The 72,089-nt window shown below is 41.2% G+C and overlaps 1 protein-coding gene across 2 annotated transcripts; it reads right to left on the bottom strand.

The window, feature by feature from the left end:
• Nucleotides 1–22,128: 22,128 nt before the first annotated feature.
• On the bottom strand, nucleotides 22,129–64,022 carry si:dkey-106n21.1 (solute carrier family 23 member 2). 2 transcript variants are annotated; one of them, XM_046394868.1, is made up of 13 exons: nucleotides 63,760–64,022; nucleotides 55,714–55,866; nucleotides 47,069–47,226; nucleotides 45,256–45,439; nucleotides 43,499–43,680; nucleotides 40,525–40,642; nucleotides 39,397–39,553; nucleotides 36,491–36,744; nucleotides 30,953–31,117; nucleotides 28,827–28,935; nucleotides 23,679–23,774; nucleotides 23,554–23,594; nucleotides 22,129–23,021 (listed from the first exon to the last, which is right to left on the bottom strand). In XM_046394868.1, the coding sequence occupies exons 1-13, from the start codon at nucleotides 63,829–63,831 to the stop codon at nucleotides 22,953–22,955; spliced, it is 1,758 nt and encodes a 585-aa protein (XP_046250824.1). In that variant the 5' UTR covers nucleotides 63,832–64,022; the 3' UTR covers nucleotides 22,129–22,952. The 2 variants fall into 2 exon arrangements, with proteins under 2 accessions (XP_046250824.1, XP_046250822.1); XM_046394866.1 differs by having other exon boundaries at nucleotides 22,129–23,594.
• Between the last annotated feature and the right edge of the window lie 8,067 nt (nucleotides 64,023–72,089).

Below are 72,089 nucleotides of genomic sequence, written 5' to 3'. Positions count from 1 at the left end.
TATCAAGTCAAGGCAAGTGACGTTTCCTTGGAATGAGGCAGAAGACTTACCCTACAAAGCACTAGATAATCCATTTATACCAAAAACAAGAGCAACTAAATCTCTGAATCTAAACTTAAGATTGTTATACTCTTTTAGATCATCAGTTTAGCAGCATGAGTGTGCAAACTTACAACTCAACCCTAGAGGTTCAGTGGAGCATTTAGATGCCTAGTAGACAGACAGAAAAAGGATTATTACAACTGTTGATGCAACTGAGTTAGCACTGAATTCCTTAGATTAAGATAGTCATGAATATTCAAAAGATTGTGAGGCAGTTATCTGTTTATTGTGACTTCAAAGTGACTGTTAAAATTTTTGTGGCTCAGGCACGCAATCAAAATTCTTTTGACCTCCCTAGCTCAAGGGAACTTAGAGAGGCACTTTAAAGCAAAGGTTCACTAATGGTTTTAGAAAAGTAAAGTTGTGAAAGTGAGTGACTAATGCAGTCTATTGCTGTAGGCACTGCCATTCAGTGTATTTAGCAAGTGTAAAACAAGACCAGTTGGACCATAGGGGATGGACTCAATTAAATTTCTGATTCTTATTATTATAACAAGCTTTTGCAACAAATATCACCAGATTCTGGTGCTGGTTCTGATTCTTCCCATGTTATATGAGTTAGAGAAGCAGTCCCAATATTTGAACAAATTTTGTTTGTTTTTTATTCTTATTTGTCAAGAAACAAAATTTTCCAATTTCAAATGAAAAAAAGGGGGGTTAGGATCCATATACTGTTTTAATGTTCACAATTTTACACTTGTTTTGCTTCATTTCAGCATTATCTGTTTCTGAGGTACATCAAAAACCCTGAATTCTGGCACGAAATACTTGGTCATGTTAGACATGTATAACCATTGTATTGCATTCAGCTGCAAATTACCAGCATCAGCCTTAAGTTGCCCTAAGTGAGATCACCTGACGCAGTCGCCTGCTCAGCTGTCTCCGGTTCTACACCATCAGGCTGCAGGGTACTTTTCAACAGAGATGATGCACACTGACAGTCTTGAAAGTCTATTTGTAGTTTTCCAGTGATTCTTCCTTGTTTCTGTTACTCACCTAAAATTTTCTCCAATTTCTTGTTGCAGATGCCCCCTTAAAGAAGAAAGAAAGTGACATATTTTGTCATTGGAGGGAACTCACTCCAACGAAATTTGTTCTCTGCATTTAACCCACCCAAGTGACGTGCACACACACACACAGCAAACCCGGGGCAGTGGGCGACCGCGTGCAGCGCCCAGGGAGCAGTGGGGGTTAGGTACCTTGCTCAAGGGTACCTCAGCCATGGACACCGGTACGGGGAATCGAACCAGCGATCCACCGGTTACGGGTCCGACACCCTAACCGCTGACAAATCTACTCATTTGTCGGCTTGAGTCCTCCTGCCCAGCCTGTTTGTTGTGTTGTCAACTTGATTGGTCTGGCAGGTGAGAATATGTCTCACCAAACTGGTGAGACAGACAAAACTGAAATCTCATCTCTTATGCTAAGGAGATCTGGAAGCTTTGAACTACATCTCGCTGTCAGCTCGGGTGTCATCACGTGACCTAAACGTAGAATTTTGACCACGTGGTAACAGGTGGTTGTATATGATGGGAAGATCATGAACAGGTCATGATCTTCCCATCATCAGTAACTCAAATATAGTTACAGAGCCTCATCTTGGCTCAGTGTTGGTTTTTAATGTTAAATATTGACGACCGCTTTGTATCAGAATCTTAAAGTTAAGTAAAGTGAGATATATATATTTTCTAGCGAGTCTTTCCTTCCATACTAGCGTGCAATCACAATGCTGGCACAGGGATGTGGGTCATTATAGCATCATAGCCTCATTGATACTGCTGGGCAATTATAAACGCACATGGAAAATGGTTTTTGCCCAAATCAAAGTGAAACTTTCACCTTCGTGACATTGAAACCCTTGGCTTTAGGCTTGAAATACCTCACTAACCTTTTAATCCCCGTTCATCCCACTAAAACCCATAAGTGTTTTTATTGTTGTCTGCTTCACTTCCTTCTTTAGATGCTGTCCAGGCACCACAGCAGCTTGTGAGCTAACAAGTGAGATAACAAAGAGGTTTTATTGGCCCATTTGAATTTACTCAAAATCTACCTTTAAAACTGATTGATCTTTCTACTTTACTGTTACTTATTTTTATTTGCTAGTAAACCAGTGGAGAGATGTCATAAGTCAAGATGTTGTGAAATGCACAAAGAACAGCAGCTGCCATGACAATAAAAAGCACACAGCAGAGTATTGTACTCCAATACACCAAATGATACAAAAGCATTTTTATAATGTAATGTATGATGCATGATTTCTGAGATCAAAGCAGAGAAGAAGTTGTTAAGTTTATTATAGTTACAGAAATGGATACAAAAATATGGAGAGGATGGAATTTAATACAGCTGAGGCTTATATGGATTTGTTTAAGGGTTATTTATGATTGGAGACAGGAACTGCCTCGATGTATATCATGCAGGGCAGAGAGAGAGAGAAAAAAGACAATTCCTGGAAAAACTCCCATGGACACTGCCCCAAAGAATGGTGACACATAAACAGAAAAGTTAGGAGCTTCAGATCACTTTTAACACAGTCCAACGAACTGTGTTATGGTGTTCAGTGCTGTTATGAATAAAACAAATAAAAATGCAAGTTCTGTTTTTTGTTTGTTTTATGGGCTAATATCCCACATTATAAAGTGTATGAGTCTTTGTTGAGGGGTGTATGAGGTTGTGCTGATTCTGGGGGTACGTACAACCAGGTGATGCTGGTTTCTTCATCTGGTGTTAGTAGTATTGATATGAGGGGGCCCATGCAGTGTCGCTCTCTGTGGACCCCTCTTGCTTTTGTCCTAACTGGGCCTCATGTGCCACTGTTTTCTTATCTGTCTTGTGTATTTGTACTTGCACAAGGCAATACGAGGAAATTTTTCTGACAGCCAAGTCTGCTCTTACTCGCCTAAATACGCTGATGAATTGTGTGTGATCTGAATGATCATGTGCCAGGCACTTTGGAATTAGTGTATGTAAACGCCCAAATCAACCCACAGAAGGCAGCAGACTTAAGTGCTGTGTGCAAACCATAAACTAAGAAGCCATTTGACATTTGAAAGGTAACGTTTAACTCAAACCAAAGTAAAGCAAGCAAATGCAATGAAGGAGATGAAATTAAAAACAAAAAAAACAAAACAAATTTTGATCTAAAAACAGCTGCCAAAAAATGGGGCGGAGAAACACCAGATATGGATGAAAGCACTGGAGATCATCAGAGAGGTTTGACAATGTCAAAGGTCACTGAAAAGGTCACCTATCAGTCAGAATTTGTGATCTTCAAATTGAATTTAATTAAGCTAACAGCCTGATTTGAATGCAGAAATGGAAAGTGTCTCAGACTGAATGTATGTCACATGAAGCAGACACTTAGACGCCACAGGTCATCATCAACACTTTAAGACACATACGTCTTTTTAAACCGGGTGGCAGTAAATGTCAAGTAAGAGATGTGGGGCAGCAAAGCAGCCTACAATAAATCCATAATGGGTTCTTAAAGAAACACAATACCTTTTTATTGGGGAAAAAGCAGGACTGAGGAGAAATTTCACCTTCAGGAGAGCAAAATGGGTTTTATGTGCACATGTCCAGTTAATGCTATCATCATTATGGCTATTGTCATTATTTGTATTTGTCCTGATCAGAATCAAGAGCTCACAGATCTCACAATGCAGTTCAAGATGCATTCGAGTGTACACACAAGAAGTAACAGATTTCTGTTTGGTTTAGTGAGTAGCAAGTATTTCTTTACAATTTGAATATAGCTTTATATAATATTTATTGATTTATTTGTATGATTTAGTTATGACTAAATAAGTGGAAATTAAAGGTTGGAAAAACACATCAGTAAACTGCTGGACCGAGTGGGTGTGGTTCAGAGTTACACATTTTGGTTTAAATATTGATCAGTTCTGAGTGGTTCACAGACATCACATTTTTTCAACTCAACGCCAGCCACTTCAAACCAGTGAGGAGAGCACAGATAATGTGAACTGAAATCTATGATGTGATACATAAAACCAAATCTGTTTTGACTTGTCAAAAATGTATTCATTTAAAGGATCCCATCACACATGACATGATCCTGATTGAGAAAATATGCTGTCAGGGCGTGCAGGGAAAGAACATTGTGTATCCTATACGGACTGCCAAAACAAATCTGAAATTTCCCCATCACTTTTAGACATCTTTCATAGTGCTCGCGAGGGGCTTTGGATGTGTTGCTTTGCTTTTGACTTTTCCAGCGGGTTTAAATTATATGGATTCTTGACTGTTTGACTGAATTTTATTGTTCCCTGCAACGTCTTGCATTTTTGTCTCTTATTTTTCATTTATTATGTCGTTATGGTCTACTCAAAGGTCCAGTGTGTAGGATCTGGGGGCAGAAACGGAATACAGTATTCATAAGTACGTGTTCATTAGTGTGTAATCACCTGAAACTAAGAGTTGTTGTGTTTTTATTGCCACAGAATGAGCCTTTTCTAACCACAGGGGAGTGAGTCCTCCCTCATGAAGTCCAACATGATGCAAGACCATGTTTGTACAGTAGCCCATAACAGACAAACCAAGCACACATTGCCTCAAAAGAAAGGCCGCCATAAAGGAGCGTGAGATGAGGAGCTGGCTGAGTTGTTTGCGATCTGTAACCACACTGCTTAACGCCATGTCCTACACACTGGACTTTGAACTTAATTGTATTTATGACCTCAGAGAAGGGATTGTCTGCACTTAATGCATGTTATCACTGTTTAAGTGTTTTGGAGCCACCAGTAGCAGTACCTTTTTGCTGTTCCAAAAAGAAATATATCACTGTGTAATCCAGCCTTGAACTGCAGTGGCCCCTTGTTCACCCTGTAAGACAAATCCGTGGTGATAAATCTGATTGTCTTCTGTGAGTATTTATCCATCTTTCTGTGTAGAAAACAGTTTCTTATTGCTGTTAGCGTGGTCATTAACCATCCCCTGGCAATCCCATGATGCCCTAGTTTGGCTTGCCTCTGTTGACTGGACACGTCTCCACACAATGAAAAGACGTGTGCAGAAGTAAACTTGGCACATGCCACTGAGGCGGAATGACGGCCAGAAACTGTCGGCTGCACAAGGTGTTCTTCTTATTGCATTTCACAAGTGAATTTGTTCAGTTTAAGTCTTCCTTACATGTGCAAACTGAAACACCATATCAGATTGCTCACGTCCACTCTCACGGCTGTAATTAGTCTCATGTTCACCACATTTGAGAAATTAAAAGGGAACCAGCTGAATGTGGGCATCAGCCCAAAGTTGGGTTTATCCTCAGTTTATCCTCATGTTTTCCATTCAAAAATAACTTTTGCATATCAGATATCAGTTTCCTCAAAAAAATCCCCAAATGGTCGAACCAGATGTCCAGCATACCATGTCTTACTTCCTGCAATGTGAGCTCTCTCTATAAGCAACAGCACCACATTTGTAGTACACATGGGCTGATTGTGTGTGATTCCTGCAAACTGGATATAATTCATATCTATTTAATCTTTCCAATACAACCAAAACTATTTATTTTTGTATTTTCCTCATTTTCTTTCCAACTTACTTGTTGCCCTTCTCCCCCTCAACTATAATCCCATTTCATTAAATAATGATTAAGTACTGCACATTTCATCATCATTGCAATAGAAAACCAAATTTCCTGAAAGCATATTTGCTGTTTTAAGTTAGTTGTATATGTTTGTATATATATATATACAGTTAATGCAGTGTCATAGGACTAACTTTATTTCACAATTTTATGCGCCTGGAAACTGGATGTCCTGACATTGAACAGGTAAATTTAATTTTCTGCAACACAGACACCACTGGATGTCCTAGGAAATATTATATGATTATTATAAAATACAGGACTCGATACAAAAGTTGGCCGATAAAAACAAAGTGACACCTCTTGTGTCTAACAGACAAACTTCTCCAACAACTCTGCAGTCCAGCCATTCTGCAGGCTTGATGTGGTCCGTGGGCTGCCAGTTGATAATCACTTCTCTGCGGTATATAGGCTACAATATAGCATATAGCTTAGAGAATATTATAGACTAAAGAAAAGCCAAAAACATGAGACTGCTACTTCACCACCACGGACAGCGACAGCTAGTGGGATCACAGTTTCAAAGTGAGTCAGGCAGACTAGACTGAGATAATGACCTAAATACCCTCCTGCCCCTGCACTTTCTCTGCTACTGGGGGATGATCAGATTGCTCACATCCCCTTCTGACTGCCTTCTACTTAGCAACATATGTGATTTCAGAATCCCTGCATTCCTTTGTGGGGCCACGGAACTTGTTACTCGTTAGTATGCGATCTGACAGTCATTAGCCTTTGCCATATCTGGACATACACAGAATAGATCCAGACTGCTGCCTGTGATCTGCTTCACGCAACAAGAGCACTTTGGTGAGGGATAAGGAAAGTTTGTGATTAATCTTGTCTATCCTGTCTGTTTCTCAAATCACTGCCAATTTTCTTCGCATCTATCTAAGAACTTGACTGGCCCACACAGAGCCCTGACCTCAACCCCATCCAACACCTTTGGGATGAACTGGAACGGAGATTGTGAGCCAGGCCTTTTGGTCCAACATCAGTGTGTGACCTCACAAATGCTCTACTGCATGAATGGGCACAAATTCCCACAGAAACAACATGTTGTGGAAAGCCTTCACAGAAGAGTGGAAGCTGCAAAGCTGTCTATGTATTGATTAGTGATGACATTGTGACATCATTAAAGTTCCTTTTTTCTATATAGTGTATTTAACTGATGTCTAACGCTAATTCTTTCTAAAGTGAATGACTCACACAGCACTGAGTGTGCAGAAGCTGTCAGTGATTCAGCAGATCCATTGTCCAGTGGGAATCAGAGCTAACATTAGCAAGATAAGCTAGCCAGCTTCAGTTTCTGAGTGGAGCACAAGTTTACCAGCAAAATGGAGCCTCCAAACTGTTGTTGTGATGGGACAAGCCGCTTAAACCTCTAATGGCTGACAGCTGAAAACATGAAGACTTGTTGAAAAGGAGAGGCAAAAACACAACATCTGCTGTCAATAGAGTGACTGGTAAACAGGTCATTTAATAATATATATAATACATATATATATATAATATAAAAATTAAAATTACAGATTTTTTTCTTTAAGGTTCAAGGTTCAGATGTATTGCAGATGTGTTTTGTTGCTGGTGAATTACAGGTTTTCTCAAAATAACATTTGGCCATCATTTAAAGTTTAATTCTTTAAATCTTAAGGATTAATTTTATATTTCCCCCAAATAATCCATTTTCTTACTAATTTTTAAAAAATCCTGATTTGATTCATTTGATTCAAATTCTTGGGCACCTGTTCACTAAAACAATGCAGTCATAAAATCAGGTTACAGCACATTTGTTTCTCAGCTGTCGGCATCGTTATTTTTGTTTTCTGATAAATTCCCTCTGTGGTCATTCTTGTAACTCGAGGCTGGAAAACCTCAAAGTTTTACAGAACGGCAGAAAAAAGAGTCCCCTTTGTGCTGGTCTAATACAGTCTAATACATGAAAAGAAGCTAAAGCCTGCTTAGCTTAGCAGAAGTGTTAATTTACATGTACGTCGATCAGCCCCCACATCAACACCACCGACAGGTGAAGCGAGTAACATTAATCCTCTGTTTACAATGCAATGTTGTGCGGGGAAACCTCGGCTTCATGTGGACGTTCACGACACACACCACCCATCCAAACATCGCAGACTAAGTCAGAGGCACACCAAAAAGCCTGAAAGTTTGCCTGTGGAAGCAACACAAACTGTTTAAAGCCACGTCTGTGTTGACTCACACTCAAATCGCACAAATGATGACGTATGAAGTCAAGAGTGGTGGTGGTGGTGGTGTTGTTGATTAATCACGCCACCCCCCACCCGGTGACCCTCCAGTCACAAGGTGCTTCTCCAACCTCCAGGCCACAGCTACTCTGTCAGTTTGCTTTGAAGTTCCCTTGTCCTCATGAGGATGAAAAATCGATAAAGGCATGCATTTAATGCTGTTGACAAATGATGGCCAGTTGTTTACTTCCATCTGATTTAGCCTTTTGACATCACAATGGGAGCATGAAAATCCATATCTCCATATCTTTCTATAATTTTCTTACTTATGTAAGTCACTAGTCTATCACATCTGAATTACAACATTGTATCTGTGGTGCTTCCAAACCCAAATATACCAACACAACACCTGACACCCAACGTTTTCCTTAATGACAGAGTATGCAACCGGTAAATGCATGAAAGCTACTACATATGGGAGCAAGGGCTTATTTACATGTCCGTGACCTCTGAATGTTTTCAGGGGGCTTCTTGAAATACATTTTCCCTCACACTGCTTTTGACACAGTTCATGATCTCATAATGCATGTACGTTTGAGAATCAAACTCCAACTGACGCCATTCTGCAACTTCAGACCAGAACACTGAATGTAAGTGTTTACATATGTGTCCTTTACTCAAAGAGGAACATGAATTCTAGATTTTCTATCTTCGTGCCTTCAAATAATATAATGGTGCACAGATGTTTTCTAAAACCCTCCAAACATGCACACTTAAACGAACAGAACGTAAAGCGTAAAAGCTGATTTCAAAAAAGCTGCAGAAGGACTATCAGCAGTAGCTTTGCTTCCAACAGGTTGATGTTGCATTACGGGTGGGATTTCACCGACTGAATATTATTTCATGAGCGTTTCGGATCCGCCCTTATCGCTCCACAGTTTTATCTTTTGATCACACTCTTACTGGCAGCTGCAGCACACCCTGACTGACTAAGTGAATCAGAGACTATGTTTTCCCAGCAGGTTGTCGCTACACCCACAGATCGTTCCATTTGGTACAATCATGTGTTATTATCAAACTTGCTCCAGGGTAATGTTGTTCTCGATGATGTCTAATTCAGAATCATGCAGCATTCACATGGCTTGACAAAACTAACATCTTAATATTGAATGACTGAACTGACAGTTAATCAATTAATTAGTATTTAGGCCTCTGAGATTAAAATACGTGTTAAAATGTGCATAAGCAGCTAATTTTTTCATTTAAAATAAAGATGTGCTTGTTATCGTATGTTTTGGTGCTGCCTTGTGCCTTACTGGGTAGTTGGTGAGGTTGCCAGAAGTATTGGTATTTGTATTTACCACGTGATTAAAACAATACCATATCCCCAGAGAATAAAAACAAAAACAAAACAAAACAAAAAACAAAACAGATTTATGATCAGACTTTTGACTCAGGGCTGCTCAGACTTGTCTGCATGTGTTCAGTGACTTAATAAATACTTAATGTGCCTGTGGCCTTTTTTTATCTTCTACAGTTGGTAGGGATGAAAGATGAGTAAGGCTTGAAAGTACTTTATACTTTAACTTTTATTAATGACAACGAGGATGTTATGATCCGTTAATCATCAGTCATCGCCGCCATACCCCTGACTACCTCACTTGCTTGCGTAGCATTAATTTTTTTTACAAACCGTGCCACAGGTGTGCGTGCAGTGGTTAATCGTGTCATTAACGCAGATAAGGCTGACAGTCCACTCACAGCACCAGGTGAGTCACAATCAGGGAGGCTTTTTGTCCACCGTCCAGCAGTTAAGCATTAAGGTTCTGGTTTACTCTCAACAAAACAGGCAGCAAAAGGGCAAAAAGTTTCTACACCCTATTTTACTCTGCTGAGCGTGTGTCTCAGTTGTCTTTTATAATGCCAATTTGAAATGACAGGCACATACCAGGCTTGGCAAAATAATATCAGACAAACATTTTGTGACCTTTGAGTCGCAGCTGAGACAGTACATCTCCATCATCTATTAGATTATTAGCTCTATGAGCTTCATCCAATTTTCAAAACAGCAGCTTAAAAGCAGGCACACAAAGTGCAGCCGTATGCTGCATACTGCCATCAGAAACACAGGGCAATTAGCTGATAACACACAAAATCAGCCTCTGTCAGCAAACACTGCACACACACACACAGTATTAGACCGTAAACCATTAATCAAGTCAATAACTAAATGCAATCAATGAATGTCAGACAAGCCTATCAGAGTTTAGCAGGCACGTTTCTGTGGTGTGACAAAAGTTTAACATATGCACATAATACATACAAACATGCATATTTGAATCACACAGGAGCTCAAAGTACTCTTGTGGGAAAATGTTACACAAATTGTAAATATGACATATCCCTTTGTGTCTGCAAAAACATGTTAGTCTAGAGACAAGAGGTTACATGCATTCACAGTGTTGATGCCACTTCAGCCTCATTGTAATCCATAAGGTAAACTGCATTTCTATAGACACAATTTGGAATCACTCCCTAAGTAGAAATCATAGATCGTCATAGAATAACACAGTTGTTGTTTATAACTGCCAGATCGAATCCACTCTTGCTTTTGGCAGCAAATGTGTATAACACAATTCTTGAATTACAGCTCTAATAAAGTGTTCTACCACATAAATTACAGTCAACCACTTTATGTAATCTCTTCTGGCTCCAGAGAACTGCTTGTGATGCCTTTCTTAATAGTTTTACCTGTTTCCTCTGAATCATATGCTGATGTGTCTGACAGACTGACTACAAGACATCAGACACTGATCCTGTTCCAGGAAACTCCTCTAAGGAATAAGTTTTCTAGAAAAGTCCTGGCCACAGACATGTTTCCCTCACTGTCACTTTCCCCATTTCTTTTGACATCTAATTTTAATCAGGAAACAAATATGTTAAGGCGAGTTCTTCATTTCCTTGTGTTTTGTGGTAAAAATGTAGAACATTTCTAATAAAAAAAAAATCCAACACTTCCTTGGATAGTCTGACTACAGAAAGAGCAGTTGCGTTGCTTAAAGTCACAAAGTGTTACCTAAAAAGAGCTATGAAATTCTAAAGTGACAAGTAGTCAATAACCATCAGCTATAATGACACTGGTGAGAGGAATGCAGAATATAGTTAGAATGAATAAAGTATATTTCAGTGGTTTTTTTTGTGGCTTTTTTGGCTCAGTTAGTCTGTTATCAACCTTTTATGACACAAAGTTCAGCGAACAGCTTTAAAATGTCATCATATCCAATCAAATCCAATATTTGGCGTCATTTACAGTCGGCACTGATTCTGCTACAGCCATTAAACACATCAACACTCGACACTCATCTCTTTATAATGTATAATACCTTGCATCTCCAGTGGCGGAGTCTGTCATTTCCACTGTGGGTTCACATGGAGCGCACATGTACGGGGATCTCACAGCGAACAACACGTATGGGCTACTGGCCGGCGCTCGGCAGAGGCAGGACACTGCATGCAGCTTGTTTAACAGGGAAAAAGTCACGGCAACAGATCAAACAAGGTACAAGCACAGAAGCCAGTTTCAGTGCTTTTGGCTGCAAGAACCAGCGCAAAATTCTTTTGTCTGCTCCCACCATCTGAGGATGTCAAGACCCAGTGGATTCATTGTGTTTTGACAGGAATGTCCCACAGCAACTGACTCTTGCGTGCGCTTAATATTTTAAGTTGGACAGCTTTGAAAGCGAAGAACTGAGCTCGGCTGACGGCTGCACCGACACAAAAGTCGTAATCTACCCTGAGGACGTCAAGGTCGAACTGAAGCGTGACAGAAAATGGTTCAAATGCTTCAAAACAACTCAACGGCTGGAAAATCATCCAACTGCTTGTGCGTAGTTTACCTGTGAAATCCTCCAGTGACTTAACAAGCTGAGGGCCCGTAACAGTAGCACAGGAATGGATCAGTACCAGCTGTCTGTCAGCCAGCATGTTTTAATGTTGTTTTATTGGGTATTTTGTAGTATTTGCCTGCCGAACTTGGCACAACTTTGCTGTTTTCAAAAATAGCACAACTTTCCATTGACATCACAAGTTTTACCAGCTCATGTGCTTATATTCACACGTGTGTTGCTGTCCTAATGTACAACTGAGCACAGAAAGAAACCAGGAGGCTGTTGCCATTGGAAACAATCGAAAGTCAAAGATGATTAAAAAAAAAAAACACTACAAAATAAAATACAGACACACACTTGGATCACATGCTCATATGTAAGGCTGATTTATATAAAAGTAAAATATGACTCGAAGTGGGGTCACAAATGCAATAAAAATTTGTTTTTGATTCAGAATATGTTCAGTTGAGTTATGCGGCTTTGCGGTTCGTCTTGACAGACTGTGAATGATGCATCCTGCGAGACCACATTGTGTCTGTTGCTCACTGCTGAACACAATAAAAACTAATATCTTAAAACACAGAGAAATATGAACAGGGCTTTGATGTAGTGTAGACTTTTTTCATCATGAGCAGATGGTCTTTTCAGGTGTTCATAAGTGAATTCTCCTCCTCCTCGTAAATGGGAACTTTAAACATAGTCGGCAAGTAAGAAAAAACTGACCGCAATTTAATCAAAGCGGTTTAATGTTGTCCCCACAAAATATATAGCGTATAGCAATTTAAAGTCATTACTCACAGAGTCCGACTTCTGCTTTCTGTCTCGGATGAAATATTTACTGCTCACTGTTCATGTTCAGCATGTCACATGTGACAGTCCACAGCCATCACCCACACGTCTGCATACAGCCGGTCGTTTCACCAGCACAACAACACAGCGTTTGTCTCGAGTAAAGCAAAGTACTGACTCCATACACAAACGTGGTTTTGCGGGGTGGCAAGTTGTCCCACTTGTAATTGGTTTATTGGATGATTTTTTTTTCTTGGGCAGTGTTTTTTAGATTCGTATCAATACAGCCATGCGCTGGAGACTTGACTCTACCTAAGTAAACCAACAAATGATTTCACATAGGTTGATGATATCAGAGAGAAGGTTGCTTTTTGACACTCATGATGACTCCAACAGTCATCTCACTTATTAATGCATTGTGCAAACATCTGAGGTAAAGTTATCTGTGTGCGTTCACAACTAAGCTGTCAGTTAAAACAGACGCTTGTGCGTTTGATAGTTTTAGTGAGGTCGGTTTAAGCTTGTGTGAAAGTCATGAATCAAACCCTGCTATCAGCTTGAAAGCCTTGAACAGCCAACTGAAAAGGATTTTAATCAGTTATCTCTTCAATAGTTCTTTGCGATAACAGAGAACACAAATGGCCACATCAAAAGCATTCCTGTATAAACCTCCCCGACATGCATGGCCTGAATTCATTTAACTTATGACAGTAGCTTGATTAGATCAGCTGATATGAATTGCAATTGCTGCTTGTTTGTAGGCTTATTTTCACTACAGAGATGAGTGTCCTGTCATAAGTTAACAGGCACTTTTATAGAAACATTTAGTTTGTTGAATTCCTCCATATAATAACAATATAACATGACAACATGCAACATGCAACTGAACAATAGTAGTAGTCAAACTTAGTGACTCACCTTTGTAAAAAATTTGATCTCTCAGTTTTAACATGTAACAACAACTTCCAAATCATGATGTAATTTACTGTTAAAGAAAGACTCTTCTTGAGAAAACTTGCCATATCATACACAGCATCAGGCCGTTTGTTCGGTGACGGTCACGTCACAGTGAAAATGCAGTGACATGACAAAGGGAAATGTGACGGTTACTTTAAAGAAGCAAACAAAACAAAAGGGCACAAGGTGTGACACCCATCCCACGAAAGGAAGGGCTCAACATTCCTGGTGGAAAATAGAACAATCACTGTAATATTCTTAAAGAAAAAAACACTCAACACTCTTTAATTTAACTTGTCTTCCCAGATCCAGATGTTTTTAAATGGATTTCATCCACCCCAGTTTTTATGGAATTTTTCAATAATATTTTTCTTGCCCCTGCTGATTTCAGTCTTAGAACAACTGAAATACGGGCAATGAATGTGAACTAATCAGGTGCTGTGTCTGGGATGCTGTCAGTGCCACGGATATTTATGAGTAAATGTGATAAATACAGAATTTGTGCAACATGTTCTCATCTCAGGTTGTGAAATACCAAAGCTGCTGTCTCATCCAGACGCACAAAGTTCCCTTCAGTGTCTGTGCTTTGACCTTCGGTTTCACACGGACTCCGGTTTCCTGGGTGAAGGTTGTGTGTGTGACCTACCACTCAACCCCATCCTCCACCTTTCTTCCGGACTCTCTTGCTCTGTATATCATCACACACACATTTTGCCAGCCTAATACCTTTGAAATCTAAGCATTAGTTTGCAAATCCTCACTTGTCTCTTATTATATACAACGTTATATACAACACATGAAAATGCATGTAATATCTCACACAAATGTACAATACTACCTTGTTACTTGCCAGAAAATAACTTTGAGCATATCTTTAGTCTGATGGACAGACACCAGCTAGCTCTAACAGCACTTTATTGATTTAGTGGGGCAGGTCAGATGCAGCACAGTGAGATCCAACACATTCCAGCATAAATCAGGGAGTGAAAACCAACATTTCCACTTGGTACTGACCAACTTGGGGACTTTCTAGTATGATCCCAGTTAAGACTGATAAATAACAGCTTCTAGCCTTCTGGGCTCCGTGAACTAATTCAATATGGTGTACCTTGGAGTAAAGCTGCACAAAGTAGCTTAAGCAAGAGTAAACAAACCTGTACCATCTTTAATCCCTGGTCTGTTGTCTTGGTTGCATTTGGCAATGATTTTTCCCTCCACAAACACTTTACTTTTTTCTTCACTCTTCTTGCAGGCCTAAATAATGCACCAAAAGCTTTAAAATTTCCTTCCAGCTCACTGTTTGTTTTGGAAGTCAACTGTGAACTTTCTTTGGTTTCAGAACTTCAAAGAGCAGAGAAATCCTGAATCTGGTGGAGTTATGGGGGCACTCAAACCAAACCAAGTAACCTATCATTAGGTGGAAAAATAAGTTAGATTTTCTATTCTTCTTCTTTTATGAGAAAGGTGCATTCCAAAAAATAAAACGCATTTTTGTCATTGTTAGTAAAAAATTACACAGAAACAGCTGAAGAAGATTTTCTTTATTAGCTCCGATTCGATACTATGCATGGAGTTGACGGGCCCAGTTTAGTATTTGCACATTTTGGTTTGCCATCCAGACATCCTGAAAGTTCAGCTCAGAGGTAGCACTCCTCCAACATGAGTCACGTTTCCCGGGAATGATAAAACCAAGGGCAGGTCACGCCCTGACAGACTTTCTCTAATACCTCACGTTCAGAACATTGGGGCTGAAGGTGCCTCTTCACTTAATGAATACTAGCATCTGTCGATACAACTCAATCCTGATTAGGATTTACTAATCCTGTTGGATTTGTGCCAACCGAGTTGCAAGGCTAGACAGCCGTCTTTATGTATGTGCAACTGGCATGTACTTTGACTGGGTGATGGTCTTAGTGTCAGACTTGGCACTTGTTCCAACCACATGGCTTTCACATATGGTACTCACTGTGTGTGGCCACTGTTTCACCTACTGTGTCACAGAAGCTGTTGGTAACTCATGTTGCACTACATGCTTCAGTGTACATGATATTATACACATCGTGGTCAGTTGGTTTGGATAAAAATGTGAGCTACACAAAAGCAATGTCATGCCATGCACATGCCATATTGACATCAAACATAACTAACTGGTGCATGTGGTTGCCAGCCAACTCAATTTAGATTTAATTTAGAACACAGTAATTCACATTTAATGCTCCTTAACATGAGGCCTTTATAATTGTAGCCATTCTGGTTAGTTGTTACCATTGTCTGTCTTTCTCCAGCATTTGCTTGGGATTAGCTTCAGTCCCTAAGAAGCGCAATGAAACTTTTCATGAAAGAGCTCTTTTTTTTAGAGTTATCCATACCTAAAGGTGCAATTTGTAAGATACAATCAGAATTTTAGTGAAAAACATTGAAAAAATGTACTAAGCTAACATTATCAACGGGATGTGGTGAAACAGTGTTGATGTAACAGCTACCGCTGGGCCGTCCTGTCTCAAAATACCACTTTGTATCTCTAGAGGCAGTCGTCTGATAGAGAAGCCCCCCTGTAGTTTCAGCTGGGAAATACATACAAGTGGCAAGTTCTCCAAGTTTCACAAATCAACAGAACAAGCTCACCAAATGAAAGGAAATATTCTCACATCCATTTTCCTTATTAAACAGACACAGCTGTATGCCTGATTTCAGGTTTCTCTCTTTAACAAACTTCGACGAGTTCAATTGCCTCATCAACTCATTGTAAAACACACACCGTGGGAAGCCGTGGCCTAGAGGTTGGAGAAGCGGCTTGTGATTGGAGGGTCACCGGTTCGATTCCCCCACTGGACGGACAGGAAAAATTTGGGTGTGGTGGATTGTTTGGGATAAAAGGGGATGCACAGCTGTTCTGTCTTCAGCTTCTCAAGCTCAGGCTTTGCTTTGTGTTTTGACAGTAAAGCTCTATTGCTTCAGTCCCTGACCATCTCCAGCGCAATTTTTGATTCGATTTTTGAGACTGCAGTAGCTTTCCACCTTCACAGCAGTTAATTGTTGGAGGGGAGGTTCAGACTTAAACTCTGGCCCGCACCTGGACAGCTCAAATCCGACCATCTGGACAGCTAGCAAATAGCTGAGAACGTGCTGGAAATCTTTTGTGTATCTGCTCTTGAAACTAAAATGCTTTTAGCCTACTGGGTCACCTTTGGACAAAACAGTGGTTGGTGGTTCTGCACTCCTGTGATTGGAAACTGATTCCCATTACTAATTCTTACTAATACTTAATTTGAGAAATGACATTGTTTGTGTTAATTAAAGCTTGTATTTTTTTAGATTTTTTTACACCTACATAAAAAAATCTGCTAAACATTGTTTCAGGTACAGAAGGTAGCAAGGTGACAGCTGCAAATAAGCCTAATTTCCACTTAATTCATGAAGCTCCTGGAGCAGACAGAGTCTGTGAGGTCTCTATATTTAATAGCCACTGCCAGCGACAGACACAGAAGAGACAAAGGACATGTTTTATCCACCAGCTTGGGGGCCTCATTTATGAATGTTGTGAATGCATATTAAATTGCGTTTTACAGTGTGTTTATTAGGAGTTATAAATGAAAGCATTTTTTGTGTAAACACTCATATGTTTTGTCTTTACACAAACTTTTGACATGAATTCTAACCACGGTTTTATAGATGAGGCCCCTGCTCCCTCTACCATCCGCAGCTCTGACAGAATGAATGACTTGAGGCAGAAACACAGCGTATCGCTTTATATGTCACTGACTATAAAAAGTCAGTCTGGTATAAAAACTGTACATAAGAAGGAAGGGTGCAAATGTCACGAATAGAAACTCAACACATATATAGAGAGGATCCTTAGATGTCTTGAATAGAAATTGCTTGTAATAAACATAATTTGCCTTCTTAGTGTTTGGGTGGTTGGATGCTTACTTGACAGTCTGAATGACTGCATTTCAAACCATCTGCCAAATTCCTCAAGGCTGTTTGGATGAGTACAGATAATTTGCTGTTTTCTTGTGGCTCTGCCTGGCAATTCTATGCACTATCCCAGACATCATTGATTTGGGCACGTCAAAAGCCAGTAAATACAAATAAGGACTTGTGTAAACTGGTCAGCCATCCATATATATCCTCAGGAACGGGACATTAATATTTAAACTTCTGTAATGTGCTTACATAAATGAAAAAGGAAACATGAGGCCTACTAGTGAAAAATTGTAAGCGAGGTCATATGCTGCTGAGGGATTTCCTGTCTTACATGTTATGTTATTATAAGCAAAGCTTTCAATTATTCATCAGTAAAAACAGAAAATATATTCCTGAAGATGCTGCAAAACATTTACGGTATATGACACATGACACTGGGCTTATGATTGCTAATAACCTGCAAATTCGTCACGTTATGGGCAAAACAAATGAAGTCATGAACTCATATGCTAAAGCGCTACAACTGTGCACACAGGTGATGTCAGTTACATCTGTGAGAGTTTACTGCTTGGTCCATCAGGATGGAGCCAGAGTGCTTTTCATTAAACTGACTTATGCTTCCTCACGTCCCCTCGCCTCCTCTGACGAAGAACAATCGCTTTATTGGCAGAATATATGTTTTTCAAACCCACACTGGATTTAACCCATCCTTAGTTGAACACACATGCAACACCCAGCAAACCACATGCAGTGAAACACACAGGAGCAGTGGGCTGCCACTATCAAGGGGGGAGGCATTTTTCACATTAATCACTCCACTCCCTCCCCAAATTTTCCCTGCCCGTTGGGTGGGGGAACTGAACCGATGACCCTCCGACCACAAGCCGCCTCTCCAACCTCCAGTCCACGGCCGGCCCCAAAGAGACGTGACCATACCAGGAGTTGAACCCTGGCCGCCTGGGTGAAAACCAGGCTAGACCATACTGACATGGAAACTGCTCCGGCTCTGCTATCATGGAGGATCTTCCAATCCCTTAAACAGATCTGGAGGAGCGTAAAGAGGGGAGGAGAAAACTAAGTTGTACACCACTTTGAACTAATGTCTTTCTGGCGGCTCATCTGATGGGAAACTAAGCAGTCAGGCTGTATGATACAGCAGAGCAGAAAAACTACCTGCAGAACACTGCTGACTCATTGATCATATGTATTCATCTAATAAATATTACTGAACCATGAATCTATCATAAAATACACTCTTACAAATTTAATATTTTCTTCACAAGCCAAAAGGCTTCTGTTTTTTTCTTGTTGGTTTTGAAAAGGTGGTTTCATCTCAGCTCCTTCAGGACAATATGAGATGAGTGAAATGAGATGCAATATGAGGCTGAATGTTAGAATAGAAATTTAGAAATGGATCATCAGTAGATTTTTAAAAAAATAATACAGTAATAATAATAACAGTAACAGTAGTTTGAAGCAGGAAAACTTACACAACTCTCTCGTGCAGCTATGTGGTGTATTGTGCCCAAATGCAAAAGTAATATATAACAAATAGTAAATACCATAATAAAAGCCATACAGTCTGTGTCCTCTCAGCAGTGACATGGTGACAGTGGACACAGTACATATGAAGTCTGTGGGGTCATTTGGATTCAGCCATTCCCTGTTCCCCAGGCCCCGTTGTTAAAATTTCCACCCACTAGGTGCTCTTGAACTTTTCCTCCTTTGACCGTTACGTGATTCGCCACCCGTCCACACAGCTGTCGCCCTCATGACATATGTTAGACAGTGCACTTGAACAACACAACACACCATCCTTTCTGGTAAAATAAATGTTTTGCCGTATTTTGTCAGGGCTAAACGCACTCCTGCTCTGCGGTTTCCCTCACCCTTTCACCTGCATCTCATTCAGTCGTCAGCCCTGCAGGTATTTAACCAGTGCCTTTGTTCTCACTGCCTGCCGACTTGTCAGTCTTACTCTTTTGTTTCATGTCATCTGAACCTGCCTACCTGACTGATCTGTGTGTTTAGATTCCCATCATGCTCCATGTAGAATTTGTTCTGGACTGGTTTGGATTCTTGCCTGCCTAAAGGTCCTGTTAGCTTTGAACCTTATTTCTGTAGATAAATCTTTGACCACCAGAACTGCCCTGCTTCCTTTGTCTACATTTGGGTCCAATATGTGTTGCTAATCATTCCAAATCATTCATATCAGCTGTGACAATCATGGGTTTAAGTCCAAACCCTTCAAACACCTTGAATAAAAGTTCACATGCAAAAAAAATCCACAGAATTTTAAGTGTGATTAATAAACTGATTGTGTGGAACATCTGCTCATTGTCACAGAATCCATTGTTAAATAATGTTTGTCAAAAAATGGGTAGGCGTCGCTGACGCAGAAATATACTGCACCCCGATGCAGAGTCAAAAGTCTTTATTAAAGAAAACAAAACCTAACTTAACAAGCTCACACTTACTGTGACTCAGAAACTATGACTAACTGTGGGGGAAAATCAGAATCAGAATCAGAATTCCTTTATTAATCCCTGGAGGGAAATTCCTGTTGTTGTTTTTTTCAGAAAAAAAAAAACCTCCTGGCATGGCATGGTAAGACAAGGCAAAAAAAGCTCCTGGCATGACACAAAAGACATTCAACGCTCAGACAAAGGTGACTGGGAAGACAAGGACTAAATAGACAAGATAACGAGACACAGGTGACACACATCAGGAGGGAGAAAGCAATCAGGAAAACTAAAAGCAAAGCTACATGAAAACAGGGCACACAGGGGAAGAGACACTTTCAAAATAAAACAGGACATGACAAAAACCTTTAACATAATACATGGAAGCACAAGACAAACATGGAACATGGCACATGGACAGAAACCAAAAGACAAAGCACAACAAAAACCCAGGCATGACAATGTTAGCCTGATGGTTTTTTTAAAACTTAAAATCACTGCCTACATTACTTTGAAAGTGCTGCACACACCTTGTGTGACATTTTGTTTTGTTTTATTTCTCATTGTTTGTCTTTGTAGGATAAAGGAACATGGCTTCCACAGATAGACAGTAAATGCCACACGGGATTAAACCTGTGACCTTTGCTGCATGATGTGGCTGATCAAGAGACTAAAGACTCCAAAGACATTTTAATCACACATAATATCTCCCTGTCTCAGAGAAAAGGCTAATCTTCACTGTCACAAAGGACAGACAAATCAAGAGGAAGACTAAACATCAGTCAAACTAAGAACTCAAAGCTTGTTTTCAAAGAAAATCATTTGGAAATGCCAAAACACGGACCTTCACACCTGTTTATTGCCATACTCGTGAGGGTCTTTTAGCTCTGGCCTGAACTTAACCTTTAGCACTAGAGGACTAATCCCAGCATTTCCATTAACCCAATTAACCTTCTCCTTAGCCAACATACGGTGCTGTGTGGCAATCTGTGGCAACAAAAAATGTTTTGCAATTATAGTCATTAGACCCTCACATGCCATCACAAGTCCCAGACACGGGCAGTCTAAATGAGTGAAAGCAGACAACTGGGTAGACATAGCCTAAAGTATCTCCTCATATAATATCAATTTAAAACAATCCACCTTTGAAATGTAATGGATCCTAAATTGTGCCAGTACTCATTAAAAGCAATAAAACCCATCCCCATTAACAAATGGAGCATGATGATAACGTCACATAATGGCAGATTGTCTGACCCACTGCTGGGTCTTGCCTTGATACAGATCATTAAAAGCAATTCTCCGCACCACAATTGAGAGGTATTTAAACCCTTCTTATTGGGTTAAATTTTAAAACACAACAATGTCATTTGAACCAGGGTGCACATTCTCTCTACTCACTTAAAGTTCTCAGCATGTATGTTTATGCTTATTCAATAGCACATCCATCATCAGGTTTAAAGAGTGTAATAATAGTCTTTCTGCATGTCGGAGGGTGGAAAAATGATTTCAGAGAGTGTGCCAAGGTGTTAAAGATTTCAATTAGACAGAGATGAATACGACACTTACTGAGAGAAATCGAACTCCCACCCATAGTGAGTTGCAGCTTCAGGCTATACGGCTGTGTAGTGTTAAAGCGGTATAAGAAATTAAAGGGGCTCACTCGCAGTGATGATCATAGAGATAATTATGACCTGACTGCAGTTCAGAGCAGAGTTCACAAAGCATTGTAGTGAGTTTCATAACATAGCGGAGCATTTATTAGCAAAAGAGCCAAACAGTTTTGTCAGGAGCTCATAGTGACCAAAAACTGAACTTTTTGGGACTGTGGCAGGAAACTGGAGTACCTGGAGAAATCCCCGCAGGCAAAGGAAGGACATGCAAACTCTGAAGGACCCAGTCTCAAACCCCAAACCCTCTTGCTGCACCACCGTGCTGCCCTGCATCGATATATCCAGGTGTGTTAATATGTTGATGTGGTGTTCGCAGCTTACCTGTGCTGCCTTCATGTCCCCAAAAGCAAAAGCAGATTAAACCTCATCAAATATATTTACAATGCAACAAATGTAAAGATTACCTCTGCTTTGTAATTTCAGATTAATAAAACTGACCATTTCTAAACCCATGGATGAATGGCGAATTCACACACACAAATAAAATTGAATAAATTGAATCCAAAGTCGAAATGAGTTTGAAAAACAAAGCAAAAACTTCAGATTTTATTTAACAACTTTGCAGTCACACTTTATGACCATTTCATAAAAATATGAATATTATTAAATATTACTGTATTGATGAATACAATTATAGTACAAATATTAGTACAATTATATTCTTTAAGATAAAATATTTAAAAATGTAACGAATGTACTTTTATACAGGGACATAACACAATCAAGAACAGTAACCTTAATAAACAGCTTTTAAAAAGACATCACATTTATAAATTTTTAAAAAAGCCTTCTATTATCAATTATCTGTTTGTGTAAGTTACTGTGCTTGATGAGGTAGTAATGCTCCTATTGAAACATATTGAATCATTCTTTACACCGGGATTTTCTGACTCTGCTTTGGAACAGTGCATCATCACCATCACCATCATCATCACCGTCATCACCATCATTGTCATCACCACCATTGTCATCACCACCATCATCATCACTGTCATTACTATCATCACCATCATCATCACCGTCATCACCATCACCATCATCATCACCATCATCATCACCTTCATCGCCATCATCATCGTCATTATTTCTACATATTGTCCAAAACAGATGAGCTGCATTTTAAAACACGAGTACCACAGAGATTTGGTGCATACTGAAAGTCTAAACAGGCTTTGCACACACAAAAAAAGATTTTTCTTTAAGCTGACAAAATGTTTCATTTTTAAAATCTAGTTTAAACATCAAATTAATGTCTTTGCAACCTCTTCATGGGTGCTGATTAAAGACCCTGGTAGCTGCCTCCCATGTTGCGAAAGGTTCAGGCTCATCCAACATCCAGGACAAAGTCAGACCATCCAGCCCAGCCTCTCCACTACACTTCCATCTGCAAGGAGATGCAGCAGTCCAGCTTTTTTCTATAGATTCAATTAAAAAGTCTTTCAGTGGACACAATATAAAGGTATACAATACTCTAACTTGCAGCTACAAGACTAGAGATATAAAGTTCAGATTCTGTAGTTTTTATTTAACATTGTGCACTATTTTAATTAATATTATTGTTTTATTCCTTCAGGCTGGTTCCACATCAGTACCCTTTTGTCTGCAGTGTGAGTTTCATGAGGCCACAAAGATGCCATGCATACTACACTATAAACCAAACCATGACCATATATTTGTTAGTGTGTGAGGACAAAAGCGAGGACAAAAGCCAAATTTTTTATGCAATTTCCTCGTTTTAGTTTTACTCAGCGTTCACCAACTAGTGTTTGTTGTTATGGGGCCACCCTGTAAATTAACACTTCATGAACTGGATGTCCCTTATTGGGTGGTCTTGTAAGAAGGGAGGAAGGGCAGGTACTGGAAACATCTAAAGCGTTTCAAAACACTGTTGCAAAAAGGAATATCGTAGCACGACTGGTCACACATGTTCTTGCTGTCGTCTTGCACCTTGTCCTGCCAGTTCTTGATGCCCCTCTCTTTGTCGGTGCCTAAAAGACCAAAAGACAGTGTTAGGTAACAGTGATGTTACACCTTGTAGGATAATTTCTTATTGGCATAGGTCTTTGGCGTACCCGGAATGGTGTTGTCCAGGATGAACCCAAAGAATCCTCCGATAAACATGTGTGTGGTGAAGAGCACCACAATCACCTGGTCCAACTCTTTTATTCCTTCAAACAGATAAGATAATTCACAAAAGTCATTTATTTGTTTATTCCCTCTGAGTCATATACCTTAACGTTAAATTCTCTTCCAGTGAAGGGAAATCTTAATGCTTCAGCCTACCAAGACATTTTGGACAATGCTATGCTTCCAACTTTGTGGCAACAGTTTGTTGAAGGCCCTTTTCTATTCCAGCATGACTGTGCCCCAGTGCACAAAGCAAAGCTCCATAAAGACATGGTTGGATGAGTTTGGTGTGGAAGAACTTGACTGGCCCACACAGAGCCCTGACCTCAACCCCATCCAACACCTTTGGGATGAACTTGAATGGACACCGTGAGCCAGACCTTGTCATCCAACACCACTGAACAAACCCACAAACACTTCACTGCATGAGTGGGCAGTCACTGAGAACCCGTCTTACTTATGGGGCAAAATGCAAGTCTCCACAACGTAGATCATTAAATTAGAGTGAAGAGTTTATTTAAGGTAAGGGTTAGGGTTAGGGAAGTAATGTTTATTGATACGGTTAGGTGGTGGTTAAGCCTGCAGGAAATTAATGGAAGTCCATGTATTGTCCCCAAAAGTTTTATGTACTGCAATTTTGAGATATCTGTCTGTGAGATAGGAAGAATGGAATTTCTGCTAAACCCCAAATATCCCTATGTTTTATTACAACTATCCATCCATCCATCTTCTTCCGCTTTATCCGGGACCGGGTCGTGGGGGGCAGCAGCTTGAGCAGGGATACCCAGACTTCCCTCTCCCCAGACACTTCCTCCAGCTCTTCCGGGAGGACCCCAAGGCGTTCCCAGGCCAGCCGAGTGACATAGTCCCTCCAGCGTGTCCTGGGTCTTCCTCGGGGCCTCCTTCCGGGTGGGGCATGCCTGGAACACCTCCCCAGGAAGGCGTCCAGGGGGCATTCGAAACAAATGCCCGAGCCACCTCAACTGGCTCCTTTCGATGTGGAGGAGCAGCGGCTCTACTCCGAGCTCGGAGTGACAGAGCTCCTCACCCTATCCCTAAGGGAGCGCCCCGCCACCCTGCGAAGAAAGCTCATTTCAGCCGCTTGTATCCGAGATCTCGTTCTTTTATGTCATGACCCAGAGTTCATGGCCATAGGTGAGGGTAGGAACGTAGATTGACTGGTAAATTGAGATCTTCACCTTACGGCTCAGCTCTCTCTTCACCACGACGGGTAGGTACAACGACCGCATTACTGCGGTCGCTGCACCAATCCGCCTGGCAATCTCACGCTCCCATCTACCCTCACTCGTGAACAAGACCCCGAGATACTTACAACTATTATTTCTCAATTATTTAACTGGGAGTTAACCAATTAAAATGTTTAAGAGGAGCAAAATCCTTGTTTATAATATTCTAAGCCACCATTCAGTGTTCTGACCTCAGAAAACCCTTTAAACTCCAAATTTACTCAATCTGGGTTTTGGAAAATCCACAGATTTCACTGTGAACAGTTTTCATTGGAGCTTAATTTCTAAAAGTCATTTTTCAATTCTGCCGGCACCACAAGCAAAATTACATCCACCTCCACTGTATTTGGGTGGTGGCAGAAGGCTCTGAGATGGATATCTCAAACCAGACCAAGTGACATTAAAACTATCTGCATGGCTGGAATCCACGGCTGGGGTTATGTGAGAAAATCCTGTGTGTGTGTGTTTGTATTGAATTGACCATTTATAAGGAGGCATTATATATGCTGACATAACCCTTTTCTCTGTTCCCTTCTTGGTTTACCTTCACTTAGCTCAGTGTAAATATTTACAACACTTTGGAAGAGAAGCACATGATGAGAAGTAGATGAAACTCCCTTAACAAGCGGGAACTTTGCTGGTGTTTTGCATTGAGCTGCCCTGAAAGGCCACATGACAGACCTGGCAAAGTGGGCGCATTGTGATAATAGAGCGCATTAAGCCAGCAGGTCTTCTCAGAAGAGTCCTGTGGAATCTGAAGGTTCAGGTAGGTTCGTCCAGGTACATGGACATGTTGCTTGGTGGTTGAAGGGCAGCTCCCATAATCACTAGACTGTTACGATTTCCCGAATAAGAGATTGCCTTTCATGTGGCATGTGCTACCACTGGCACATGGGTGAATACAGAGCGCCACTGAATATGTGAATCCCTGATGTCCAGTTTCGTGCTTCCATAATGCCCCCGAGGCAACAATCTGCCTAATGAAGTTGAATCGAATTGAATCAAGAATTGCAAACAGTGCTGACGTAGTTTGACTCTGAACACACTCTTGTTCAAAGAATACACAAACACACACACACAAGCAGGAAGGCACACATGCACATTCGCTGCCCAGAGAGGCAGCAGTCAAAAGTTCAAGGCACCCGCTGAGTTGATTTTAAGTCCCACAGCCTTTATATCTAAAGAATTTGTTTACAAAGGACGCTAACAGACCTCCTCTTGTGTGGTGGATTCTTCTATCAGCTAAGTGTTTAGGCTGGGGAAAAACTTGGGGGCAACAGCGCTTTATCTGGGAAGGCAGATTACAGCCAGTGACATGGCACCTCGCCAAGAGGATTGAGAGGTAAGCAGCCTAGACCTGAGAGAACCAGACAAGCCCTCATGCCCAGTGTCGAACTCTGGATTAGCACTTTCCTGGGAGACACTTGCATCACATGACTCATGGGATCAAGGTGTTATGTCTGCAGAGAAGAGCTGTTTAATCTTAGGATTGCTCTTTTGATGGCAGGAAGTGGCCGCAAATGTGTCCTGCAGCCAGTCAGTGTCCCATCGACGGGGGACTCATCAGCTGAGAGACTTTTATTGATGTCTGATTGGGTCTAAGATCTCTGATTGATCAGGCTCCTCATGGTCTGATTGCATCTGTTGATTAATGTTTCATGGCTGCTTTTGGAATAATTGGGTTCTGTGTGTATGTAAGTGTATGACAGCACGTGTGCATTATGTTTATATCATTTAAAGTGAAGAATATCTTGTCTTTAAAAACAACATTTCTTTTTTGTATATATATATTTTTTATACTTCTCCTGAATATTACAGGTTTCTTACTAGTTTCTTCTACATACCCAACAAACCAGTAGTGACACCACTAAAGTGAAGAGACATAATCCATCAGCTCTGCATTCACAGCCACTGCCGTCTGAGTACACTGGAACACACAAGCAACCCAATGACACCACTAAACCCAATTTAACCCAGATTTAACATGGGCGGTTGGAGAATGTTGCACTCTGTCCCCTGACTATCCTAATTTTCTACTTGAGCTTTTTACCAGCTTTTGACACAGGAGATGGGTTTACCACATTCCAACATTTGAGGCTGCTCCAGGGAAGTCAAACAGTTTTTCATGAGCACCAAAAAACTAACCAACAGAATGGACTGACAAATGTTTAACTAATTCATGAAAGGCAATCAGTAATACCTGTAATCAGTGATATGACCACAAAAGCAGAAAAACTATAACCTTATAAATGAAACCTAGTACAAAAATCAGCGGGTATTGCTTTTATGATTAAAAAATGCAAAACAAGCAGCCATTTATTATTAATGTTTTCATGGTGTATCAGCTTCCTTTTTTGACACTCATCAACAATTTACACACCTTTGGCTATATAGCTGCTGTTTTTACACTACATATTATACATGACCAGAACAAGAAAAGCTAGTTTAAATCACCGCTGCAGTCACACTCCTAAAGGATCTGATTACCTCCATTATTAAACTTCAAACAAACAAAAGACTCCCAGCGTTTTGCCCTCTGCGATGAACAAAAAGTCAGATGCGAGTGTGTCTCAAAATTAGGAGTGTAAATCCCTTCCACAGCCCCCTACTGGCTGAACACCTTCTTACACCTGACTGGACCAGTGTGGTTTGACATGACTGCGCAACAGAGATACAAAACAACCAACATTTATATTCATCAACTGCCTATTTGGGGCTAGCAAACAAACAAACAAACACAATAAACCTGATTTAAAGTTCAGGATCAGTTAAAACAATTGAAAAAGCTCTCTTTGCCACTTTCAGATCTGGGCTGATGGTGAGAGGCTGCCAAGTGTTTACCATCTGGGCCTGTGGGATTTGAGGAAGGCTTGGCCTTGGGAGCTTAGGCTGGCAGAACCGCTGCCATCTTTACAAGGCTAATCTGGAGCAGTGGGATCACAGCCTCCCACTCACTTTCAGAAAACCATGTCGTTCTTCTGATGAGGATTTATAGCTTGTGTCAGTTTGAGTGTGTGTGTTGTGATTGTTGGGACAATTCTTGATATTATTTAGGCATCATAACTGATTGAATCCATTCCACTCCTGATCTTTTGGCATTGTGAGTTGCCAGGTCAAAACAGTGTGTGGCTTTGTGAGGTGAGCCAGTGAAGGATTTTGGTACAAACTCGCACCTGAAGACATAGAACAAATAAACCAGCATTGTACACAAGTTAGCACATGTCAGTGTGGTATGTGGAAAAACAGCAGGTGTTCTGACATTCGCTTCAGGTGTGTGTTGCCCTGATTTGTTTGGCTTATCTGTTGGAAAAGGTTTCAATCATAACAAACCTGTACGAATCACTCAGTTATTTTATAATCTTATTCATCAGGTGTCAACAAGTGCAGATCCACAGCTCACTTTGGGTTTACCCTTCTCTGCCCTCTACCTCGCTGACAGTTTACAACAAATCTCTTCATCACCTTCTCATCAAGATGTAGAATGTTTTCCCTCAGTTTTATTGCCCTGTTAAGTCTAAGTTACTTTATACAGAAGCAGCGAAACAATTTCTGCTAGACGATTTCTGTTGTGGTGAAGGAACACATGACAATTAATGTCCTAATGGGATTTGTGGTTTGTCCAGTGACGTGTCTAATGATATTCTACCTGTCTCTCAAAGCCTCGTTCTCAGTCATTCAATTACACTCATACCTGACTTTGTGTATGTTGTTGGAAATAGTCATTATGTAGTGTATGTAGTTTTAATTTTCTTACAAGGAGTTCCCCCTTTAACTGACTGAGCCAGTTAGTATGAGGATGCATACTATTTGTGTGTGTGTGTGTGTGTGTGTGTGTCTGAAGATCACCTGTGTCAATGATGCCGGGATTGGAGTGAAACCAGGTGGGTAAAACAAGCCCGCTGAAGGTGGAGAAGCCGAGGATGAGGAGGTTACGGGATGAATTAAGGTCCACATACTGGAGAGAGAAATAGAGAGAATCTATTTTGTTGTTCTGCTCAGCTGACTGCCTTCTCTGTTTTGGAACTTCACTGAAATGCAATTAGAAATAAACTGGAAGTACAAGAGAGACATGATTTCAATTGTGGCTCAAGATTCACATTTATTTGGTCATGACAGCTTAACATAAACCAGACTGAGGACGTGCCAGTCTAAAATGTGCTCTGACAGAATAACTAAATTGTGAAGCAACATTTTTCCAGCCCCATTACACAAAATGAATGTGATACTATATCTCTGACGGGAGTTGACACAGTTGTAAAAGGAACATTTCACCCGGGAATGAAAATTCATTCTGCAGTGAAATTAGATTTACTGGTGTTTCACAGCATTGCACCATTCGTTTAAACAGCCGAAGAAGCAGCCGAAGAAGCTGGGGACTTGTTCTAAAACATTAAAAAAATAACTGATAATAAACATAAAATGATTCCATTTAATTCATCCAGCATAACCCAAACTGCCTGAAGCACATAGATCCCAAACTGAAGGGTTGTTATTTATGCCCTATTTTAAGCCAAATCTTCACTTTAGCCGCTAAGCTAAAAGCATCCTGTTTGAAGTTGGTGCACAAGCTCAAACTTGCATACATGTGGCGTTAGAGAAAATCAAGTTCAGCAGAGCTCTGTTGTATGTGAGACAAGCTTCTAGGTAGCAGGTAGCAGCAACACTGAAGCATGCAGATAATCGTTGGTCTCTACACTGGACGAGCTGTGTGGAGCCATGTGCTCATGTATTTTTCACAAATCACTTATCCTTATACAAAGCATTGCCCTTTCTTCTCACCACTCTAGCGCTCAGTGCTTCTCTTTGTTAAATATACCTGGCCAGCAATCTCCCTGCTTTATCTCAGTAGGGCGTTGGCTCCTTATACTAATGCAGTGCTTCTCAATTATTTTCTGTTGCGCCCCCCCAGCAAGAAGAAAACAATTCGCGCCCCCTCCACCCAATATTCGGCAATATTCGGCACGTTTTCGCTGAAAAAACTCCAGCGGCTTATCAGCATGATTGGGATGTAATGTCTTCAAGTGGCGCCTTAATTTATTTGGCTTCATGCTGTCCGCTGCCAGCATGTTTAGACACAGTAAACACACCGGTCTGTCGTCACAGTGAAGCCAAGCGCTACATATGCTTCGTCATATTTCCCCGTCTTAGCTTTCGGGTGAGTTACTTTTGTCTCATTATCTTCGTCTCTCTCCGCCTTTCTTTTCATCCCCGTTAAAAATTTCTCCATGTTGTCTCTTAAGGGTTCGTTTACTGCACTTCATATCGCCTGCTCGGTGCAAAAAACCCGCTACACCATAGAGCTAATACTCCCTGCGCACACTCTGACAATGAGAGCGCCACTGCCAATTACTGTAGGGGATGTGCAATTACACTTTATTCTAGTACGGCAAAAAAAGCATGTTCCCCAGGGTCACACGCGCCCCCCCTGGCATCGCACCGCGCCCCCCTGCCCACTATTTGAGAAGGACTGTACTAATGATTCTGTGGTTTACAAGTACATCATAAACATCTCAGTATTTTGTATTAATTTTTATAGCAAATATTCTCCATGTTTTCCGTGTTGCTTGGAATCTAAAGAACTTCCATCCAAATTTTTAGTGCTCATTAAAGGAACAGTTAGACACAATTCAAATAAAAATGCCAAACATTTCATGAGGTTTTAATTGGCACGGTTGCTTATGACCAGCACTTGGCACTCTTGCTTGCTGTCAATCTAAACTTCATATCGTAGTATACCTAACTACTAACTGCTGCTCATTATTGTCTTTGGTGAAAATGCATTTCAAAATCTCTTAAATGAAGTCCTTCATAAAATCAGATTAAAAAAACAGAAAGCCAATTTAACTCACAAAGGGGAACAAAGGGGATGTTATATGTATTAGCATCTGGATTTTTCAGTACTTCATATATCAGGTACTTTGGATAAAAGTGTCCACTATATAAAATATATTTCAATTATGAAATGTGTTTACCTGGAGGTTGGATATCCCCACTGCTGCTATCATTCCAAACATAACAAGGAACATGCCTCCAATGACAGGGTCTGGGATGGTGATAAAAACTGCTCCAAATTTCCCAAAGATACCCATTATGATCATCAGAATGCCCGTTGTCTGGAGGACCAGTCTGCTGCCAACCTAGCATAAAAAGAGCACAGGGACTTGTTGTCCAGTATATACAAGATGGGTCATCATCTCACCATGATGATGATGATGATGATGATGATGATAAGCGTTATATTCTTTAACAGGACACAATTTCAACAGCAATATTTTTATGATTAACATTTAACAAAAAGCATGCATGTAACAAAAATCTGGTGACCATATGGAATTCATTAAAACTGACTGACTGAATGGAAAAGACAACAGAGAAAAAGAAAGAGAAAACCGATAAATAACACAAATAAAGATGTCCCGGACAATACCAAACAACACACTTCGCAATCAGCAATGCCCAATACAGCAATAATGATGGACATGTATGACACATGTATCACGGACTTTGAAACCATGAACCCTTCCCAGTCCTGCACCCCAGTCAAAACTCTCATTTCAAAGGGAAAGGGAGGACAAGGTTGGGTCAGGGCATGGGAGGACCTTGAAGAACAATAAATCCCCAGGATATACAACCTTTGGGGAAAAGACTCACTGTGATAGATGATTTATGTAACATTTTTGTGAATGTTATACCAGAAATCTCGTATTGTGGGGCTGCTTCACAACAGCATTTCAGAGTCTGTGTTGGCTTGACTCCATGTAGCTTGAATTGTGACCTGCAGTAGTGGCCACAATCCTGAACTGAATTGGTTTGGTTTTAAGTTCTCTGAACATCTTTACGAGTTCTGCTTCTGTTGTAAAAACCAAAGCATCGTCTACATAAAGTATCAGATGGTGAAAACTGCCTGTTTGGATACCTGGAAAGTGCAGAGGGCTCAAAGGCAACCCCATTTGGTACTGAAGCTTTAAAGACTGCAGGATTAAGCCATTTGTTGCAAATGAAGCTCTGTAGTGGGTGTGAAAAAGACACAACTAATACATTTTCCGATAAAAACAAAGATCGCCATGGCAGAGAACAATTATTACCAGTCTGCCCTGTGAATGCTTTATCTGCATCCAGGGATACAAATCATTGCTCTTTGTTCTCACCACTCAGGCACTCAGTGCTTCTTTTTGTTAAATATGCCTGGCCTGCAATCTTTCTGCTCGATCTCAGTAGGACTTTGACTCATTATACTAATAATTCAATGCTCTCAATGTTACAAGTTCAGCGTGTTGTAGAAAACGCACGCAGGCAGAGAACATACAAACTCCGCGTAGAAGAACCCAGACTGGGATTTCTCTTGTTATAAGGCAACGGTGCTAACCACTGCACCGTTGCTTACAACCTGCACTGGCACTCTTGCTTGCTGTCAATCCAAACATCATATCACAGCATAACTGCTAATTGCTGCTCATTATTGTCTTTGTTTTAAAATATGTTTCAAAATCTCTCTTACAGAGTTCTTCACAAAACAGTTTGAAAAAAGGAAAAAACGTAAGAGAATTTGACTCTGTATTGGAACAAAGGGGATGTTTTATGTTTCAGGTACTTTGGATAAATATGTCCACTAAATAAAATATAATAAGTTTCAACTTGAAAGTGGCACACTTGTTAAATGCACCTGACCAGAAATTTAGCCACTTTATCACCTATGTTTTTTTTCTTTCTTTTTTTTGGTTCACTCTGAACTTTCAACTTTTTGAGTCCAAATGGATTAATGGAGATATATCTTGTGTAAACACACCCTAAACAATAGTAATACTCTCCTCCAAGTCAAACTGCTTGGTAATGTTCTTTTTGAACAACAGGCCTTAATGATTCCTTAAAGCCTAGGTCAAGCAAAAGGCTTGAATTGGCTTGAGTTAGAGACAAAAATAGAGACAAAATGATCAATCCTGGACAGAGTATTGTGTGGCAGGTGTAAAAGGAAGAGTCCCATGTAGATGGATTAAATAATCACCAAACATCTATTAGTCCAGAGGCTTTGCACATTTTCTGCACAAGAGAAATATATCAGCATTTTCACTGTGAAGGATTGCTGCAATCTAATGTATTATCCATGACCCGGAAATCATCCTACATTAAAATAGGGTAGTCCTCCTCACCACTAAGATCACACTCAGGCTGCCCAAGAATGTGACTTTTGCTACTTGTTTTAGACTATGACATAATGCCCATGCCTGCTCCCATTTCCCAACTTGAATATCAGATGCAGATATGTCCTGTGTCCTTGGAACATAAAAAAAGGGGAATAAAATGCTTTGACTGTGGAGACTCTCCTTTTAAGCTGTCATTTCCACTGCCTACATCAAGTGACTTATCCGCAACAATTTTGAGGTGGTTGTAGACATGAGACACCAGAAAAGGTGGCCCCACTAAAAGAATGCTCTGGTCAAGCATCCATAGCCCATAAAACATTCAGCACTACCATGTGTTTACCATGACCTGCTGCTCAAAGACACGAGTACATCAAACCGACACACTTAATCACTGTGTTTTTACATACCACTCCTGTGAAATACCGCGTGAAAACACAAACAAATGTTCAAAGTCTTCTTCAGCATATATCTGTCATCTGTCATCTATCATCATCTGTTTTTCCCAAGAAACTACAGAAGGGCACCTTTATGGATGATGTCATCTGTTCGAAGCTGATGGATATTCATGACATTTTCAGAATCAGAATCAGAATCAGAAAAGACTTTATTGCCATTGTAAGTGAAGAGGTTTCACATTACTAGGAATTTGTCTTGGTGATTGGTGCATACATAGAACGTAACAAGTAACATATAATAGAAGAATAAAATAAAATAAAAATAAAATAGAATAAGGTAACACCAAATAAAATAAGATAAGTAAAATAAATATGTTTCTGGAGGTAGTCCAAAAGTGAGGTAGTGCAGGGTGGAAGTATCGTGCAAGTGGGTGAGGTAAACAGTGCAAAATGAACAGCAGGTGGATAATGACATGAGCAAAATCAGTTACTAAGGTGCAGGGCAGCATGTTAGTCAGTTGTGTTCAACAGTCTAACAGCACAGGGGAAGAAACTGAACTTGTGGCGTGAGGTTTTGGTCCGAATGGACCGTAACCTTCTGCCTGAAGGGAGTTTCACAAAGAGTCCATGTCCAGGGTGAGAAGGGTCAGCTGTGATCCGACCTGCACGCCTCAGAGTCCTGGAGGTGTACAGGTCTCTGAGAGATGGAAGGCTGCAGCCGATCACCTTCTCAGCAGAGCGCACAGCACGCTGCTTGTCCCTGGCAGTGGCCCCAGCGTACCACACGGTACGCCCGAATGCAATTTATTTATCATCACTTATTCTTCCGTGTGAGAAGTTTGACATGTGAATGACATTGAAACAGTCTGGTTTTATTCTGTATTTCAAAGAGTTGTACTGTACAAAGCAAACTGATAAGAATAAAGCCAAATGTTGGGGCATATCAAAAGGAAACTCAATACAATCTAACATGAGCATACACATCAGCAACTTACTAATATGGAACTTAAACTTGAGCCACGTGCCAGAAAAAAGCTTAGCAAACACAACCGCTGCAGCACACAGTCACAAGACCATAATCAAGCAAAGTCAAGCAAAATCATATCTAAGCTGTCTTACCCTGTTCACTATCTCAAGGTGTGCTGCAGGCCACTGAACTTCAAAGACAATTTAATCCATGATATACTTATAGTTGTACTTGTAAATATATATTTTATTTTTGAATTTGACCTCCATGTGACTAGGATAGTAATAAAAGGGAAACTGCTGCATTTTTTTCTTTTTAGTTCTTAATATGTAAATGTTCTTGTTCTGTGTAAGTACTGCTGACAGTGTGAACTGAGCTAACCTTCCATGTCATGTAATCATTAAGCCGAGGGCTATGCTCATTAATATTATTTTAAAACGAGTTTCAGCTGTACTCCGGCTTCCTCCCACACTCCAAAGACATGCAGCTTAGGTTAACTGGTGACTCTAAATGTCCCGTGGGTATCATTGTGAGTGTGAATTATTTGTTTGTCTCTGTATCTCAGCCCTTTGATGAACTGGTGACTTGTCCAGGTTGCACCCCATCTCGACCTCTGCGACCCTGCACAGGCTAAGCTGTGATATATAAGAGGTGGATGAATGGACAGAGTTTCAGCTGACAATTTATGCAAATGCCACGGCTCTGCATAACTTCATATTCTTTTATTAGAATTTCTAAAATTCTACTTTGAAATGCTTGTATGATCCCCATAGCAGATAGATTAACTGTGAATTTTACATTACCAGCATGGACTTAGTGTCACCAGAGCAGCGGCCCACAGCTTGCAAAACTCTCAGCTAGACAGACATTAATTCCCCATAAATCATCATTATTTGTACATTCCAGAAGTCATTTAGTCTGCTCTGCATTTGGCACTTTGTAATACATAACTGTGTGCATCACATGTGCAGAAGAAATACAGCATGTCACAGGAGTGAGCTCTTGCTCTGTGACTGTGGGTAAAGTCAGGAATCAAAGTTAGAAACTGTTGCCTCAAACAGGCCAAAAATGGACAATTATTAATAAATCTATTACAAAAATGTGGAATTTTCATTTATTTACAGCCGCTTGTTACTCAACTAATGTCACAAAGTGCAGAGGACCTGATAGCAGAATAACACAAAGCACTCTGACCCTTCTCACACAGCCCATGTAAGCTGTGACCTCAACCCCATCCAACACCTTTGGGATGAACTGGAACGGAGATTGTGAGCCAGGCCTTTTGGTCCAACATCAGTGTGTGACCTCACAAATGCTCTACTGCATGAATGGGCACAAATTCCCACAGAAACACTCCAACATGTTGTGGAAAGCCTTCACAGAAGAGTGGAAGCTGTTAGAGCTGCAAAGCTGACTGTGTGTTTAGAATGAGATGCCATTAAATTCCCTGTTGGTGTAAAGGTCAGTTATCCCAATACTTTTGTCCATAAAGTGTATCTACGATATTGGGAGCAGGTTCTCTTCATGGACTCTGCATTGCTGTCATGATTCTACAGTAGCCCAGAAGGGACAAAGTAAACATTACATACAACTGACTTTCATAAGGTTGACAGAAATACGACACCAGATAAATGGTCATGAAGAATCGTGTGGCAGACTCAATGGATCTCATAACCCTAGCGCTTGCAGTCCATGTTTGCCCTGTTTACAAGAATCCAACAAAGAAACTCAAGTTCAGACTCTGAATTTCTCTAATTTGTGTTTTGTTGCAAACTGTGCATCTCTCTTTCCCTGCCTAATTTTCTCCTCCTTCACTCTTTTCTCACTCAGGCTTCTCTTTGATGGACCATTGGCTGCCAGAGAACCTCTCTTCTGGCTGTCATTTCCTCACGCACATGTTGGATCTGGACCTGACTTGACCGGAAATCCACATGACGTATAAATATGGAGTTGCTTACTAAACTGTTGGCTCGTTAAAACACAAAAGCAGACTATTATGACTTGTACCTTAGTAATGCCAAGTGCAGCAATGTTCTGGCTGTAGGAGGTGGTGCCGTTTCCCGTTCCCCACAGTGCAGCCAGGATACAGCCAATGCCCTCCACAGCGATTCCACGGTTTATGGCATGATTTGGTGGAGGAGGGGCGCCGGACAAGCGAGCACAAGCGTAGTAATCACCGATTGATTCCATGGTAGATGCCAAGACGCCTGCCATCATACCCAAGACTGAAGACACACTCACTGTTGGTACACCCCACTGACCTGTGGGCACAGAGCAGGCATTGAGTTTCCAAACTACAGCCACAGACACTGAAAGAGTCCGACTGGATCTCTGCCCGAATTTGACAATCCTATGAATCTTTCAAAGGTTTGTCCCAGTTCTTCTTGGCACAGTAATTGAAAGAACGGTATCTTGACTGAGGAAATGGCTCGCAGAACGATACCAGATTACCTGAGAGACCATGAGGCTTCATATGTTGAGAGACCAAGCAGTGGTGCACAATATCTTCCAGACTAAAAGGTTAAAAGGATGCTGTGCTGACTTAAAACAACATCTGAAAAGATCCAAATTACATGCTATTACACTTTTTATTCCAAACATTTGTAAAAATTTTAATACAGTGAAGTCATCCCAACACTCCCAGCAGAAACCTGTTTTGAGTTTAAGTTTACAGATTATAGAATTTCCACACAAATAAGCATGGGCTTTTGCTCTTTGCCTGGTGATATGCACAATCTGATTAAAACTGTTATTATTGCTGAAGCTCTTTGATTTTCATTTTCAGTTTAGAAGAAATTTTCATCTCCACAGTGCACAGTTTTACATGGTTAACATGTTGGGCTAATTGAGGAGTTAAATATATTCATGTGGTCACAGGCAATGAATTGAAATGGATTCAGCAATATGATTTATTTATCCAAACGGTCAAAGTTTGATACATGAGTACCACAAACTCTCCTCTAAATCCCAGGCAATGCTTCTGGCTCAGATAAACCTAAAGTACTTGGGTGGGAAGCCAGTGAGGTATCATCCCCTTGTTTCTGCATGAGTGATACCTGCTAGTTCTTTGGATTTGGAGGACGGAAAAATGAGCCAAGGTTTACACAACAAATTTTAACATTAAAAATGCAAAAATAATATGTACATTTATTCAATATGCATGACATCACATCATTTACTGCACATCAGTAATGAATACTTTGTATCCAGTAGAATAAGCAGATTCAGGATCAGGGTGTATCGGATAAATGTTTACATCAGTGACTCTCTTTTTAATATAAAGACCTTTCAGCCTCAAGTGTAAAAACTTATTGAACATATTGAAATGCATATATGAAAATGCTGAGCAGTTTTAAACTCTTTGTGAACCTGTGACAACTGAAGCTGGAGCCTTTATGTTTGGGGAAACAAATGTAGGCACCAAGGGAGGTACAGCTGAAAATTCCTGCCTGGCTTTATTGTTTCTATATTGCCTTGAAAGTACATAGACTGTTTCTGTTTGATTATGTTGGAGGTAGCATAAATGTTTCTCTTTCACACAATTCGTACAATATACCCACATGTGACATTTGTAATGAATACAAACTTTCGTGGGGAAGTAATAAGCTGTCTCAGTATTGAAAATGTTTAAGAAAAAGAGTTAAAAACTGTCAAAATACACTGGACATGAGATCAGTCACTTCTGTTTTAACAAGAATATCAATGGGAGAATCAAAGGAAGACAAACAGTATTAACTTCTGCCTAGCCAAATTTTCACTATGTAGACAAAAGTATTGCAGCTGACCATCACACCAGCAGGGACTTTAATGATATCTCATTCCAAACAACTGGCTTCTTTTGATCTGCTCCTCCACGTCGAAAGGAGCCAGTTGAGGTGACTCGGGCATTTGTTTCGAATGCCCCCTGGACGCCTTCCTGGGGAGGTGTTTCGGGCATGCCCCACCGGGAGGAGGCCCCGAGGAAGACCCAGGACCCGCTGGAGGGACTATGTCACTCGGCTGGCCTGGGAACGCCTTGGGGTCCACCCGGAAGAGCTGGAGGAAGTGTCTGGGGAGAGGGAAGTCTGGGTATCCCTGCTCAAGCTGCTGCCCCTGCGACCCGGTCCCGGATAAAGCGGAAGAAGATGGATGGATGGATGGATGGATGGATCATTCCAAACACACAGACATCTTTGCAGCTATAACAGCTTCCAAGTTATAAGTTATGTAAGCACAGTGTCAAGGAGTGCACCCAAGATTAGTGTCACCAATTCAGTGGGCACAGTGCCAGGATTTCAGTTGTGGTTGGGCCAAAGTACCCTATACAGACAAAAGTATCCAGACACACCTCTTTACGGAGTGTTTGTCGGGAGTTGGGCTTGGCCCCTCACTTCCGGTGAAGGGAAATCTTTTGGACAATGCTATGCTTCCAACTTTGTGGCAACAGTTTGTTGAAGGCCCTTTTCTATTCCAGCATGACTGTGCCCCAGTGCACAAAGCAAAGCTCCATAAAGACATGGTTGGATGAGTTTGGTGTGGAAGAACTTGACTGGCCCACACAGAGCCCTGACCTCAACCCCATCCAACACCTTTGGGATGAACTGGAACGGAGATTGTGAGCCAGGCCTTTTGGTCCAACATCAGTGTGTGACCTCACAAATGCTCTACTGCATGAATGGGCACAAATTCCCACAGAAACACTCCAACATGTTGTGGAAAGCCTTCACAGAAGAGTGGAAGCTGTTAGAGCTGCAAAGCTGTCTGTGTGTTTAGAATGAGACGTCATTAAAGTCCCTGCTGGGGTAAAGGTCAGGTGTTCCAATACTTTCATTGGGATTATATTAGTTGTTTAGTGTGTATCGTTGAGGTTTAAACGATCGGGTATGATTGCATATCCAGGTTCAGAGTATGTTTAAAAATGTGATGTTTATTACCTGGGTAAGGCACGTGGAACCAAGGGGCATTTGCCACAGCATTCAGGTTGATGTCGGTCCTGGCCGAGAAGCCGTACTCCTCGGATTTTGAAGGAAAGACGTTGAAGATGGTCAGCAAGAAGCAGACCAACCAGGCACCACACATCCCGAACAAAGCCTAGAATTCATTATCAGATGCAGAGTGTCTCAAAGATTTAAACAGAATTTCCTGCAGGACTTTATTCCAGCGGTCATTAAAAGAAATGTGTCATGCTGCTTGGTGAAAAAAGCCAATGAGTGCAATAGTGTGTCCGTTTTGTCACAGTGTAAATAACTTTCACATTCAAACAGCATACAAGCCTGAGTTCTGCTTGACTGTAGCTCTCACACTGACAAGGTATGTCGCTGCATGAATGACAAGCAGGATCAAAGCCATTTTAAGCAATTCTTAAATAAATAAAGGTTTAAAAACATTCTCTGTGTTGGCCCCTCACCACAGGCAATATATACCTGACAGGTATCATCCTTCAAAAGACTTTGACAGGGGTTTTGTTTGCTCAAGTCAAAAAAAAGAGAAAAGATTTAATTTAAAAGGAGATTTCTTAACACAGAACTCCCTCAAAGTGAGGGAACATTCATCTTACTGGTATATATGTACATTAAAGTGACAGTATCTACCTGGAGGCTCCAGGAATGAGAAGAAGAATGAGAGTATAAATGATGCGCAGGTATACACATCACCAAACGAAAGAGACACAGACAGTATTTCAGTTTGAAAAATCTGATGACTCTATCTAGCCACTTTACCACCCTGTCTGACTGAAGAAAATGTAACTTAACTTCTACTAAAATTAAAAAATATATATACATAATCTATCTAAAATTTTGATTTGATTTATTTGATTTTTAGGCCAAAACAAAACAAAAAAACAACAAAAAACTGCTTCTAAGATCCCCATTGTCAGTGCAACATTTTTAAGCCTGTATACTGGATTGGCAGACTTTGGCTTGCTGTTGGGTGATTATATATATTTAAAATAAATAAATAAAAAAATAAAAGCTTTATGAAACAATTGTCCTAAAATAAGAAAAATGTTTTGATCAAAAACAAGCAGAGCGCATGAGATCTGATTACTGTTGGCAACTCACAGAGAAGAGCTTGAAGAGTGGATACTGGAAAACCGACCACTTCTTGTCCTTGTAGGCAATCATTGGAACATTAACTTTGCTGAGATACTGAGAAAACAGGAGGATCAGACAGACTGTGCTATGGGAAAAACAAAGGACAGGGAAAATGCGTCACTCACACTCAGTTCCCTGAAGGCCTGGCCCTCGTTCACAGCTCCTTTGGCAAGCGTTCATACATCACAGTTATGAGGCGGTCGGAGCAAGAATACACATGTCACTTTACACAGCAGGCATGCACACATAAAACCCCTTGTTGCTGAAAGGATTACGTTTGAGTATGAGTGAAAGTGTGGTGAAAGCGGTAATTTGAACGTTGTAAGACTTCACCTTGTTCCCTCACTTTGAATGGCATTTCATGCTGCACACAAAGCACTTCATGGTGTGCATGAAAATGCTGCATGCTGAGCGTGAAATGCTACAAGACCAATGCCAGTGACTTGGGTCATGGTCGCTGCCTTGTGAACACTTTTATAGGGTCCACCGAACAAACTTCCGGGCAATATTTAAGGCTCTTTCTATGTTGGAGTAAAGGCTGTAGGAATCGTCTGTATCTCTCAGCACCTGTGTGCCTCACATAAGGAGCAAATCATCCGAATCTGAATATTATGATTATCTGAAATACCGATCCAGATTAAATTTATGACCGCAGTAAAATCAAGTTAAAAGTATAGCTGGACATATGGAATGAACAATGTTTTTGAACTAGAAAAAAATAACAAATTCTAAGAAAGAGCAATTTATCTTGTTGAAAAAACAAGGGCGGGGCCAGGAGGTTTGGAAGGTGCAGCAGATGCTGAGGCTTCCTTTCATGAAGTCCTCAGCTGTGAGAATCTTGAACTCTCAGTGCTCTGAACTCTGAGCACTGAAGGGTTTTCAGCCTTTTCCAATCCCTCCATTGTTTATTCTAATGCAATACTTATGTTTAAATCCTGTCCTCAAGTAATAAATAAAAGATGTCAACATTTTATGGATATAATATTGATTATGTTTTGGAAAAAGACTTCCACATTTCCCCTGCACTGTGTCTTATGACAGACTGGCAGTCTGGTAGAGTTAAATTACAACCATACAATGTTAGCATCTCTGCTCCAATAAGCTCAAGGCTATCCTGAACAGTGACTGTTGGGCTGGGGGTGGGGGGGTGGGCACTCAAGTATAAGAAGGATCATCCATATATGGCAGCGTGAGGTGGATGTGCCGAGCCTTTTAAAACCCGCAACGATCACTCTACGTAATGGCTTTAGTCTGAATTATCTGGAGATAAATGAGATAAATGAAGACCCATTTCAAGGGCTTGGACATGGCAGGAGTGAAGGTAAATAGAAGGGCAGTTCATGAGGAACAGTGAGTTGCAGTAGCAGTAGCTGAGATTAAGTGAATTTAAATAGTGGTTGTGAATGATTACAGACGTTTGACTGCACAGAAACACGCTTTTGGTGGATGAATGGGATTTTTATATGACTTCTTTCTCTGGGAATTCAATTCCCATGTGTTCCCATATTTTATCTCTATTTTATCTGTATTTGTAAAGCTGATGTTTGTCATTGATATATTGCTTAAATATATCCTCATTAATCTTATTAATTCATTATTAGTGAAGTATTGCCATTTCATAGTTATTTGGAATTTCATTCCAAATAGGTGTTGATGCTGATGTTTCTGCACAGTTCAACAGCATCACACACTACAGCCTCAGAAACGACTGCAGAGTTAAATAAACTCTTTTCTAAAAAAATGTGTAAACTAAATGACAGTAAGATTTATTGGTGGGCGGCTGAATGTACATGTACTGGAGGCATAGGCAGAGACAGATGACAAATCCTCAGAGATAAACCCAACTGAGCAGCTTTTGGCACACTTCCACCATCATAAAAAACATCTAATTAAGCAATGTTCATCTGTTTAGGAGAGCTCTGAGACAGTCTATGAAAGGTCTAAGAACTGACCCTTTGTTAAGCCCTGCCACTACTGTTAACCACTGCTGCTCTGTCCAGCTGTCTGAGCTGGCACACCTCCCACTGCCTGCCCTCCATGAGGAAACATTATCTAATTGTTGGAAATACAGAGAGAAGCAGACAGAAAGGTCTACGATGTGTCTGGAGGATATATCCAGGATGTCAAACTGACTCAGCAGTGGAAAGATTTAAAAGATTAAGATAGAAGCTAAAGCCTACAGTTCACAGTGTGAAAGTGAAGCGCCATACCATCTCTTTGGTGATCCAGGTGAAAAATTCACCGCCTTTGTTGTTTCCTTGTTTCGAATTAAACCCTTAATTCAATGTGTTAGTTGCAAAAATGTTCTGACTTTTTTGCTGTTTTTCACTGCTTCTCTGATGTTCTGCTCTCTTTCCCTTCTCTCCATATTTTCAATCCAACGCGATGAAATTTGGGCTTATTTCAACCAAATTAGTGATTGTTGAAGAAGTGGAGCTTGTCAGTGGCAGTTTTAGGAAGCACATTTTGATGATCTCAGTTGCCAACAAGGATTACTTTGCAGCCCATGTCATGGCTCTGCACTTCATGTATCTACTAATCCCCACCCACCAAAATATATAAACACGGGGCAAAGGTTTAACAATACCAGAATTCCCCTTTAAAGAGTAACTAAACCTCTAAACCACTTTTCTCTGCTGAAAATCAATTTAAATAGATATTTAGTAGTGTTACTGATCAATTTAGGACCAAATCTTGACATTTTGGTGAAAAGTATGTAAATGTTACATTTTGTGTTACAAATATGCATATAGCAACTGCCCTCTACAGGTTGAAACTTGACTATTACAATACAAGTCTGTGAGTGACTAGTCTGGAGGCAGGTGATGTTTTGGAGGCAATCTACATTACCAACCACCCCAAAATCAGAGAGTACACACACACACACACATTCTACATACATTCAAACATGTTCATATGCTCAGTGCAACACATCACTTACAGAGCAGCCATTCCCCAGTGACCCCCGGACTTCTTTCCAGCTTCAATGAACAGTGACAGGCCGATGAGGTTGATGGTGGGAGCGATGGCCAGAGGGCCAATGTATTTCAACACGAGGCCCACGAGCCCAGAAAAGCCCAGGACAATCTGGAGCAGAGAGGACACCAGGATGGCTCCCTGGATCTGTGGACACAAGGCAAGATGGACACAACTTAGATGCATGTGTCACACACCTTTAAACTTTTCTTTCTTAAAGCAACTGTGAGAAACCTTCACTTGATGATTCCGATGGCCTCCATGGACAAAAGCATTATGAGCACCATCGCCTCCTATGATAAAGTTCTTACAGATGTACAGAGAGGAGGTGATGTATTTGTAGCTATGTAAGATTAATAGCGTCTATTATGTCTCCATAGTCATAAGCCAACAGAGATATATATGATGATAGCCCAAGTCTTAAGTCCAACATAAAATATTACGTTCAGGCCAGCTCTTCTGCCACTGGCTGGCTACACAGAAGTATCAGCTGCTGTCCCACCATACTAAACAGTGTCTTTCCTCAGGCTCCTCAGTTCCTCCCCAGCTCTCCACCATAAAAAATGGTTTTAATTTTCAGAATCTGGCCCGGTGGCAGCCATTATGAATAACTATATAGAAACAGCCTTTTCTTCTCACTGTTGGTTTGCTTATGTGGGTCATACTGTAGAGGCATCGGCATCACATTGAAACTGTTTCTTAACTAAGTTTTCTATGTGAAATTAACTTATAAAAAACTATTAACTTACAATGAACTATTGACTTCCATCACACTATATCAAATTGTTTGACAGACAGTGCAAGTTGAGTCTTACAAAAAAATACAACCCCTGCTTGGGGTACAGTGGTATAAAATACTCAAAAGTGGAAATTATTTTAGATAAAATTGCAAAGATTGAGGCTGATTCATTCCAAGACATAAAAAGAGCAATGTTTAAGGAATGTGGCGTATTGTGTGATGGAAAATGGGTCTATGCTGTACTATTTTAAGGGTCTCAGCAGTTTTCACGTTTTTGCACTAAACAAAACTATTCGGGTTTTGTCGAGATAGGTTCTCATTCATTCGAGTCATGGTAGTTGAAGGACCAGAAGCGAAGGCAACCGAATATCTTTAGGTTGTTAAAGACGTTTCACGTCTCATCCAAAAGGCTTCTTCAGTTCTGAGACTGAAGGGGAAAACCAGCTGTTTAACCTCTAGTAGGGTTGTCACCTTGGGGTTGGTCATGAGGGTCGTTGACACTTCGTACCCTCATGAGTCGTTATGGTCACATGAGCCAAAGTGTGACTCCTTAGCGAGTCAGTGACCCATTGGAAGCATTTAACTACAAACATCTGCAATTTAACATACTTTATGGGTTCTGGCTTTTCTTTTATTTGGATTTTACTTGTATCTCCAATTTTTTCAATTTCAATCAAAAAATTGACTTTAATTTACAATGAAACAGAAAGATTATTCAGATTTGGACCGATAGTTTAAAGATTATTTATCAAGTCTGGTATGCAAATCTTCTAAATTGGTGAATTTTGTGTGAGCTTTCTGGATGCACACACATAGAGATGAGCAGAAGGTTATGAACCATTAGACTGTTTTTTTCAGCACAACATCAAGGTGTGAAAAATCAAACACAAGCTTGTGGTTCCCTCCAAACCATTACTTTTGCTATGACCATCCAAAGCGAGCAGTTGGATTCCCTAGCTCTTCAGGCTGAGCATTTTACATACCTCTCGCATTCGTGTCATCCAGACCTCATCCGAATTTTGCATTTGCAGAGAACTGGTGATGTTCTGCATCTGCACTGACAGCATCACAGATGCTGTGGGGGCTGGACACTGCCACTTGGGCAGAGCGAGAATGGCCAGGGTCGGAGTGATGAAACTGAAGGTCCCACCCTGGAGGATTGGTAACCTGCAATTCAGGAAGGTGAGGGGATGAAAGGTCAGAGGTCACTGAACTAAAAGATGTCAGGCCACTGGGGACTAAGATGATCTGGGTCTCCTCAACAAAAGCTTGAGGGGAGCGCTGAGACTTTAATGAGCAGTTTGCTGTTAGCATAGTCTCATAGAATATTAGTGCTTCTTGGGCAGACTAATCTTACTTTCTCAACATTTACTTTATTCTGCACTAAGATTTTCCTCTGCAGGCTTCAGTGCATTGTTTTTCTCTTTTATTTTTCTTTCATATTTGCAGTTTTAATTTCTCATCACAGATGTATGTTGTCATCATTCATTTGAAGAGCTAACCTAATATTCGGACGGCTGCACACTGTCAACTTTGGAAGAGGTTGTTTAAAACTGAAATGCAAACATCTTTCAATAACGTGGATTATCATTATTTTTATATTATTAGTTAACATTGTTAACTAATTTTCATCCACATTTCCCATTTCATTCACAATGACAGAACATATGTAACAACCATTTGTTTTTGCTATCTGTAAGAAAACATCTAAAAGCAAAATTCTTAAGGGGGACCCTGAGGCAAAATCTTATCAAATGAGGGACAGAGAACGAATTAGCATCATTTTATACAAAAAGTTTGAGAACCGCTGTCACAGAAGAGTGGATTATTGGCTTTGGTGTCGGTATGTGCTCTCCGAGTGCCCTTGTAGTTCTCTTTTTGTTTGTTGTGTATGTGTGTGTTTCTATCCTTGTATGCTCTTGTTCCACAAAGCCCTTCATACCACAATTTTGAAAGGCCCAATACAAATAAAGATTAGCTTCCTTATTTTTCAAAGTCAAAGTGTTTGCTGGGATCTCATTTTCCCCCCTTTAAACTTTTCCCAAAATGTGTAGGTGGAGAACTCACACAAAAGCTATTTGCCCAGGCTTACTGTTGCAACATATGCTGATGGGGCAGGAATGTGTGTGTGCGTGGAGCCCTGTACTTTATTGTACTGTGCTGTGTGTGTGTGTGTGCAGGAGGCAGCTGAGATCAATGCATCAATTTCTGAAGGATTTTCCTATCAAAGTGCCAAATGGCTGGCAGGATTTCACATCGCGATTATAAAAGAAAACCACAAATTAAACTGTAAGCTCTGGAGATCATAAGTCTTTGTGGCAGACTATGTCAAAAAATTATCCTGAAGGATAAATCTCATTTCCACTCTGTCATATATAGATCCCATAGGCAAACAGTCTGGCAGTTTAGCTCTACATCAGCTGCGCCGGATGGCCCCCCGCGGGAGGACAGAGGTGGACCACCACATCCACAAATAAAGATTTACGCACGTGCGCATCCTCATAATGAGAGATCTAAACATCCAGGGCAAAGTGTGACAAGGAAAGCATACAAGACTTTTCTCCATCTGGTCGGCATTCTTAACCGGGACATTCCCTCAGTTTGTACCTGCTGTAAATACTAAACCTGACTGATAGAGCTGTTTAAATGAACACCTCTACACAGAGAGCACCTAAGCAGCTCACATGTAACCTGGATGTTTTTCACACACGTGAGAACTGACAACTTCTAAGTAATATTTCTAGATGGCCTGGTACCTCCTGGGTCAGGTGCTGTGAGAGAATAAGGCAGCGTTACCTGGTGCCAACAGACGTCTGCAGTATCGTGCATAATCCCGACACAAAGAATATGGTGGAGATGAGCTGGCTTTTAGCAACGTTGTTGTCCTTTATACAGAGCGGCTCGGCCAGGATGAGCGGGACTGCAATGATGCCACCGAATGCCAGGATGTAATGCTGTGGAAACAGATGACAGGGGTACATGTGGGGACTATTTGGAGTGGAACACAAAATGTTTTCCTTAACACCAACTTCATATTGGCTTCTTTGTTTCCTCTGGGCCTAGCTAGTCTTTTGTTTTAATATGTAAATTGAGAAATGTTTCTCAAAATTAAAGACAGAAGCAGGCGTTCCAAAACTTTGGGTTACTTCTGTAACCCCAGTCGTCCGGGTAGCATACGTGTGATGTCTCACTATGGGATATGCCATAGTGAGACATTGAAACAAATGCTAGGAAAGACAACCGTGGGGTTACTTTGTAACACCAGTTCTGTGAGTAGCAAGAGAGGGAGATGTCTCACTATGGATATCCCAGAGTGAGACATCAAAACGAATGCTAGGAAAGAGAACCACACATTGCAAGGAATGGGTGGAAAATGAGATTCTACAAACCCTTCTTGATGTGTGTATATATCCAGAGAGAAATCCAGAGAGAAATCTTGAAAATGGGGCCAACAAAAAGCCCAATAGCAGCAAAATGTCCATGCTGCTGAGCACTAGATGTTTCTCAGTCAGTTAAAACTTGAATACAGTTTATTGATGTGAAAACACAAAAACTTTGTCAATCAATATAGGGAACACTATTTCTTAATTTCATATCTTTGATTTCCTAATATTTAGCCTCCACTAACAATGACATTCAAACAAGGTTCCAAGTCGGGATCAAGCTGGGGATGTTACACAAAAGGTCACAGCCAATCAATCAGTCAGGACCACCCTTCATCAGTGTTTTCTTTTGTGTGTGAGTGTGTGTGTGTGTGTTTGGTCTGGTATGGAGGAAACAGTCCATCCTGTGTCTCAGCAGGACCTAGGGCAGCTGTGGCCTGGCACATCACATCGTGTGTGGGGTCTCAGATGTTTCCAATGTGTGTCTGATTTCTGTCTCAGCGTAAATCCGGACACACTCTGACTCATTCACGCACCAACCAAGTCCTCAAACCTAAATGGCTGAATGTGTTGCGTGCCATTGCCTTCTGGATGTGTCCCTGACAGCACTGGAGACGGAGGGCTTCACATCACTGATGCTACATAATAACATATCAATGTTGGTCATGTGCCGCCTCTATGGACAAAGATTAGTGTTTAAACTGACAAACTGTGATCACAAAGTCTGTGATACTGAGTAATACTCCAAAAGAAACAAAAAACACTGTGAAACATCTTTTTAATATGGAATTGAATGTGATGAATTTCTCTGAATAAACATCCAGAACCAAACATTACCAACCTCCTAAATGTAGTATAAGTTTAGTACTGGATTGGGTTGCATTATGTTGTATAGTGTCCACTTCCTGTGTGCCACTGAATACAAACTTGCACTTTGCTGCTTTGTTCAAAACCATAAATGAAATGTATGCAATATTTATAATTCAAATGTGTACCTTTTAACAGAGGATACACAGTTCAACAGTCCTGATACAAGCTGATTTGCATGCTGCATTTGTATTTTTCTGTTTCACTGATAGGATTACAGAAGGTGAAAAGAGATATTCCTGTACATCTTGTATCTCTACATCTACATTTAAAAGGCTCAATTGTCCTGCATGTGTGAGTTGAGGGGCTGTGGGATGGTGAACATTGTCATTGACCCAAAAGAAGACTAAGGGGAAAAAAATTAAAGACAGATGTTGATAGACCTCATCTGATTTATGAGGGTATTTTTGAACCTTCGAACTCCCATAAGTCAGAAGAAAATAGCTAAGGTCAATTTCATGACAGAGGAAAAGAGGAGGATTCCCTCAGGATCAAGACCATGTATAAGACCTCATGCCACCACTGACTGCATATTTATCTCTGATTGACAGAAGCTCCTCTTTTCAGCTGTATAAACCTGTTTAATGTGTTTACAACTTCAACATGGAAACTGCAAAAGCGACTCTCATACAGCCTGGGATCAAAGGCTTTTTGGCCTGAGAATATTTCAGTGGGGAATTAAATTGCTAAAGCCCCAGTCAGTTTTTCTGTATTGATTCTCACATTGTTTTCAGTTTGTATAACAGCCACACTGAACAAAATGTACTAAAAAACACCATCTCTGATCCTCCCTTTGTGGTTGTGATGGACGAATCCTTTTCCTTCTTAATCTTGTTGAAAATAAGCCCAAAGGTTCTCAAATATGTTTGAAATATCTGAAAATTCCCAGCAAAGTCCCACAGTTGTTTGTGCTCTTAAGATGTGTCACGATGCTCTCTTTCTCTTGGCTGAGATGGCACTTGAAAAGTCGTTTATTGTGGCTTGAGGTGCATGAAAACGAAAGCACAGATTGTTGCTACCAGGTTTTTCAAAAATGGCCGTTTATTTGGTTAAATCTATCGGAGATTTTCAGACATTTGTATATTTTCTGTCCCCTGCAGGAAGAGAGAAAATAAACAGAGACCCTATCACTGTGTGCCTGCACTGTCTGTGCCCACATATTTTTATAGCAGTATTTTTTTTTACATCAAAACAAGTTGGGCTGTGAATATTAATATATGGGTGGTGTGAATATAATCATAAAATATATTCTGAGAATCCTCGTTGTTATTATCCTTGTTATTATTAAAGAGATAATTGTGCCAGTAAAAAAACTCAGTAGCAACTTGTCATAATCATGAAGTAAGGAGGAACTACTCAGTATGAGCATCATTTTACTTGAGGGAGGCACGGAAGCATAACTAATGAGTAAATGCTTAAGAATAAAGTTTTTCTCAGTAAGACAAAGAGGGGACATTTCTGTCAGGACCAGTGGCAGGCCGTCAGGGCCAGCAAGGCCTTCTCTGCTGGCCTAAACACTGTCAGAAGCACTGACCTACATTTACAACTTAAATTCTAATATTTGTTCCATGAAATGATATTAATTTATTCCCAACAGTTTATTTTCCTCATTTCGTCTAATCTGCCCAGGGCCTTCAGAATCAGTAGACAGTCAGTCAGTTTCTTAAACCAATCAGATTTCAGAATCCTGGCTGTGAGCATTCTTCCGCCCTCTGATTGGTCGGTCAGAGCAAAAGTCACAGCCAAGTGCGACTAGCCGTTCTGAACTGCTCCGGATGATGTACATGGCACAGTTGCGTTTGTAGTGTAGAGGTTTGGAGTTGTCTTAATTGTGTTTCTTGTTGTATTAATAAAGGTAATTATCCTCAACACGTGAAATTTCTCTCTCTCTAATGCCACGCCTTGTCATATCACGTTTTTGGATAGTATTAATTTTTTTTTAGAATTGTGACGTGATAGTGGTTGTGTTACGGGGTGGACTAAGTCAGGTATGTCCCCACTGAAGGCCCAGGTACCAAATGCACAGCCCGCCACTGGTCAGGACTACAGCGAAGTAAAATGTAACCGGTAAAAACTTTACACCAGGGAGCAGTCTACAGAAAGTGTGTGTGTGAGATAAAGTGGTCATAAGGCGGTCAAATGCTGGCAATAGGAGCATTCCAGAAGAATCAAGGTCTAAATCAAATCAAACGCAGGGAGAAAACAACCTGATAGCTTGTGACATGCATCAAACAGAAGAGTTGGCTGGTGACTTGTGCTGCCTGGAGAATAATCCTGCAGATCTTCCTGTGCTATTTACTGACGTGATACAGCAGAAGTCAAGTCCTACAACCAGTTTTTGTTGTGACTGTCAGGGTTTGGTAGTTTTTCACTGTGTTTCCTCAGTGACTCTGAAGTGCCCCAGATGCTCACAAGGTCTTTTGACTTTGTTTTAGTTAACCCCCTGGGAATTTACAGCTTAGCAACTCTTCCGTACTTTATGGAAGGGACTGTTTAAGGTCCCAATGACACACGCCCCCTGCCCCTGTTAATGAAAGCCAGACTTTATTACTGGACTATTTGGCATGGAAATGGTCCATTCTTAACTTAACTGTCAATAGCTTCAATTCAAACAGATAAGTATGAGCCATAAAACGCTTTGCAGTTGAACATCATCATTACAATAGCAGGGCAGTCCCATTAACTTGTTTACTGAAAGCTTCAGCTAATAGTTATCAATTCATGCTTATTTCTTTCTTGATTGTGTTTGAACTTCAAAATGTCATCAGATAGAGGAAAATGGCTATTGCACTATCCCTGTCCACATTGCTGTCTGAGAATGTCTTATTTTGTTCCACCTTACAGCCTGAAGTAACATCATGAGTCAACAGAACACAATCTTTGGTGGCTTAACACCACGTAGTCCTTCTTGAACGTCATGTTACTTTTTTACGTTTTATTTGTGCTCAAGTAAAAACAGTGAGGTTGACAATAAATAAAGGTGCAAGTGGCTTTAAAAACTAGCAAGCTGGAGAAAGGTAACGACCCCTGTGGAAAACGCAGTTGTTGCAGCTGTAAAAGTAATGGATCCAATGCAGAGGTAACAGAAAAGACAATTCCCTTGGACAGACTATGAGTGGCTCCTTTCCATCTTTCAGTTAGGACGTTGGCTCTGGTGTTTTCTCAGGCGATACACATGCCTGCCTCACTAATCTGCTGATCGCATTCAGAACTCCATTTACATTTCCACTGATTCTTAGCCAGCACTATTTATGTGGAAAGTGTTGTTTTGTTAAAAGAACCCTAGACCGTACCTGTGGACAAAAACTAGCTAAAACATGTGACTAGACTTACTCGGCTGGACATCAATAGATCTGATGATTTGTATCCTAATCTACCTGTTAAGTTATTAGCTACCAGCCTCAGTACCTCTAAAACAGACTGTTGTAATGCTCTGTTCTCTGGCTTGCATAAGACAGGAGCAAAATGTCCCCAAATGGTCCAGAATCTTCATATGATCGAATGTGTTATAGTATATAAAAACCTATATAGTATATATAGGTATATAAAAGCAGTACTTATGTCTCTGCACTGGCTCCATGCGAGAACTGATTTTATTTCTCCATATAGTTTATCCTCACTTGAATCCACAGGGCAGATGGTGTCTTACACTGTACAGACTGTAAAACCCACTGAGGCTTTGTGATTTGTGACTTTTGGTTATATCAGTAAAATCCACTTGATGACTTGACTGCTGGGCCCTGCTGTTGTTTTATGTCTATACAAAGCACACCAAGATCAAAAGCAAATAACGCCAGAAAAACAAGTGGTAACTGTGTGCAGAAATGAATAACATACGTAGCATACAACATACAAAAAAAATATATATGTTCCAAAATGTGTGAAGACTGTGTTCTTCAAAGAAATGACATATATAATAACCAGACTGTGTTCTTCAAAGAAATGACATATATAATAAGGAAACACTGGCGAAAACAAGAACCTAAACAGCCAGTTGTTATAATTATTATTATCAGCTGTCTCTCACCAGAAATGTGCATTGTTTCATTCTCCCGACTTGAAGGAATTACCAACAACTTAAAGCATGATAGAAAGCCCCACACTTCAAACACATGTTGTTGTTCTTTGCGTTTCCTTTGTCTGGGGCCAACCGCGTCTCCTTTATTGCTTTTGTATGTTACTATACTACACCGTTTTCATAATTACATTGTGGTCAAACATAATCATTGTCTGGATAATGTTTAGAGACGAAGGTTCACTGAGGGAATGAACTGTACATTTATATACTGCGCTCCAGTCACAGGAAGCCATTTAGTGTGGATGGTGGAAGTACAAAGTGCTCTGAAAGAATCCATGGTTTGCATCCAGACTGCTGTCTGTGATCAGCTTCCGGCAACAAGAGCACTTCGGTAAGGACTAAGGAAAGTTCGTGTTTAATCTTGTCTATCCTATCTGTTTCTCAAAGACAACTTTCTCTGTATTAAAATAGTCCATGATGTGACCAAGTGCTGCCGGAGCCTAAAAGTAAGTACAGTATGATTAAGTTGAATAATGCTGTAGTGCCTTTGAGTGGATGGTGTACTGCAAGTTTGCCTAGTTTGGCAGAAAATAACTGAAATACGTTGTCACATTTGTCACAGTGACATTTTTCAACTGGCCAGGACAAAAGTATCCAGACAGACCTCTTTATGGGGCTGTTTTCAGGGGTCTGGGCTCGGCCCCTGACTTCCAGTGAAGGGAAATCTTAATGCTTCAGCATACCAAGACATTTTGGACAATGCTCTGCTTCCAACTTTGTGGCAACAGTTTGTTGAAGGCCCTTTTCTATTCCAGCATGACTGTGCCCCAGTGCACAAAGCAAAGCTCCATAAAGACATGGTTGGATGAGTTTGGTGTGGAAGAACTTGACTGGCCCACACAGAGCCCTGACCTCAACCCAAACTCAAACTCATGACCTTTTGGTCTTCTGATTTTCTTATGTAAGCACCAGAGAGTTGTGCCGAATACCGAGGCATGGTGGACAGCTTCGAGGAGTGGTGTCGACAGAACCACCCGCAGCTCAACATAGGGAAAACTAAAGAGCTGCGGGTGGACATCAGGAAGAAGAGTACCCCCCACCCCAACCCTATCAACACCAAGGGTACTGAGGTGGACATTGTGGACTGCCACAAGTAACTGGGGGTCCACACAGATGATAAACTGGACTAGACAGCCCACACCAATGCCCTCTACAAGAAAGAGCAGACTCGCCTTTTCCTCCTGAGGAGACTCAGGTCTTTTAATGTCTGCAGGACAATGCTGCAGATGTTTTACCACTCAGTGGTCTCCAGTGTCATCTTCTACGCTGTGGTGTGCTGGGGCAGCAGGGTGAAGGCAGCTGATGCCAACAGGCTCGATAAACTCATCAGGAGAGCTGGCTCTGTCCTGGGGGTGTCTGAGCAGAGGATGCTGAGGAAACCACTCAACATCCTCAACAACAAGTCACACCCCCCCTGCATGCCACACTGGAATCCTACCGCAGCACCTTCAGTCGCAGACTGAGACCACCGAACGCTCCACAGAACGCCACAGGAAGTCCTTCCTCTTCAACCCATCCCCTTTCACCACATGGGACAATAACAATACTCTGTTATTTTTATAGTACTCTGTTATTTTCTATATTACTCTGTTATTTTTATATTTTGTTTGATTACTTGTTACTTTTGCATGCTTCTTTGTGTTGCAACACTGGCATAACAATTTCCTGCGGTATCAGTAAAGTTCTTATCTTATCTTATAATTTACTGCTGGATGAATGGCTGTCATTAATGACTTAATGTCAGTGACACCTACTTATAAAAGCAGTCCAACATTTTCAAAATCAAGTGCTTTAAATCACATTAACAAAGAGTTGTAATTTGTTTTGTAATACAACAAGCATTAAACATTAAACAACAGCACTTTATTAACATGAGCGTCGTCACATGAGTTCCTGTGGAACAAACAAAGCTAAAGCTGTCATATTTTTTTCAAAAAACGATGGTGAGGTAAAAGATGGTGAGAATCCCAGAAACTATAACAGTGTGGCTGATAAAATAAGGTCTGAAGTTTGAGAAATGCCACGGTCATCACAGGCTTCATGTCTCATGTGTACAATAATAAGGAAGGTAATACAATACAATTCACGGGTTACACCTGAACTCTTGGACACGAGCCTGACCCCAGATCCATACGGTTCAGAAACATGTTCTATGTGGTCATTTCATCAGGTCCTATTCATCCACTGTGGGTTCTGGGTCTAACATTATGTGTAATACCCTAGCCTAAGAAGCTGTGATTATGGAGTGCAACAACAACTGCAAGTAAGCAGCAAAATACATCTCTGGCCACAAGGTGGCACCAAATGAGCTCAGGCTTTTCTTGGAGAGCACAGAGCAAATTAGCAATGCTATTATTAGCATCTGTGGCAACAAATGAGAAATCATCATTTTCATTCAAGAGGGTAAGCAGTTGAACTTATCTTTATTATGCTAAATGCAACTAAACTTAAGGGCTGATTCTAAAACAGTCATGTTTGTCGCCTGTCACCATGACAGCAAGTGGACTTTTAAAGCTGATATAGCGACGGGATTAGCAGTGTTAATTTGATCAACAGTGGAGGAGTAACAGAAACCTTGCATCTATTTCACCAACTTTCTTGACCAGGAGAATGGATTATGGATTATATGCTTCACAGCCAGGAACAGGGAAGAAGATTAGTAACAGCACATTTGGTAAGACACAAAGTTTTGTTTTCACAACATGTAAATTAACTTGCGTCTCTTGGAAAGATTGAAATATGGCATTTCTCAGTTCTGCGTGGATCAGGGTAACAGAGAGGTGTGATTTGGCTCCACATAGTGCATTTAGAGGTCTTTTTGGGTTCGGACCTGTTGGACCTGTGAAGACCTCTGTATCACACTAATGTGACAACGATATATTGTATCTTAACAAATAGAACCCTTTACTGTCAGCTATCAGAATTATTTATCATCCATGTGCAAAAATGCAACAAAACTTCTATGCTGATTTGGTGCTGATGGCTTCTTAAAGCAATAATACTTATGTGAAATACAAGCAGATTTAAAGAGGGATTTCTGCACTACTTTTCAGTATATGAAGGATAGTAAGAGGGTTTCACATTGGACCATAGAGGACATGAGGTTAATTTACCTGGAAGCCAAGCAGAATGCAGAGATACCATGGCGGTCTGTCATTGAGCGAGTAAACCAGATCTGAACCTTTGTCCACAGCCTCCTCCAGGTCCTCTGAGTGTGGCTCCTCGATGTCCACAGCAAGCTGCGGCTGTTCATCACTGTCTTTGCTCTTGGTAAGAAGCACAGCAAAGGCAGACAAGTCATTCATTCACCAGTTTCATTTATCAAAGCCGCTTCAAATAAAGAACAATATTCTCTTATGAATTAGGTTTAATTCCCTCCAGACTACTTGAACACCAACTCCCAGTATTTCTGAACAGCACAAACATACCAGTCACTCACTGTGGTATTGCACATACCACAAACCCTCACAAAGTAATGTAGGTTTTTTAATGGCTTTGCTGTTTTGTTGAAAACAGAGTGTAGTTCCAGGAAAGTCTTCTATCTTCAATCTAGAGCTGTTGGTTTAGTTAAATTCAGATGATCATAAATACTGAGCACATACCAAGCTTTAAAATGATGTGAATTATGACAAGTTGAATGTCCATGTGGGCGATAGTGGACAGCAGGTGGGGCGAACAACATACCTTCTCCCAAATCATATCAAGATGCTGTTGATGAAGGTGTCTAAGACTGAACTGCTCTGGTGGTCCTCCCACATTTTTCACTCTTTATGTGCACCATGATACTTCCCTCCACTCTGACAAGGAGGCACAGTGTTTGCTGCTTTGGGGTACAACTTACTGAGCGTGGTTGCATTCATGCGTCTTAAAAACTTGAAGAGAGGATGTTTGGACAGCTGTTGTTAAAGTGAAATAAGAGAACTGTGTGTAGCTCCTGCTGCAAGTGGTTACCAAGAGATGAAAGTAGTTTTACTTTGTATTGATTACATGTTTAGTTAGGTGTGTGTATACAGATGTAAGTATGCATGGGAATAATTGTTATATATTTACATTCATTTGAATCAGTTCAGTGTAATGTCGCATGGTAACAGTTTGCAGACGGAGAGACAGACAAACAGACAGATACGTAGATACTTTGCAGTGGGTCTGAATATGTCTTCCAAACTGCTGAGATGCACAGAAACTGCATCAACTGCTATTTGGATTTCTATGAAATAATAATAAGAAACTTTATGTGATTAGCACCTTTCATACAAGAGCTCAAAGTGCCGTACAACTTTGGAGCATTTCTATGTTGTACGGCACTTAAGCTTCTGCCCAAAACCAACTTGTAAATTCTACACATAAATAAAATGCTACAGCAGCTACTGGTAGTATGAAAACTTAATCTTTTGTCACAGGGAACACTGCATTCGTGTTAACACGCAGTTTAAGTTTTCAACCTTCAACCCCCAGAGATCCTCTTCTCATCGAGGTGTTGTTTGCTCCCCTTTTGATGTAAAATACCTGATGTAATGAGTTGTGTGACATGTAGCTCTCACAGTTCACGTTGTCTCAGGCAAAGTCATGAACCTTTTCAGGATTAACCTCAATTTAGTCTTACAAATACCATAAGTGCCTTCAAACGGAGCTATATCTTCTACTGTTCCAGTAAAAACACATTTTTCTTTGTCTTTTAAATCATTGTGGGGAGGTCAAGCACAAGACATATCATAGAAATGTGAGACAAATGGACATCGTCCACAGGTGTGCAACACTGCAAACTTTCTTCCCACTATGTAAAGACAGAGTGGGTCAGGTGGATTAGTGTGGACAGAAATAGGTTTCATGAGTGAAAATGGGATGCAAAAATATTTTTTATCAACATATATTTTTGATTTCTAAGTAAATCAAGTGTGATAAAGTATGTCCATGTAGTCCATGCAGCGGTCAGAACATGGAAACAGTCTCTGCTTGATGTGACAGAAAACATTGTAGTCAGTGAAGCAGTCAAAATAAAGGCCATGCCAATTTTCAATTACATGTAAATCATGTAGACCCACACATTGTCTCTTGGAAAAATGGTTTTCCCACTTGAAAAGACTTTATAATTTTGCTGAAAAGCCAGATGTCTATGTTTTCCACAAATAACCAAATCCACATGTATCATGTGATGCACTCTCACAAGCAGACGTTAAACAAAGTTCAAAATGTACATGTGACATACTTTGCATTTGTTCAGGTTTTGGTGGCGTGTGGTAGTAGATAGCAAAGCGTATTTGTGATCATTTAATAAAGGCTCTAACACATCCTTCACTACTACTGACGCTCAATGTTCTGCACAGGTTGGAGCTTTGGTCAGAGGTGTACACCTGTCATCTGTGGTGGCAGCCTGTTGTATCCTTGTTATGTGCTTTTCTTTGGCACCTTTTGGGAAAAAGCGCTGATGACGGATGTAAGTGTGACTTGTATTTAACGATTATTAAGACTGAGTGATCTTTAAGGGCCTGTCTGACATGTGAGACCGGGCGTTGTCTACCAATGCAAAGAGGTCAGCTCCTTAAAAACAGGCCACACGGGACAGATCAATTTCAAGTGAGTCTGTGACTCTCAAACACTGTTGAGGATGTGGCTGTTTGAAGCCTGAGTGTGCCTGGTTTGATTTTTGATTTTATATATGCGTTAACCATGGAAAGTTATAAAGCAACACATTTTGTTGAGATATAGAGAAAAAAAAACATCAAAAAAACATCTACAGGCTGTCCTCCATTTTCAGGAATATTCCAGTTCCCTTGTCATAGGCTATATTTGTACAGTATATGATGGGATGTCTCATGAGACCCATGAGTTGTCTTCAAATGTAAAGAGGTCATTTCCCTCTTAACACAGCCCACATGGGACGGATCAGTTCGCTCAAAAAGAGAATGTGAGAATTCTCTTTTGACAGTTTGTTTGAAGTGTAAGAGGTGGCAGATGACACCAGTGTGGGACTCGTGACACAGGTGTTCAGGATGGTGTTTGAGACGTGGATGAGCTGAGGGAATAGTAATTCTGCTGTAACTGTGGTGGAAAAAGAGAAAGAAAGAACAAAAATTATGTCTGCAGACTTTCTCAAATCAGCCCACAGACTGATGCTTGTAGGGAGCCTGGTTTAACGTGAGTGTAAGCAAGCAACAGTTCAGATTATTTCCTCTCAAATCATAAAGAAGAGAAATTAAGCAAGTACAGAGCACTGAAGTTAAAAACTGCAGACTAAATAACCACTGTAAACATTTATTTTAAAGAAATACTTAATTTAATAGGTTACAGCTGCACTTTCAGATCTTGTAAGTCTTAGAAAGGCTATTGTCTGTTGCATCATCCCTTTCACTGGATGCCTTATTAGACACAAGATAAGACCTACGCAGAATTTAAGCCACATTCTGCAGCCTTCGTTCTGAAACTGGCGTTCAGAGAAACAATCCACGTTGTTGTGCAGGTCCTGTTGCATCTGCTTCACACAGCAGTCACATGACGGAGTGCAGACCGTGCAAACATGGGCCCATCTGCATCACATTTCTCTCTGGCCTTGATGTGTGCTCATGTCACTAAGTTCACACAGTATACGCAGACGTTTGCTGCAGGGATTGCATTCATTTGCTTCCATCTAGTGGTTTTCTGCCTGCACCCCTCCAGCCACAGGACAGGAGGCTGGAAATGCATCTTAATCACCATAAAAACAAACAAAATGTTTCTTATATTCCCTAAACGTCGTGGGTGGGTCGGTCACGGTTTTATTTATAGCATTTTCAAATCAAAAATGTCTTCTTCCAGAAACAGCTCCACCTACTTCACTTTTCCTCGTGTATGGGTGGCAGCAGAGAGGTGGATGTCTCCAAAGCCTATAGGGATCTACGACATTGACCTTGTAAGTGCAATTTCCCTGATTCGATTACAGATGGAGACATTTGTTTCATGTCATCACAAACGGAATGAGACAGACCCTTTTTACTTTATGAAACCACAGCCTGTGGAGCTCCCCGGGCGCTTGATGCTGCCCACTGCTCCTGTGTGTGTTGCATGTGTGTGTTCAACTAAGGATGGGTCAAATGCAGAAGACGAATTCAGTGTGTGTATGTAAAAATATTCTTCATAAAACCTGCTGAATGATAAGTTTATACTCTTGTCATTTAAGTTTATAACCACATTGTTTCTCTCATTCTGAGCTCTGTCTTGCGTGTCTCATGTGAGTACTGCGTCTGTGTACTTCTGTCCTTCAGCTAAGGGTTATTCTTTGTATTTTTTGTTTCTTGTTTGAAGGTCTACAAGCGACCTCTTCTTTAGTGAAAATAGCGCTTGCCGGGGAATGATAAATGCAGCAGAAGTGGTTGTGTGGTGTGCATAACAGTGGAAGGTCTGTTTGCAATCAGACATCGCATGGAAAGGCTACAGTCCTAACAGGTTATAAATTCAGAGTGAAACGCTAAATGGTTGTGCCTCTGATATGGGAATATTTCAGAAAGTTGCTAATTTGCTAACAAGCAAAGATCGGGTGCTGTTTTCTGAAGTGGACAAAATATTCTGCGTGAAATAAATATTCTTGCTCAGCCATCTCTCAGCCTCCCCACTGGGGACCTGCTTGTAAATGGGAGACCGATTATTGGAATGAAGCTGTGAAAGAGTTCTATTGTTGAACGCTCCTCACTCGTGTTTAAGGTCATCCGACTTTTTCCACAACCTTTCCATACCCTAATCGTACTGTGACTCCTAAAATATAAAAATGTCAATAATGCTTTAGTTACGGTTGTTATTACAGATGTCCATCTTTTGCAACATGGCAGTAAGTTCTATTCTATTCAGTTAAAAATAATAAAAAGCTGGCTACACTATTTTTTTCTCACAGCCAGACAGACACACACATGGTGGTAAAAGTGTGGTTAATCATAACTAAAGCTGGCCAGTGTGATCATTCAGAGCGCAGCATCATGTGCTGAGATGTGTGCCTCCCATGTCACAGCTGTGATGATATGGATGGATAAGTTGCGAGTGGGAAAACCAATCAGTTTGTTGGCTTCATGGATGACCTTCAACTTCAAGTGGCCCTTCAGGTCAGTGACTGAAAACACACTGAGGACAACTAACCAAGTGGTCCATGATGCTGTTGGTGTTTGGTGACTGCTTGCAGCACTGTGAACTTTTACACCTTGCTGATTCAAAGTGAGGATGTTGTTCAGTGTAATGCAGAGATATCTGAACGCCTGAACCACCTCAACTCTCTCCTCCTTACATGTTGTACAAAGGCGAGACTCCAGGCAGTCTCAGGGGAGGCTCAGTGAATGGAAGCGGTCCAAGTCCTGTCAAACGGCCATGTGAGGCCATCATGGCTTTTTTTTTTCAAGCTTTGTGTGAGGGGAGATCCACAGTGACAAAATGAAGATTCATCATATGGTGGTTTCAGAATGCTAAAGGCGCAGTATGTAATTTAATGTTAAGGATGTTTATGTCACAGCATGAACTATGAAATTCTGCTAAGTATACAGATAAATCAAAACAAACAGAAGGGTCATCTGCACATATGAAATTGAGATTTAAGAAAAAGGGGGAAACTGGGAATACTTTTTAACTTCCTATATTTTCACATTTTAATCCAGAAGCCGACAGCTGGCTTACTCCATTGCGCACAAGACCATCTTGTTTTTCATACTTCTTTGTTTTTCAAAGTTAATATTAACACAGGTACTCTTATCAATTACTGGTGTTCACTCCCAGTAGCCCGGAGCTTGAGTATGAAGTGTCTTTTCATGTCAGGAATTTGTCCTCAAACAACCAACGAGGTCACACCCGAACACTCATCACTGAACCTGACAGCACAACAGCCAAGCTGTCACTGGTGCCAAGCATGCAGCAGGAGCTGGTGAAGCTGGCAGGCAAGTTCAACAACATTGACTCACAGTTTTAGACCATCTTTTTTATGTGTGTGGTTTGTATGACGACTTCTGCCCTGGTCTCACCTTGATAGTGTTTATCATATCTCTCTTCCAGAAATTCTAAGCTGGATATCGAAATTTTCTTCCGTTCAAAGCTAATTTTTTCCCAGATTCAACTCAATTCTTAAGGTATGCACAAATATAAATACAGTACAGCTCTATAAATACAGCTCAGCTTACAGCTTAGCAAAACACAAGCAAATAGACCAAATACACAAACAAACTGAGAGAACATCTTCATCAGTTTGGAACAGTTCCACTGCAAACCCCCTGCAGACAGACAAACACCTTGCACAACCGTCAGTGTATTCTTTGTCAGATTATTTGAATTAGCAGACTAATAACAGGCTAAGGCTAAGTTGTCACCAATAATAAAATGCCATCACAATGTAAAACTGAACAGAAAAGAAAAAGATTCATTTCCAGCTCTCGTGGTAAAGCTCCTTTGTATCTGTTTTCCTTTGTGCTACTTGCAGCACATTTGTCCATATGGTTGTGTTGTGTGTATTTGCAGTGTGTATGTTGTCAGAATGATGAAGATGCTTTCTTTTTGTCTATTTCTTTTCTTAAGTTGCAGTGCACTGAGCTCTCAAAATACGTTAAAAAACAACCTCCCCTGAGGAGATCAGTGGTCAGAGTTACTGCACTGTGATAGTGTTCCACTGACCAGGGGAAGCCAAAGTCCACCAAAAAGTAATAAGAGATGCAGGCTAAGCCATGCGGAAAGAAGTTCTGTTTCACATGAAGCCGGCCTTTGTTGTTGGAGTTTAGCCTCTGATGATACCTGAAACTCTAAATGGCCTTCTTTTGGACATGAAGCTAAACTGACAAACAAAAGCTTGCTTGTGGAAACCACTAGAAAAATAAAAATAACCCTAACCCTGCTAGAGTCGAGACATTCCAGGTTTACTGTGTAAAAAAGTCCATTTACAGTCACAAAATAATCCAAGCGTACACACAGCATGAGGACATGAACTGTGGACTCTGGAAGCTTTGGTCTTCATCACCAAACAGACATAAGAAATCAGTCCATTTTGACAAAAACTTCCATCCATCCATCCATTTTCTATACCGCTTATCCGTTAGGGTCGCGGGGAGCTGGAGCCTATCCCAGCTGACTACGGGCGAGAGGCGGGGTTCACCCTGGACTGGTCGCCAGTCAATCGCAGGGCCAACACACAAAGACAGACAACCACACACTCTCACACTCACATCTAGGGGCAATTTAGAGTAGCCAATTAACCTCATGTGCATGTTTTTGGTATTGTGGGAGGAAGCCGGAGAACCCGGAGAAAACCCACGCAGGCACAGGGAGAACATGCAAACTCCACATAGAAGGGCCCAGACCGGGATTCGATCTGCACTCGCTGAAACACGTATCCTCCTCTGTTTCCAAACATTATGTTTGGAATCACTTATCCACCATCATCAGCCTGGAGAAGAGACTTCTGAGATCTCTCACATGTTACAAGCTTTTGCTAAGTTTAGCTCTAAACACTGCAGAAAGTCTTAATAAGGCACCAAATATTGAAATCAGCTCTGAAAATTAAATCTTTCGTATGACAGGATTATCTGCAGGCAACATGGTGCATCCAAAATAATGTGTCTTCTCAGGTGTGGAGGTACCTTTCCACCATTTTATTCTTGAAACATTTTAGCATTTTTCTAACAAACTCAACTGTTCCAACAGAGGAAAACCTAAATATAATGAACATCTCATTCATCTGTGGTGCTTTAGTTGTGAAATAGGCAAAAAATAACCCCACAACTCAAATAAATATTGTGCAGCTGTGTACACTTGCACACCCCACGCAGCCAGACCTTCACTCCATTCACAACATTTCTGCTTTTAGTCCTTGTGTCCTTGGATCCTTGTCACATTGTTTGAAAGCAAGCATTCGATAATACTTGTCTAATGTCTTTTGTCTAACACATGCACACTCTGGTCATTTCACATTCCACAGTGACTTACATTCAGCTCTTACTGTAAGAACACAGCACCGCTTTCTGCTTTCTCATGGAGTTCAAGCAAAAACAAAATAAAACTACTAAAGAAGAAAACAACTTTTATATCTGAATTATTCAGATTAGAAAAATTTGCATGTGACTCTGTTTGAGCTCACATTCTCACCCAGTGTTTGACACCTAACTTTTGTTGCTGTCATAAAGCACTACGGACTAATAAGGAGAGAATTAAGATGACGCTGAACTTACTCCGAATCCATGGTTCACTGTGCCCTGCTCCATGAGCCCAAGCTCTGTTCTCTGCTCTGCTGCGAGACGCATTGTGATAAGGTGAGGCAAGGTGGTGTGAAGTTGCTTCTGAGGACCATGGAAGTAAAACTCTTACTGACCCAAGACCCCAGCGGATGACGTGAACGGCTGCCTCACGTCACCAGGGAAACTGGGTATCGCAGTCCAACGAGACGCTCAGTTGTTTTGCAAAGTCCTCCGTGGCTCTGAAACGTTTCTGGTCTGCTGAAGAGATTGTAGGCTTTATTTACGCATGTCAGGTCATGTGCCTGCTGTTGTGTGACGACGGATCCTACGAGAGGACACAGCCATATTTGTCACATGAATCTGTAATTTGTCTTACTAATCAGTTCTCATCTTATCAAAAGTTTAAAAAATTTGAGAAAAGGTGTCGTCATGTAGGATTTAAGTGAACCAGCCTTCAGTGATTGATTTGATTCTTGACTCTTTCACCAGTTAAGGTACAGCAGTTCACATTTGTCACGTGTCACGTTGTGACTCTTGATATTTAAGTAGGATGAAATTGTTTAGTATCAGTTTATTTCCCTAACAGATCACTGTGTCACAGTGATGCTGCATGCTTTTCATTTGCCTCAGGCCTTTGGTATATTTCACGTCGTGAACTTCTCATTAAAACGTAATTTAAGGAAGCCAGAGACCAAACATGGCTGCACACTCTGCTGTACAGCTCCTCAAGTCTGAGGAAGAATTATAAAAATTGTAAATTCATGCCTATTTATGGACATATTTCTCTCATAAAGACCCTACACAGAATGAAATCAAGTACAACATCCTGCTAACAAATTGACTGTCCAGGCAAAATGTTAACTTAAATGTAGATTTTTTAAAGATCTCTTTCTCTTTTTGAAGCATTTAAAAACAAATTTGTCTGCTTTCTAAAGTTCTTCAGACTTATCATGACTTATCATGGTGATTCATTAAGAAAGAGTAAAAAGTGTTAATTTATGTTCCATGCCTCTCCGATGTATTGAAATGAACTGCGGTGTATAATCTCAAAAAGCGGGAGGTGCACGACTGCATAATGCAACAACTTGATGAGCACATAAAGAATGCTTTTTTTGGGTCTGTGTTACATATGATGTATCTGAAACGCAGAAACTTTGTATGTGGTGTGGGTGTGGCAGTCCGTGTCAGAATCAGAATCAGCTTTATTAGCAAAGTTTGCGCATACAAACAAGGAATTTGACTCCGGTTACACTTTGCTCTCAAGTACACAACAAACACCTAGCAGTAAGAAACATAAAAGATATTATATACAATAAGATGAAGATAATAAGTTAAAACTACTAAATACAGTAACAGTTCATTTGTGGAATAGTGCAATGACAGTGTAGGTAGACTAAGATTTTTTAAAATAAATAAATACAGTGCAAGGCAATGCTGTGCAAATAGGCAGATAATAATCATACTGTATGGTTAAATAAATAAGTTAGATGAGTATGACATCTGTGGCTGTCATAGTCCAGTGTAAGGATGGGGGGGCTGTTTCAGAGTGCTCAACAGAGTGACTGCTTGGGGAAAGAAGCTGTGTTTGTGCCGGCTGGTTTTGGCAGACCTGTACCACAGAAATCAGTTCATTCCCATGTCATGGCATATTTCATTTTTATGAGAGTGGTGATCATTAAGAAAAGGTTCTCTGAGCAGCAAAGGGCTGTTGCTTTCCTGAGCTTGGCAGCAGGAAGATGACTTTGCATAGACTGAAATGAGCAGAACATTGGATCTTGAGTAAGAAAATAATGTTGAATGTACTGTTAAGTAATACTTGTGTTGAATAAAAATTGCATGAGTTAAGAAGCCCAGGTTAGGTACTAAGTCGAGAAAAAAATAAAAATTGTTTCTTTAAGGTTTTTCTTTGCTAAGATTGATATCAGCTGAATACAAACATATACTACAGTCTCATTGTAAACACACAGACAGCTCTGCAGCTCTAACAGCTTCCACTCTTCTGTGAAGGCTTTCCACAACATGTTGGAGTGTTTCTGTGGGAATTTGTGCCCATTCATGCAGCAGAGCATTTGTGAAACACAGTCCCATTTCACTCCTGAATTCAATAATAAACAAGTCTTTCCCAATACTTTTGTCTATATACTACTTTCACCAAGTCCCTCAAGGTAACAAATTCAAAGCTGTGGATTGCTTTTCTCTGAGCTTAAAGGTCATAAATTTCTTGAGTGACTTGGACAAGAACAAGTCAATGACAATGACAGACTATACACGTTGATTCCAACACAATGGCAGCTTACTGTCTTTCACAATCACAATGGAGCAACTTCCATGAACAAACAGCATCTGAAGTGATATGTGTGGTACTGGCTGCTGTGTTCAGCCAACAACAACAACAGGAAAAAACTGCCTTGTAGCCACAATGCCATCATTCCTCTTTCACTTCAGCATGTTTACAGTTATGCATTAATGATTGCTCTATGCTACTGTTGGTCAACATCATCCACACATCATGGACTTTGTCATGGAGGGCCAAAGAAAGTTCTGACATTCTCATTGATTTGTTAGGATGTTGAACACAGGATATAAAACAGCTGGCAGCCGTTTTCATCCCTGGCGCCCTCCACCTGTCAGATTGGGTTGATATTGTGCAATCTGAACTAGCATCAATCTTACATAGGGCCGAGAGTATTTACCTTCTTGACAAGAAAAAACAGTGCAGCTGCTTTGAATCAAATTAAGATACTAAACGTCTTTGTTTAGTTTGGTGCACCGCTGAGACTTGGGTATAATGTGTGCCATTGCACCATGTGGGGCTGAGTCAAAGGAGATACAACAGTTTGTGCTCGCTTAGGAAATTCTGCCTCAATGTCTGAGCCAACTTGAGGAATGTCAAAGGCCTTCAGTGTTCTGTAACCCTTAGATTTTCTTATTTATGAGTTTCTTCATGTACCTACATCATCCCCACAAAGAAACCCCTTGGTCATGGTCAGTGTTTCTCAAGGCCCTTGAAGCACAGAAAGTAGCATTAGCTGTCACAGATTCTGTAAGTATTTAAATTACACATTTCCATGCTCATTTTCTCACTTGATTCTCTCAAGTCCACTCTCCAGATTCTTTTTTTCGCAAAGTTGCTGCTGAGATTCTGTAGAGCAGGTGTGTGAAGTGATTTGACATGGTGCTGCTTGCAGTGAAAAGACTCTTTGTGCCTTCATGCATTCACAGCTCAGAAGAATGATGTGGTGAGTTTTTCACATGACAAGGGGTGAGAAGAGGTGGGAATATTTCCATCCTGAGAAAGCTAACTTTTTTGTCACTCTGTAGTTTCATTAACTCAAAGCACAATGAGTCAGTGGACTTGGACTTGAATATCCAGGACTTGTCAGATGATACTTATTCTATATTCAGTATAAAAGGTCTTACACATATTGTATTGTTACAAAGCTTAAATTCAGGAGTGGGTAGCCAGACAGAAATCTAACAGTGTAATGTGTAACCAATCATTCTAGCAGTTCGACAGATCAGTTGACGGTGTCTAATGAAACATGTGAGTAGACGTTATTTGAAAAGATTTGTTGAGAGGTTCATTTCCAGATTTTGATGAACCATGAGTCCTTATGACACTGTGACACTTGAAAGAAAAGGAGCTCACACAGCATGGTAGTTGCTGAACCTTAAGCAAGGAAGTGGTCAGATAACTTAAATCAACCAACGCTGACACAGTAATGTGATGTTCTGATCATGTTGCAAAAAGGAAGGAAGCTCAGGGTGGACAGGGAGACATCTCATCTCTTCTCTTTGCCCAACCATAACCAAGAAAGTTTATTGCTTAATTTATAACTTTTTGTTCTAAGTGTGTTTTTTTACTAACACTTAATAGCTGCAGTGTCAAAAGGTTCATATGGGGTTCTTGAGTAACATAAAAATATGTGGAAACCCTACTTGAACAAATTAATTTTCTGAAACAGACCAGTGAATATTCTAATCAACCTAAAATACAGTCGACCCGAACAGACCAGAATACAGCATTTGCAACCTTATGATGTAACCCAGATCTCATAACAAACAGTAGCTGTTGAAAAGATCTGTAAAACATGTAATTTCCTCCTCTTGCTGACACACACTCTCCACTCTTGTAATGAGTATAACGCAGCACATGGTCAGAAATAATCACGAGTTTGCTTGAATCTACTAAGACATCATGCATACTTTCACAGACCCACTGCAAAAGAATGGAAGACCAGATTAGACTGAAGTCCAATCACTCAGTTAGGAAGTATTGGGACACACCTTTTTATTATTGATTTCAGGTGTGATATGGGGTTGTGTTTCAGAGCTCGGCCCCTGACTTTGAATGAAGGGAAATCTTAATGCTTCAGCATACCAAGACATTTTGGACAATGCTATGCTTCCAACTTTGTGGCAACAGTTTGTTGAAGGCCCTTTTCTATTCCAGCATGACTGTGCCCCAGTGCACAAAGCAAAGCTCCATAAAGACATGGTTGGATGAGTTTGGTGTGGAAGAACTTGACTGGCCCACACAGAGTCCTGACCTCAACCCCATCCAACACCTTTGGGATGAACTGGAATGGAGATTGTGAGCCAGGTCTTTACGTCCAACATCAGTGTGTGACCTCACAAATGCTCTACTGCATGAATGGGCATGAATTCCCACAGGAACACTTCAACATGTTGTGGAAAGCCTTCACAGAAGAGTGGAAGCTGCAAAGTTGTCTGTGTGTTTAGAGCAAGATGTTGAAGTCCCTGTTGGTGTAATGGTCACATGTCCCAACACTTTTGTCTATATAGTGTAGTTTGGTCAGAAGATGGAGGTACAGACTACATTATGACACATGGCTGCAATAAACGGAGTAGAAGTATTGGACATAATAAAAATAGCTGTTTCCCAGTCACATCTAGATCTTCTGGATGAAGAAGAAAAAACAGTCATTTTGGCTCTTGGAAACGTGGTATTTAATTTGGTAATTTGGAGAGCCACACTTGTTGACCCGCTTGGTAGGTAGGTGCAGTTGTACGGCGGCGGTTGGCAGTGGTAGTATAGCGACCCACAGAATGAAGGAGGGTGGAGCGAGCTTGCAGCCATGTTCTGCAGCAGCAGTGAATGAAGGCTTAGACAGACAGACAGGAAATGCTTCCAGTTCTTGGTTCATGCACTCAGTCTGTCCATTGGTCTGGGGGTGGAATCCAGAGGACAGACTGGCAGTAGCACCCAGCAGACTGCAGAACTCCCTCCAAAATACAGAAGAAAACTGGGGACCATGGTCTGACACCATATCGACAGTGAGGCCATGCAGGTGGAATACATGGAGCAGAACCAACTGAGCAGTCTCTTTAGCAGTGGGGAGCTTGGGCAGAGCCACAAAGTGGAGCATCTCGCTGAAGCGGTCAACGATGGTCAGGATGACAGTGCGGCCATCAGAGGTGGGAAGACCAGTAACAAAGTCCAAGGATATGTGAGATCATGGGTGGGGAGGAATAGGAAGGGGTTGAAGCAGCCCAGCAGGATGCCAGCGAGAGGTCTTGCATTGACTGCAAGTTGGACAGGCATGATGTGTCCGTTTAACACCAGGTTGGCAGAAGAGCTTGGAGGAGTGGTCCCATAGTAGCACATTTGACCTCAAGGCTGGAGGGATGAAAAGGCTGGCAGGAGCTGGGACCTGATTGTCCTTCTGTGGCGGCTCTCACCCTCTCCTCTATGTCCCAGGTCAACGTGGCAACAAGGTAGGATGTAGGGAGGATAGGTTCAATTCTATCTACAGAATCCTCTGTCCTCTGAAACTGGTGGGAAAGAGTGTTGGGCTTGGCATTGCGGGACCGTGGACGGTAAGAGAGGGCGAAGTTGAAACAGGCAAAGAACAGGGACCAGCGGGCCTGGCGAGAGTTCAGTCTTTTAGCTGAGCGAATATACTCCAAATTCATGTGATCTGTCTACACAAGGAAAGGCTCCTTGGTGCCCTCCAACCAATAGCGCCACTCTTCTAGGGTCATCTTGACTGCAAACAGTTCCCTGTTACCAATGTCAGAATTTCTCTCAGTAGAGGAAAGGCATTGAGAGAAGAAGGCACAGGGATGGAGCTCATGGTCAGTGCCAGAGTGCTGAGACAAGACGGCCCTCACCCCAACATTTGAGGCATCCACTTCGACCACAAACTGGCATCCAGAGTCAGGCACCCGTCGGACGGGTGATGAGGTGAACCGATCCTTGAGGGTCTGGAAAGCTGCTGCAGCTGGAGGTAACCACTGGGAGGGTGCTTTGGAGAGGTTAGGGCGGTAAGAGGGGCTGCCATGGAACTGAAGTTGCGGATGAAGCGACGGTAAAAGTTAGCGAAGCCCAGGAAACGCTGAAGCTGTTTGTGGTTCTCAGGAACAGGTCAGGAGGTGACAGCTGAGACTTTGGCTGGGTCCATCTGGATGCTGCCTTGTGCCACAATGTCCCCCAGAAAAGACACTGAAGAGACATGGAACTCATATCTTTCTGCTTTTACATACAGGGAGTTCTCCAGGAGGTGCTGGAGGATGGACTGGACATGATGAATGTGTTGCTCTTTGGACTGGGAGAACGCGAGTATATCATCCAGATAAACAAAGAAACATTGGATGAGTATGTCTCAGAGTACATCGTTTATCAGTGCCTGGACGATGGCAGGGATATTGGTGAGGTCGAACAGCATTACAAGGTATTCGTAGTGTCCAGTTTGGGTATTGAATGCAGTCTTCCACTCATCTCCTTCTCTCCCTCTCTTCTCTGCCCCCCCCGGACCAGTTTAAAGGCAGTGGGGATGAGTGACAGAGGGTAACGGTTATGAATAGTGATATCATTCAGTCCTCGGTAGTCGATGCAGGGTCTCAATGTCTTGTCCTTCTTCTCAACAAAGAAAAACCCTGCTGCAGCAAGAAATGAAGGACGAATGATGCCTGTGGCCCGGGAGTCATTGATGTAAGTCTCCATAACTTTTCTCTCAGACAGAGAGTACAGGTGCCCCTTGGGAGGTGATGTACCAGGCAGGAGATCTATGGCGCAGTGGTAGGGGTGGTGCGGGGATAGAGATGTGGCTCTGGCTTTACTGAAGACCTGGTGGAAAGGTGGAGGGTGAACAGGAGACGTCTGATGTGTGACGGTGCCCAAGAGGTGTCCATCTAAGTCTCTAGCAGGAACCAGATGAGGCAAAGGAACCCGCTCGAGCCCCAGCTGAAGGACCACCTCCTCATCAATGATACAGGCATCAGTCCCAGAGTCAATGAAGATAGCCAAGATGTGAGGGCCATCCGGAAGGAGGAGGCGGCCTCGGAACAAAGGTCTCTGGTTTTGGGGAGGTGACATTGCAGTTGAGCTCACCAGGGTCTCCCCCACTACTGGTGAGCTCTGGCTTTTGCTGGACAGTTGGTGATGTAGTGTCCTGCTACCCCACAATAGAGGCGGAGATTGAACTTGCAGCGGCACTCCTTCTCTTCCGGGGAGAGGGAGGTGTGACTCAACTGTATGGGCTCAGGCTCCCCAACCTGCTGATCCAAGGAGGTGACGTTGACTGTAGCAGCACCCCCATGGGAGCGAGGTGGAACAGAACGTTGGGTTCAGCGTTGACGCTTCTCTCATCAATGAGTCTGGATTCGAAGGGCGCTGCGGATGGCTAAATCAATCACTCTGTCCAAAGTAATCGGGGAGCCCTGTCAAACCAGTTCATCTTTATTGTAGTCAGCCAAACCATGGAGGAAGACATCACAGAGGGCTGAGCTGTTCCAACAGCTGTGGCTGGCTCTGGTGTGGAAATCAATTGAGTAATCTGCCACCGTTCACTCGCCTTGTTTCAGTTCCATCAGCCCATTCCATTTCAGACTCAGAACCACAATTTGCGAAATCAAAAACTTGCAAGGCTTGGCAGCAAACAGGTCAAAGGAAACACAGGCTGGAGACCACCTCTCCCACTCAGCTGTTCCCCACAGTCGGGTTCTGCCTGTCAGGTGGTTGATGACAAACGCTACCTTCACTGGTTCAGTGGCAAAGGTGTGGGGCTGCAGGGCGAAGAGAAGAGAGCAGTTGGTAAGGACGGGGCCGCAAGTCTCTTGATCACCGTCGTAACGCTCCAGGGTACCCTCCCGGGGCTAAGGAGCATCTCTGGGCGGAGAAGAGGCAGGTGCAGGAGCAGGAGCAGAAGCCGATGCTTCAGAAGAGGGAGCAAATCCAGCTGATGAAGAGAGCTGGCAGGGAGAATGTGGGACTCGTGAGCAGGTAATTGTCCAATAGTTCTCAACAGGCTCAACGAGTGCAGGGGAAGGGAAATAGTTCAAACTCACTGCTGAGGGAAGCC

This window comes from Scatophagus argus, chromosome 7, assembly GCF_020382885.2.
Source record: "Scatophagus argus isolate fScaArg1 chromosome 7, fScaArg1.pri, whole genome shotgun sequence".
NCBI lineage: Eukaryota > Metazoa > Chordata > Actinopteri > Scatophagidae > Scatophagus > Scatophagus argus.
This window is presented reverse-complemented; position numbering and strand designations above follow the sequence as displayed.

Coding starts and splice junctions, on each gene's coding strand:
- si:dkey-106n21.1 (XM_046394866.1), bottom strand. CDS start 63,831: ATGCGTCTCGCAGCAGAGCAGAGAACAGAGCTTGGGCTCATGGAGCAG. Junction 39,554..40,524: donor CACTCTTCAAGCTCTTCTCT/GTGAGTTGCCAA, acceptor AATGAATTCTAG/GCTTTGTTCGGGATGTGTGG. Junction 31,118..36,490: donor CTGCACTTGGCATTACTAAG/GTACAAGTCATA, acceptor TTTTTATGCTAG/GTTGGCAGCAGACTGGTCCT.